This window comes from Lolium perenne, chromosome 2 (assembly GCF_019359855.2).
Source record: "Lolium perenne isolate Kyuss_39 chromosome 2, Kyuss_2.0, whole genome shotgun sequence".
Lineage (NCBI taxonomy): Eukaryota > Viridiplantae > Streptophyta > Magnoliopsida > Poales > Poaceae > Lolium > Lolium perenne.
The window spans coordinates 312,248,823-312,320,911 of record NC_067245.2 but is presented as its reverse complement, the minus strand read 5'-3'; the positions used below and the strand labels follow the sequence as shown (position 1 = coordinate 312,320,911).

At 45.1% G+C, this 72,089-nt stretch overlaps 3 protein-coding genes across 3 annotated transcripts; 1 reads left to right on the top strand and 2 right to left on the bottom strand.

Moving 5' to 3' along the window:
* Nucleotides 1-52,549: 52,549 nt before the first annotated feature.
* On the bottom strand, nucleotides 52,550-53,111 carry LOC127336824 (uncharacterized). Its single transcript, XM_051363688.2, has 2 exons — nucleotides 52,916-53,111; nucleotides 52,550-52,827 (listed from the first exon to the last, which is right to left on the bottom strand). Exons 1-2 carry the CDS (start codon nucleotides 53,012-53,014, stop codon nucleotides 52,717-52,719), a joined length of 210 nt encoding a protein of 69 aa, XP_051219648.1. The 5' UTR covers nucleotides 53,015-53,111; the 3' UTR covers nucleotides 52,550-52,716.
* A 3,531-nt stretch (nucleotides 53,112-56,642) lies between these two features.
* Nucleotides 56,643-58,940, bottom strand: LOC127336825 (triacylglycerol lipase OBL1). Its single transcript, XM_051363689.2, has 4 exons — nucleotides 58,572-58,940; nucleotides 58,244-58,471; nucleotides 57,529-58,145; nucleotides 56,643-57,130 (listed from the first exon to the last, which is right to left on the bottom strand). Exons 1-4 carry the CDS (start codon nucleotides 58,849-58,851, stop codon nucleotides 56,876-56,878), a joined length of 1,380 nt encoding a protein of 459 aa, XP_051219649.1. The 5' UTR covers nucleotides 58,852-58,940; the 3' UTR covers nucleotides 56,643-56,875.
* A 1,905-nt stretch (nucleotides 58,941-60,845) lies between these two features.
* LOC127336826 (farnesyl pyrophosphate synthase) lies at nucleotides 60,846-65,641 on the top strand. Its single transcript, XM_051363690.2, has 12 exons — nucleotides 60,846-61,412; nucleotides 63,379-63,403; nucleotides 63,517-63,632; nucleotides 63,737-63,823; nucleotides 63,896-64,012; nucleotides 64,139-64,227; nucleotides 64,325-64,376; nucleotides 64,589-64,684; nucleotides 64,769-64,813; nucleotides 64,889-64,978; nucleotides 65,086-65,157; nucleotides 65,302-65,641. The coding sequence occupies exons 1-12, from the start codon at nucleotides 61,116-61,118 to the stop codon at nucleotides 65,428-65,430; spliced, it is 1,215 nt and encodes a 404-aa protein (XP_051219650.1). The 5' UTR covers nucleotides 60,846-61,115; the 3' UTR covers nucleotides 65,431-65,641.
* The last annotated feature ends 6,448 nt before the right edge of the window (nucleotides 65,642-72,089 follow it).

The following is a 72,089-nucleotide window of genomic DNA, read 5'->3' as shown; positions in this document are numbered from 1 at the left end:
AAACTTATCCGAAGAATCTCATCGCTCAGCAAGAAAGATCATATTCCATCTTCTTGCCGTGTAGAGCCATATAGTGCTTCCAACCCACTTCCCAAGGTATTTTCTCCAACTAGTTTTTTATCCTCTCGATTTTTTGTCTTCCATATTTTTTCTACTTGTCTGCTGTTACTTCTGCTGACTTCCCCTGCATAACTTTCTTGTCGACTTTTCTTGTCATTGCAGAATCATCCAATTCTAGCTTCTCTTCCTCCTCTTCCTGAAGATGGAGAAGTCGAAGAACAGGCTGTTGTCACTGACGACAACCAGGGTACTTCTCGCCCTGAGAGTGAAGTCGCGGGTTCTCAGAAATCCGCGGCTTCTTCTGAAAGAGAAGATTCTGAGGCCACCGCGTCAACACACTCCCTTCCCTCCGCTGTTTCTCCAAGGAACAAGAGAAAAAGGGACAAAGTTGACGATTCTGGCACCTCCAAGACCGGCGCACCTCCTGCCGAAGAAGTTGTTCCTACGTAAGAAAGGACAACTTTCAACCCTTACGAGGATGCCCTTGTCAGCTCGTAAGTTCTCTGTTGCTCTTTGTTGTTTGCTCTCAATGCTTTGTCTATGTTGTTTCTTACTTTGTCGCCTTTTATTATAGTGGCGACGAGGATGAAAATCCACCTACTGACGCGACTGCTCGAGGGAGCACGTCGCAAACTTTAGTCGTCTCCGAAGCTCAACCTGATGAAGAGGAAACTTCGCCTCCTCAGCAGGACGTTGAGCTCACTGCTCCAACTGAGAGCCCCCGTGCCTCTTCACCGAAGAGAGCTAGGGTTGAGCCAGCCAAGGAACCCTCCCAATTAACTGGCAGCTCCACAACTCCTTCACTGGATGATGTAAGTTCACTTCTGTCGATTCCCCTCTTTTTGTGTTCCGAAGATTTCAATACTGTTGACTCCCCTCTATATTTTCTTTCGCTTGTTACTGTCGAACTTTTCAATTCTTATATTGATTTTTCTTTCTATACTTTTCTTTTGCAGCCTTTGATGAAGGAATTTCTTCGTCTCGGTACCCAATTTGTCGGGTACCGAGATCATTGTAAAGAACTTGAAGGTACTTGACACTTGTTTTGCTACTTCTCTTGTTTCTCCTATGAGATAAATTCTCCTGCTCCTCCTTCATTTTTATGATACTTGTTCATTGTCGAATGTTTTGCCAGCCAATCTTGCGGAAGCTAACAAACGTGCTGATGCTCTTGCTCTGCAATTGGAGCAAAGCGAAAATGCTCGCAAGAAGGCTGAATCAAATGCCGCTGTTATTGAAGATCTTCGAAAGAGGCTTCACAACGCGGAAAATTCTTTGAGTGAAAACATCACTCAGCAAACTGCCCGCGAAGAAGGGGTTATCTCTCGACTAGAAGCACAGAGCCGATGCTTTGTCAGTAAGTGCTCTAACCATTACTTGTTTTTTGCATACCCATGCTTTTCTTGGCGTGCTTTTTTCCTGACGAACTATATTTTTGCCTTATTAGGGAGGACGCAGCAAGATTATGATCTAGAGAATCCTGATGGTGACCGCCTCCTCGACGCGCTCTCCCTTCTTGAGATCCACGGTGATGAAGCACGCCAAGGTCTTACTGACGCGAGGACAGTTCTATCTCGGCTTTTTCCCTTCCACTTCGCGAAGAAAGAAGAGCCCGAGTCTTTTACTGCCCTCGCCCAGTGCTTCCTGTCGAAGGAAGATCTCGGGCCCAGTCTTCGACAAGAAGGCTTGAAGATTGGGGTTGAAGGCACCATAGCCTTGGTTGCCAACAGCCATCAAGATGTCGACTGGGCCCAAGTTGGCGATGTGAAGGATATGGAGACGAAGAAATGGCAGTCTTTAATTAAGGCTGCCAAGCCAAATTCGAAGAAGATCCTTTCTTTCCTTGGATTCAGGCCAACTCCGGCTCCTAGTTCGTCGAAGCCGGAGGTCAAGTAGACAATCTTGTATTTCTTTTTTCGCTGTACTTTTCTTTTGATGCTGTCGCCATAGTAGCTCTGGCGACAACTACCCCATTAGCTCAATAGGAACTTTTCCTTTGTAATAGCCATGTAAATACCTGTCTTTATTAATGAAAAAGCTATGTTGCCGAAGTATTGATGTCGAATTATTTTCTCTCCAGTTGATTTTTGACAACTATACCACTGGTCCTCGTTCCTCGGCTGCCCTGCCTGCGGTGTCTTGCACTAAAAGGTCCTCCCCTGTCGAATATATTGGAGGTTCGTCGAGTGTTGCACAAAGTGAGGATTTGGGCGAACTCCGTCGAGAACTTCAGTCGAAGAAAAAACAAATTCTCATGATTATGGAGCAATCTCGAAGATCATCTGAGAATGAGAAACGAGCTATCCATCAAGCTCAAGAAGCCATGTCGCTGAAGGAAACTGCAGTTGCTGAGGCTGCCGAAGCTACTCGCCGAGAAAATCATATGCTTGAGCTGATGAATGACGCTAGCTTGGATATGGCGGGTATGCTCCGCGAAACTTCGTCATGTTAGTTTAACCTTACTATTTTTTACTTTTTGCTGAAGTTTCCGGTGGAACAGGTTCTTTCTTGGATACTGCTGCCGAAGATCAACGTGTCGAAGCCCGAACCAACGTGCTTGTCAGGCTTGCCCGTGAGCATGGTGCCAATTTTTGGGTCATTCCTGAACGAACTCGCCAAATAGTCAGATTTCAAGATCGCGCGAGTCAGGTCCGCGATTTTCTCGACTTCTGCACGAAAACTTTATCTTTAGTCTACAGCACCATGTTTCCTCGCAACAAAATCCCAGACACCCTTCCTGCCTTGATGGAGAAATTTCGAGATGCTCCTCGCATTCATCAATTCGTGCGGGCTCAACTTGAAGCTGGAGCAAGATTTGCCATGATTATGATACAGATCTGCTACCCGAAGTTGAATCTCACTCAAATTGTCGACAAGTGTCTGGCCAAGCAGGCGAAGCGAAGGAGGAACGTTGACAAAATTGATGACAATGTGCGCCCTGTAGCAGAAAAGATGATGGACGAACTGCTTCGGCTTGATGCAGAATTCTTCGTCAGGGGTAGTTATGCTGAACATAGTACTGGCGCTGCAAATAACGAGGGAATCAACATAGACGCTATATTGAATGCTGATTGAAGGATTTCTGTGTTGTCTCTGTCGAAAAACGCCTGTATGTTATAAATATATATGTTGTCGAATGTCTCGAGCTATTTTTGTTTGAACGAGCCCCCGAGCCTTTTATTGATTCTTCCTGTGTCTCTATATTGTTTTGCGAGGTGTGTTGCACCAAAGCGAAGTTTTGCAAGTTCTATTTTGTCGGTAGTTTATATATTGTAGCTGCTGGGTGCAAGCCCCCGAGCATATCGATAAAGAAGATGTATATCACCAATATCTTTTCTATATTGCAGCACCGCGAGCCCGCCTCATTAAAAACCTTTCCAGCCCCACTCGGTGCCCTGAAAAGGAAAAGAGTGCGTCTGAAAGCTCGCGGGCGTTTTCAGTACATTGTATTTTTACAGAGGAGGACTATATTTCGACTCTAAGCATAGAACCGCCTGAGTTGCGCCACGTTCCAAGGGTTTGGTTCTGCAACCCCCGTCTTCTTGTCCTTTATCCTGTATGCTCCTCCTTCGATTACCTCTGTGATGATGTAAGGGCCAAGCCACGGCGACTCGAGCTTTTCATGACTTTTTTGAGTGAGCCGAAGAACTAAGTCGCCCACCTGAAAGGATCTTGGTCGTAAACGTCGACTGTGGTAGTTTTTCAGGTCCTGCTGATATTTGGTGACCCGTGATAGTACTTCATCTCGAGCTTCATCAAGTGCATCGACATCATCCTCCAATGCTTTTCTTGAGGCCTCTTCGTCATATTCTGTGACCCTTGGAGAATCATGCTCTATTTCTATCGGCAGTACTGCTTCAGCTCCATGGACCAGGAAAAACGGGGTTTCCTGTGTCGCCGTATTTGGTGTTGTTCGAATACTCCATAACACGCTGGGCAACTCTTCCGGCCAGGTATGTCGAGCTTTTTGTAATGGCGCCAGCAAACGCTTCTTTATACCATTGCAGATAATTCCATTGGCTTTTTCGACTTGGCCATTGGTTTGCGGGTGCGCAACTGATGCAAAGTGTAGTTTGATGCCTACCTCTGCACAATATTCCTTGAATTCCTTGGATGTGAAGTTACTACCATTGTCCGTGACGATGCTATGAGGTACTCCGAACCGAAAAACGATAGTTTTCACGAACTTGATTGCCGATGCTCCGTCTGGTGAATTTATCGGCTTTGCTTCTATCCACTTAGTGAATTTGTCGACAGCGACGAGCATGTACTCGTATCCTCCTGGCGAAGCCTTGTGCAATTTTCCCACCATATCGAGACCCCACTGAGCAAAAGGCCAAGATAGCGGTATTGGCATCAACTCTGCTGCCGGAGAATGAGGTTTTGCGGCAAATCTCTGACACGCGTCACAAGTACGAACTATTTCTTTCGCGTCCTCTATTGCCGTCAACCAATAAAATCCTGCTCTGAAAGCCTTGGCTGCTATAGCTCGACTGCTTGCATGATGCCCGCATATTCCTTCATGCACATCCTTCAAAATTATTCTTCCTTCTTCGGGTGTAACGCACCTTTGTAACACTCCCGAAATACTTCGCTTGTACAACTCCCCTTTGACCACAGTGAAGGCCTTGGATCGCCTAATAACTCGCCTTGCTTCAACTGGATCGTCGGGTATTTGTTTCCTTAGGATGTATGATATGTATACTTGCATCCATGGAATTTGTACCATCAGGACTAGGTCCTGTTCCTCCTCTTCCTCTACTGTTGCTTTTATAGCCCCCGAGGGTTTCTCGTCCTTCTCCTTCTTTTTTGGTTTCTTCGACTTTGTAGATCTCTCGGCTATCTCTTCCCAAAATACGCCTGGTGGAATCGCGAGACACTGCGACCCAATGTTAGCCAAAACGTCGGCTTCATCATTGCTTAATCTGCTGATATGTTTCACTTCGCACCCATCAAACAGCTTCTCCAGCTCATTGTAAACTTCCTTGTATGCTATCATACTATCGTTGACTGCATCACATTGGTTCATGACTTGCTGAGCCACCAACTGTGAGTCGCCAAAGATTTTTAATCGAGTTGCACCACAAGCCTTTGCCATCTTCATCCCGTGTATGAGGGCTTCATATTCTGCCTCATTGTTAGATGCATTTGGAAACGTCATACGTAAGACATATTTTAATTTGTCGCCTTCAGGTGATATTAGTATCACGCCTGCTCCAGCTCCCTCTAATCTCTTGGACCCGTCGAAATTCATAGTCCAGGTTCTCGATAAATCCGGGGGTCCCGTATTTTGTAACTCCATCCACTCTGCGATGAAGTCTGGTAGAATTTGCGACTTTATTGCTTTTCTTTTTTCATACGTGATGTCCCGAGGGGAAAGCTCTATTCCCCAAAGGGAGACACGGCCCGTAGCTTCTGGATTGTTTAGTATATTGGATAAAGGCGCTTCATTGACCACTATTATCGGGTGTGCCGAAAAATAGTGCCGCAATTTCCGTGCGGTTGTAAACACTCCATACGCTAGCTTTTGGTACTGCGGGTATCGCTGTTTTGAGGGAGATAAAACTTCACTGATGAAGTATACTGGCCTCTGTACTCCATGGAGTTTTCCTTCTTCCTCTCTTTCAACTACAAGTACTGTGCTAACCACCTGAGGCGTGGCTGCAATGTATAACAAGAGGGGTTCCTTTTCTTTGGGCGCCACCAAGATTGGTGGTGTCGAAATTGTGCGTTTGAGATCCTCGAAAGCTCTGTCAGCTTCTTCGTTCCACTGGAATTTCTCTCCTTGCTTGATTAGAGCATAGAATGGTAACGCTTTTTCACCTAATCTGGCGACGAATCTGCTTAAAGCTGCGACTCGCCCAGTAAGCTGTTGTACTTCTTTTAACTTTGTTGGCTTCCTCATTGTTACGATAGCTTGGATTTTCTCTGGATTGGCTTCAATCCCTCTTGCTGAAACTAGGAACCCGAGAAGTTCTCCCGCAGGAACGCCGAAAGAACACTTCGTCGGGTTTAGCTTGATGCAAAACTTATCAAGATTGTCGAAGGTTTCCTTTAGATCCTCGATCAATGTTGACCCCTTTCTTGATGTTATAACGACATCGTCAATGTATACTTGTACGTTTTTTCCAATCTGTGTTGCCAAGCATTTTTGCATCATCCGCTGATATGTTGCTCCCGCGTTTTTTAGACCAAAGGGCATTGTTTTGTAGCAAAACACGCCATAGGGTGTAATGAACGCTGTCTTGACCTCATCTTCTTCTTTTAATCTGATCTGGTTATAACCAGAATATGCGTCCAGGAAGGAAAGACGTTCACATCCTGCCGTGGAGTCGATGATTTGATCGATCCTTGGGAGGGGAAAGTGATCCTTGGGACAATGTTTATTGAGACACGTAAAGTCGACACACATGCGAAGGACTTTCGTGTTTTTCTTCGGGACCAGAACTGGGTTAGCTACCCACGTGGCCTCTGTATGTAATTCCTTGATAAAAGCAGCTTCTCTGAGTCGATTTATTTCCGACAGCATAGCCTTACGGTTTGGTTCCGAAAAACGCCGCAAGGGTTGTTTGATAGGTCTCGCTATTGGATCCACGTTTAAATGGTGCTCGGCAAGTTCCCTGGGTACTCCTGGCATGTCAGCTGGACACCATGCAAAGATTTTCCAGTGCTCACGGAGGAACTCGACGAGCGCGCTTTCCTATGCGAGGTCCATGTTTGTTGCAATGGACGTCGTTTTCTTTGGATCTGTCGGGTGAATCTGCACCTCCTTCGAGTCTTTCGTGGTATTAAAGGTTGGCTCTCCAAGAGGCCTTCCTACATCTGGTAACACGTCATAATCAGTTGTGAGCTTTGACGCCATGTATTCTGCTTGCATCCCGAAGGTTTCAGATAGTCGATGAAAATCCTTATCGCATTTGTCGGCTAGCGCGAAGCTTCCTTTGACTGTGATTGGTCCACTAGGCCCAGGTAGCCTCCACAACAGGTACGTGTAGTGTGGTACCGCCATAAACCTGGCATATGCTGGTCGTCCCAACAAGGCGTGATATTGCGACGGGAAATCCACGACTTCAAACTCCAGCCTTTCTATCCTGTAGTTTTCTCGGGTCCCAAACTGAACATCGAGATTGATTTTCCCCAACGGATAATTTGGCTTCTCTGGCGTAATACCATGAAAACGTGTATCAGTTGGTTTCAGATTTGCTAGAGAGATGTTCATCTTTCTTAGTGTATCTGCGTACATAAGGTTTAGACTGCTGCCTCCATCTATGAAAACTCGAGATACATCGAACCCTGCAATCACTGCTGGTAAAATGAGTGCCGACTGTCCTGGTCGAGGAACTTGCTGCGGGTGATCCGCTATTGTGAAGCCAATGTCCTGTCCCGACCAATTTAAGTACTCCGTCGTTGGTGGAGGCATTTTCTCTGCCATGAACACTTGTCGCGAAATTACTTTCTGAGCCCTGTTAGACGGCCTAGCTTTCTGAATCATCGAAACCGCGCCATTGGAATTGGGGTCGATATATGGAGGTGGGTGTGGTGCTGCCGCTATTCTGAGCTGGTGTCTATTTTCGTCCGTAATTGCGGGAGGGGATGGTAGGCGGATCTCACTCCTGGGCCCCTGGGGGTTTCTATTTGCTGCCTGAGCATTGGCTTGCCCTGCAAACCTCAACATTGCTTGAAAATTTCGACAGTCCTTCTGTAGATGTCCTGACTGCCTCTTCCCATTATTGTCGACATAGAAGTGCATCTGACATGGCCCGTTCATCATATCCTCAGGGGATATAAAAGGTCTTTGAAACCTTGGTCCACTATTTTGTCTGATATTTCGAGAGTCATCTCTATTGTCGCCTCGCTGCTCGTTACTCCTTTGATATTCATCTCTATTGTTTCCTCCAGTGCTTCCCCGAAAGCCAGCCGATACTTGATCAGGAGCATCATAACTCGAGAATTGCCGAGGGAATCGCCGTCTATTTTGAAAATTTCGACCACGGTCCTCCTCCGGTGACCTGTGTCGCTTATTGTGGACAGCGTCTTCTCCGTCTGCCCATCTGTTTGCTATCTCCATCAATGCCGACACTGTCCTTGGGTTAGTTCTCCCCAAGTCTTCGACGAAATCTCCTCGTCGAATTCCTGCTACAAACGCATCTATTGCTCTCTCGTCCGATATGTTCTCTGCCGAGTTTTTAATGATGTTCCACCTCTGGATGTACTTTCTCATTGATTCGTCATGCTTTTGTCGACACGACCTCAACTCTTCCAGTGATGCGGGTTTTTTGCAGGTGGATCGGAAATTCTTGACGAAAACATCCTCGAAACTATCCCAGCTGTCGATGGAACCCGGAGGAAGTTTCTTTATCCAAGATCTTGCGGCTCCGCTCAGGTGTACTTGAATACTCTGCATGGCTGTCGCTCTTGTTCCACCTATCAGCTTCACCGTCTCAAGGTAATCGATTAGCCAATCCTCGGGATCTTGCAGGCCATCGAATTTTTTGAAATTATCGGGTAGCTTAAACCCTGAAGGAACCCGAGTTTTCCGGACCCTCCTTGTAAAACACGGTAGCCCGCACATATCCTCATCATCTATCTCTGGGGAATGTCGATGTTCCCTTCTATTTTGGCGTGCTCTGTCTACCCGTGCTTGTGCTGCTGTATCTCTTGGCCCACTTGTTCTTTCGGGAACTGGCGCTGCTGCAGTAGGTCGTGGACTATTTTGCCTTGCTGATCCTTCGGGAGGCGAATTTATAAACGCTGTTCCCATGGCACCAACTCCTGCCATGGCCATATTGTATAATGCCTCTCTTGGATCTCCGGGGGGTGGTTTGGATGCGAGGATGAAAGCCTGCGTCGCCATGTACCCAGCTTCTGGTGTCTTGGGGATAATGTTCCCCCTCGTGTCTATCGACATAAAGGACATGTCGAGGTTTTGAACCAAATTCTCCCTATCTGCCTCAGGTATATTTTGCAGCCGCGATCTTGCCCTATTTCGAGTTGCTCTGTGACTATCTCCCGAAGTACCAGATTGTCGACTTAACTCCGCCCTTCGCCTGCTTGACGCGGACGCCGCTTCCTGTCTCCTATCCAACTCATTTTTTTGTTTCTCGAGCTCCCGTCTAATACGTGCAAGCTTATATTGATATGCCTGCAACTCCTCAGGTGTCGCCGTTACAGTCAGTGGTTCTGTACCATTAATGGCTCTCGCCACTCTATCCCATACTGCTTGCGGAAATTGTATCATCTGCCGCACTCCAGGCCCAACATATTTTGTCCCTAAACCTCGAGTGAGATCTGCAGGGTCGACATACGGATTTCCCGCATCATCGAAGTTTTCTGACGTCTCCTCCTGTGGGCGACTTGTTTCTCCAATGGCATAGATCTGATGATATGTTTGACTCTGAACTTTGTCAGGTTTGGTGACACCATCATAAAGAGTGGTGAAGACCTTCCCCACAACATTAGATCTGTCGATGAAGTTGAAGCTGTCTATATTGCTCGTGTCATCGCTTATATCGGAGTCCGCGGATGACTCGAAGGACATGTCGCTGAAGATCTTGGCAAGTTTTTCGCTTGCCACAGTACTGACGAAGCGTGGCGACGAAGTTTCCTCGTCACTTGACTCGATTGACGATGCAGAACTCGAAAAATCGGGATTGACCGCTGATAATCCCGACGAGATCGGAATTTCGAGACGATACGCTCCTTCTTTCTCGACGCGGAAGTGGAACTTTCCGAACGTCATCTCCATGGGCTCCTCCAGATACGCATATGCATCCAAACGGGAGGGCGGGTGAGGAATAAAATCAATTGGATCAGTTTCGATCTGTTTACCTCTGTCCATCGCGTTGCTTGCGGTTGACGAAGTCGACGATCTTGAACGTGCCATCGAGATCAGATCCTTGACACCTCTAATTCCCACAGACGGCGCCAATTGACAAGGGATTAACTTATCAATGCCTACGGATTGTAGACTAGGGTTTTAGCGGAAGTAGAGGGCAAGTAGATCTCGAAAGTTTCAGCCGAAAGGTACTCGACGATGTAAAAACTAGGGTTGCGTGAGACAATGAATCGATCCTTTCTTTGTCCCTCGACTCCCCCTTATATAGGAGGTGGAGTCGAGGGATTCGTAGTACACACATTACAGAGTCCGGGAAGGTTTCTAACTCATCCTGTAAGATTACAAGTATGTTTTTCTAGCTTTCCTTAATACTAACTTGGGCTTCCGAATCTTCATATTTATCGAGTCGTGGGCCTTCAGTAAACCCCGGGTACCATCTTCGGCAGGCCCATTGGGGATGCCTATGTCAGCAGCCCACGCCGGTGGTAGCGGTTGAGCAGCCCACGCCGGTGGTGGAGGTTGAGCAGCCCACTCCGGTGGTGATGGTGGCACAGCCCACGTCGGTGGTGGAGGTTGAGCAGCCCATGCTGGTGGTGGAGGTGGAGGCCCCCACAGGTTGTACGGCGGAGGTGGAGACGGCGGTTGCACCGGTTGCGTGGCCGAGTCCTCGAGCACCCGTCGTATGGCCTCTTCCTCCATGAGGCCCGGCGGCATGATGCCGGTGGCGTACCGGGCAGCGGCAGCTGCACCGGTCGGTCCACCTTCGAGACGAGGACGCCGAGCCTCGCGATCTCGTCGTCCGTCATCGTCTCCGGATGACATAGGCATCCCCAATGGGCCTGCCGAAGAAGGTACTCGGGGTTTACTGAAGGCCCACGACCCGAAGATTGCGAAGCTCGGAAGCCCAATAAAGCGTCGATATGGAAGTTAGAGATATATATGGAATAGACTTGTAATTATACGGGACGGACTCAAAGAGTCTCCCGCTGTTTGTAACTTGTATGTCACGAAATCCTCGGCTCCGCCTCCTATATAAGGGGGAGTCGAGGGAGAAAGAAAGGATCGATCTTATTGCCAACACAACCCTAGTTTTTAGCAATCGAGCACCTTTTCGGCTGAAACCTTCGAGATCTACTTGCCCTCTACTTTCCGCGAAACCCTAGTCTACAATCCGTAGGCATTGACAAGTTGATACCTTGTCAATTGGCGCCGTCTGTGGGAATTAGAGGCGACAAGGAGCTGATCTCGATGGCACGTTCAACATCGTCGACATCATCGGTGGCAAGAAACGCGATGGACGGAGGTAAACAGATCGAAACTGGTCTCGTTGATTTTGTTCCTCACCCTCCCGCCCGTTTGGATGCATATGCCGATTTGGAGGAGTCAATGGAGATGACGTTTGGAAGTTTCCACTTCTGCGTCAGGAGAGAAGGATCACATCGCCTGGCGGCACCGATTTGTTCGGGACCGTTAGCTGTTGGTTCCGATTTCTCGGGATCATCATCGTCAATCAAGTCAAGCGACGAGGAATCTTCGTCGGCAAGCTACATCAAGCCCGCCGCCGGCGGAGATCTCGCCAATCTGTTCGGCGGGATGTCTTTCGGGTCGTTCACGAACTCCGGTCTGGACAGCGACTCGGAAAGCATAGACAGCTTCAACTTCATCGACAGATCTACTTTTATTCGGGAGGTCTTCGCCGATCATTACGACGGTGTGACCAACCCCGAAGATAAACATACAATGCCAACATACCATCAAGTCTGTGCAATCGGCGACTCGAGTCATCCAGCTGATGAAGCATCAGAGGCTTTCGATGATTTGGGAAATCCATACATCGATCCCGCTGATCTCACGCGAGGATTGGGAAGCAAGTACATCGGGCCTACACCTTGTCAAAAGTTACAACTTCCGCAAGCAGCTTGGGATAGGGCGACAAGAGCCATGAACGGTACAGAGCCGATGACTACCACGGCCACGGTGGAAGAGCTGCAAGCATATCAATATAGACTCGCGCGTGCTAACCGGGAATTGGAAAAACAAAGGGTGATACTCGAGCAAAGAAGAGCTGCAGCCTCCGCGTCGAGCAGGCGAAGAGCTGAGCAGAGTCGACAATCAGGAACTTCGGGAGATAACCATAGAGCAGCTCACGATAGAGCAAGGTCTCGATTGGATCATATACCCGAAGGCGAGCGGGAGCATCTGATCCAAAAACCTCGATATGTCCTTCATGTCGATAGATACAAGAGGAAATATCATCCCCAAAACACCGGAAGCCGGATATATGGCGACTCAGGCTTATATATTGGCATCCAGGCCACCTCCTGGAGATCCAAGAGAGGCGTTATACAACATGGCTATGGCAGGAGTTGGAGCCATGGGAACAGCGTTCGCAAGTACAAGCGCACCACCTGAAGGTGCCCCAAGGCGAAATAGTCCTCGACCCGCTGTAGTAACGCAAGATCCTCCAAGGACAGGCGACGCAAGAGATACAACGATGCAAGCACGAGTCGATAGAGCACGACAAGAAAAGAGAAAACGTCGGCATTCACCAGAAGTAGACGAGGAAGATATGTGTGGGCTCCCCTATTTTACCCGACGAGTTCGAAAAACTCGGGTTCCGTCTGGGTTTAAATTACCCGACAACTACAAAAAATTCGATGGTTTGCAAGATCCTGAGGACTGGTTACTCGACTACCTGGAGACAGTAAAGTTGATAGGTGGAACCAAAGCAACTGCCATGCAGAGCATCCAGGTCTACCTAAGCGGAGCCGCAAGATCATGGATAAAAAAGTTACCAGTAGGATCCATCGACAGCTGGGAAACTTTCGAGGATATGTTTGTGAAAAAATTTCTATCCACATGCAAGAAACCCACATCAATAGAGCAGCTGAGGGCCTGCAGGCAGAAGTTTGATAAGCCAATGAGGACGTATATCCAGAGGTGGAATATTATCAAAAATTCGGCAGAGAACATATCTGACGAAAGAGCAATAGATGCGTTCGTGGCGGGGATCCGAAGAAAGGACCTAATCGAGGATTTGGGAAGGTCTAACCCGAAAACAATAGCAGCGCTCATGGAAATAGCGAACCGCTGGGCAGATGAAGAGGATGTTGTACAAAATAAACGGCACAGGTCACCCGACGACGACCGCAACAGAAACAATCAAAATAGACGACGTTTTTCTCGACAGTTCTCAGACTACGATGGTCCCGGCCAAGTAGCGGCTGGTTTCCGAGGAAATAGTGGAGAAAATCATCGAGATGACTATGAAAGGAGTAATGAGCAGCGCAGTGACTACAGGGACGCTCCCCGTTCTAACAGGCAAAATAGTGGACCAAGGTTCCAAAGGCCATATGTATCACCCGAGGACCTTTTGAATGGACCGTGCCAGATGCACTTCTTTCTCGATAACACTGGGAAAAGACAGTCGGGTCATCTTCAGAAGGACTGCCGAACTTTCCTAGCATTGCATAGATACGCAGGACATGCCAATGCACAGGCAGCAAGCAGGAACCCCCAGGGGCCAAGGAGTGAGATTCACCTTCCACCTCCACCCGCAATCACCGATGAAAATCGACATCAGTTGCAATTGGCGGCAACCCCAGCTAACAATGGCCCCTATATTGACACAACGGGAACAGTGTCGATGATTCAAAAGGGTAGACCTTCGAATAGGGCCCAAAAGGTGATTTCGCGACAAGTTTACATGGCGGAGCAGATGCCTCCATCAACGATCGAGTACTTGAATTGGTCAGCACAGGACATCGGGTTCACCCGAGCGGATCACCCACCTCAAGTTCCTCGACCAGGGCAATCGGCTTTGATTCTGCCAGTGGTGATCGCAGGATTCGAGATATCACGCGTGTTCATAGACGGAGGGTGATGGGATTCGTAGCATAGAAAACAAAAATTTTCCTACCGCAAGAACGAATAACAAGCCAAGATCCAATCTAGTAGATGGTAGCAACGAGAAGATCATGAGACTAACCCTCGAAGATTTCCAAAGCCTACGAGATTAGATCTCGTTGTTGATGTAGTCGATCACTTGCCGCTTGCAAAAGCGCGTAGAAGATCTTGACGGTGCCACAGTCGGGCAGCACCTCCGTACTCGGTCACACATTCGGTGTTGATGACGACGTCCTTCTCCCCGTTCCAGCGGGCAGCGGAAGTAGTAGATCCTCCTCGGAATCCCGACAGCACGACGGCGTGGTGGCGGTGGTGGTGGAGATCTCCGGCAGGGCTTCGCCTAAGCCGTGCGGGAGAGAGGTGGAGGAGGGGGTGGTGCTAGGGTTTGGGAGAGAGGGAGGGGTGCGGCCAAGGACAGGCTTGAAGTGGCTGGCCAGCCCCCCTCTCCTCCTCTTTATATAGGTGGAATCCCTAGGGTTTGCCCAAAAGATCTGAATAAGACCCCAATTCAAAAACAGCCATATGGACGAAACCTAGAGGGACAGGGACTCTCCCTTTCCCCCTTTGCTTGGCCGGCCAAGGTGGTGGAGTCCACCATGGACTCCACCCTCCCACTTGGTTGGCTGGTTAGGGTTTGTGGAATCCTTCCGGGACTCCACCTTCCATGGTGATTTCTTTCGGAAAGTTCTAGAATATTCTAGCGCCTTCCATAAATGCACCAGATCATTTCCAAACTTGGAAAGTGACTTCCTATATATGAATCTTATTCTCCGGACCATTCCGGACCTCCTCGTGATGTCCTGGATCCCATCCGAGACTCTGAACAACATTCGAACTCCATTCCATATTCCATATCTACTTAAAACGACATCAAACCTTAAGTGTGTCACCCTACGGTTCGTGAACTATGCAGACATGGTTGAGACTCCTCTCCGACCAATAACCAATAGCAGGATCTGGAGATCCATAATGGCTCCCACACATTCAACGATAACTTAGTGATCGATTGAACCAATTACATAAAATACCGATTCCCTTTGTCACGCGATACTTTACTTGCCCGAGGTTCGATCATCGGTATCTCCATACCTTGTTCAACCTCGTTACCGACAAGTACTCTTTACTCGTACCGTGGTATGTCATCTCTTGTGATCTTAATCACATGCTTGCAAGCTAATCAGACGACATTCCACCGAGAGGGCCCAGAGTATATCTATCCGTCATCGGGATGGACAAATCCCACTTTTGATCCATATGCTTCAACTCACACTTTCCGAATACTTAATCCCATCTTTATAACCACCCATTTACGCAGTGGCGTTTGATGTAATCAAAGCATCCTTCCGGTGTAAGTGATTTACATGATCTCATGGTCGAAGGACTTAGGTAACTATGTATCGAAAGCTTATAGCAAGTTGAACTTAATGACTTGATCTTATGCTATGCTTACTATGGGTGTGTCCATCACATCATTCACCTAATGATATGATCTTGTTATTAATAACATCCGATGTTCATGATCATCTATTAATCAACAAGCTAGTTAAATGAGAGGCTTACTAGGGACTCTGGTTGTTTACACAACACACATGTATCAATGTTTCCGGTTAATACAATTATAGCATGGAGTGTAAACATTTATCATGAACACTAAGATATAACAATAACTATTTTATTATTGCCTCTCGGGCATATCTCCAACAATCTCCCACTTGGACTAGAGTCAATAATCTAGTTTACATATGTAAAGATATAACACCTTGGCCTTCTGGTGCTTATCATGTCTTGCTCACGGGAGAGGTTTCAGTCAGCGGTTCTGACACGCTCAGAAACGTATGTATTTTGCGATTCATTTGCGTCTCAACGCATCACTCATTTTCCAAATGAGTCGGCATTAATCATATATGTTCAGTCTTCTGGTGGAACCTTAATTCCGCGGTCTGAAATATGTCACTAATATTATCACACACAATATAGCTTCAAAGTTCTGACACTATCGGAACTACACCAAGTTCTCAAAGAACTCCTCGACTTTAACATCCTCAGTCATTGTCAAAACAATGACATACTCTGCCTTCGTTTGTAGAATCCATCACAATATTTAGAACTCATCTAAATCTAGCATTGTGCTACCTTCTAATGAACACTTAGCCTAATTGAGATTTGAAATTCATTTTTATATGTGACCAAACTAATATCGGTGCAACACCTTACAACGATTTGTTTGTCATTTCCCCATACAAAACTAATATCCTTGGTTCTTCTAAAGCACTCAGGGATATTCTTACTGTTGTTCAATGATCATCACATGAATCATTCTGGTATATGCTCCTAACTCTTTAGAGCATAGAACATCTGATTGTGTACATATTATTCGTGATCTAAAATCACTCATGTGTTTTTACTCATTGAGTGTCAGATACACCCAAGTCTTGTTAAACCTTCACATGAAAAGAACACCTTCTTAATATTTTTATATTGAACTACTTCAATCTTCATTCTATGTACTTTAATTTAAACTTATTATGTGTTTCAATCTATCTTCATAGATCTTGACACTAAATATGTTTCAGTCCATATCCTTTCATTGAAGTTAATTCTCAATGAAACCTTTTAATCAAGTATATAATTACATCATTTATAATCAATGATATGTCATCCACATATAATATTATAACTATGTCTCAGCGCTCCCACTTAATTTCTTGCAAATGCAAGCTTCTCCATCGTTTCTGATGAAATCATAACTCTTTGATTATTTCATCCGGTGAAGATTCCAACTCCGTGATACTCACTTCATCCAGTGAAGTTTGTATACCTTTTTAGTATTCTACGGACTAGCAAAACTCTCAGTTGTATCTTGTATACACCTTTAATACACACTTCTGTTAAGTAATGTATTTTGCCATCCTACTAGCATATCTCATAAAAGAAATATGTAGCGATTACTAAAACAATCCGCATAGACTATAAGCATCGCTGCTGAAGATCTAATCTTATCGCAGTCAACTCTTTGAACTTTGTCATAAACAACTTTTCGACAAGTCGAGCTTCTTCAAGGATATTCCATCCAAGTCCATCAAATTTATAGATACATTTACTTTCAAAAAGTATTCACCTATCTTGGATTTTATGGCTCTTAGCCATTTAACAGAGTCAGGGCCCATCATAGCTTCTTTGTATGTAGATGGTTTATCATTGTTCAAAATCAATCCTTTGTCCACAAATCATTTATTTGATCACAAAGTAAACCATACCTACAAGGTTCAATAGGTACTTCGATCTCCATGACTATAAATCTTTGTAGACATGGGAGCTATGATCTTCATGGCCGCTTCCGCAACCATTTCCGATGCTGCGCTACTCTGATCATCATGCTCAGGTTCATAAACCTTATCAAGTTCCATTGTCCTCCTACTCAAAATACTTCGCTAGAAACAATTTCTTGGAAATAAGTAAGAAACATCGACAAACACTTTTGTCTTTGTCTCCATAGTGGAAGGAATTCCCAATCAATTCTCTGGGATAACCAACAAAGACATTCATCTGATTTTGGTTGTAAACTTATTTACTTATGCTATGCATACCAAAATTTAAGAAAGTTCTATTAGGGTTTATACCCATGCCATAACTCGTATGGTGTCATTTCAACGGATTTATGATGATGCTCTATTTAGTGTAAAAGCGGTAGTCTCTAAAGCATAATCCACCAAATATAATGGCATCAAATATATCATCATTAATCCAACAAAGTTTGGATACATCTCTCGAACACTCCGTCATAACTATGGTGTTCCGAGAAACGTGAGTTGTAGAACAATTTCATAACTCTCTTAGATGTTCGCTAAATATCGTAATTCAAATATTTCCACCATGATCCAATCATAGATATTTGACTTTTCTATTACGATGATTTCTACTTCATACTGAAATTTATTTGAATCCATTCAAAAAGTTTCAAAATTCTTCCTTATCGAATAAATATATCCACATATATATACTCAATTCATTGTTGGAAGTTTTCATGAAGTAGAAGAATCTCCCGCACACAACTATGCCCAGTGAACCACATATATCATCATGTATGTATCCACTAGGTTAGTTGCCCGTTCAACTCTTGGCCTATGAACGGTATTTCAGTCATTCTCTTTAGAAGAGATTTGCAAGCGCCAAACGATTCAAAAATCAAATGACTCCAAAAATCCATTTGCATGGAGTTCCTTCATGCGTTCCTTTCTAACATGACCTAAATGGCGGTTCCACTAATAAGTGGAATTCAAATCATTTGCCTTACGGCATATTAGCGTCAGTGTTATGTATGTGTGTTTCACCATTAAGATTTATAATAACTTATCCATCGTACATGGAGTAAGGTCATAATTTGAACAACTCATTGTTTTTATTTGACCAGAGCTAAATAACAATTATGAAGTTCTTTATTATAAATCTCAAGAGCTAGGTAGAATGCCAACGACGAACACAATAACACTTTATTTTGTTCCAGACGTGCATTTCTACCACATTCCTTATCAGTCACTTAGGCCATTGTATTCTTGTATTGCGTTGTGTTGTATGACATCTCATACCAACCAATCTGGTACAAATACCCAAGAACTTCATTGTGTGATCAATCAAGGAATACATTCATAACATGTATATCATCTATATACACCTGAGCTAGACTTTCTAGTCTTTTCTTTCTTTCTGCCAAAATCTTTTGTAGTTTCTCTTTTAGTTTTCCTCATTCTCAGAAAACACTTCACCTTCAATAACTTCTAGTTCCATTGGTCAAATACCAATAACCTTGAGGTTCTTACTTTGAAGTTGATCATCATATGACAAGTGTTTCAGATTTCACTATTAGTAACTTTGTAATGTGATGAACAATTTCACTCATAATTTTATCCATCAAATCATGACGACTTTGTGAGACCATGTCTGTACATGCTAGGCTCGTAAAGTTTAACCTCAGTATTCGCATGTGCAAACCTGGCTTGCACCCGTTGTATGCACACATAGAATCTATAACACCCGATCATCACGTGATGCTTCGAAACGATGAGTCTTAGCAACGGTGCATTCTAAGGACGACCACTTCATGGATATGTGAATATCGTTAGTGCCCAACTAGTTGGAGGATTGGGACGCCTGATGTCTTCAACCTTCGTACATTCCCATAAAACTTATGAGTTTATGTAGTCTCACTAGATTATATTCTATCATCTTGCTATAAGGTCTTAGATATCACATATATCTCATACCTTGCTTATTTCTGAAAACAAAATTTCCAGCTCCTTACTTTTCAAACGGATTTTAACTTCAAATTTCATGGAGACAAGATGACTTTAGGTACTAATTGAAACCATTGCTCTTTGAATCAACAATGTGAGGTTTACTAAAAGTTTGCAATAAGACTTAATCATTTCTTGATTCTTTAACAATACGGTACCAGTCCGTAAAGTTTCTTGTCATACTTAACAGTATTTCTATCTCAATTACAAGACTAGCGCATGGTAGATAACGGATGCCAATTCTACAAATTTAATTTAAAATACTATTCAGACTATGTTCATGATAATTAGTTCATGTTTTAATCTAATTACTAATGAACTCCCACTTAATACAACATCCCTCATAGTTGTTTAGTGGCACACGATCCATATCCACTACACCAAAACCGATCATCACGTGAGATGATGTAGCTTCAATGGTGAACATCAACATGTTGATCATATCATCCATATGACTCGTGTTCAACCTTTCGGTTTCCTGTGTTCCGAGGCCATGTCTATACATGCTAGGCTCGTCAAGCAAACCCAAGTATTTCCGCGTGTGCAACATGGCTTACACCCGTTGTATGTGAACGTAGAATCTATCACATCCGATCATCACGAGATGCTTCAAAACGACGAACTATAGCAACGGTGCATACGAGGGGAGAACACTTTATTATCTTGATATTAATGTGAGGGATCATCTTATAATGCTACCGTCGCGATCTAAGCAAGATAAGATGCATAAAGGATTAACATCACATGCAATTCATATGTGATATGATATGGCCCTTTAGTCTTTGCGCCTTTGATCTTCATCTCCAAAGCACGGACATGATCTCCATCATCAACGGGCATGATCTCCATCATCGTCGGCGTAGCGTCAAGGTCCATGGCGCCGTCTTCATGGTTGTCCACCACGTGTAGCAACTATTACAACTACTTTGAAATCATACTACTACATGAAACATAAAGACAACCATAAGGCTCCTGCCGGTTGCCACAATACAATAATGATCATCTCATACATATACATCATCATATCATGGCCATATCACATCACCAAACCCTGCAAAAACAAGTTAGACGCCTCTAATTTGGTTTGCATGTTTTACGTGGTTTAGGGTTTTCGAGTGAGATCCAATCTACCTACGAACATGAACCACAACGGTGATACTAGCGTTGTCAATAGAAAGAGTAAATTGAATCTTCACTATGGTGAGAGAGACAGACACCCGCAAAGCCACTTATGCAATACAAGTTGCATGTCGAGCGTGGAGCAAATCTCATGAACGCGGTCATGTAAAGTTAGCCCGGGCCGCTTCATCCCACCATCCCGCAAGATGCAAAGTACACTAACTAAAGACAACAAAAGCATCAACGCCCACAAAACCATTGTGTTCTACTCGTGCAACCAATCTATGCATAGACACGGCTCTGATACCACTGATGGGATTCGTAGCATAGAAAACAAAAAATTTCCTACCGCAAGAACGAATAACAAGCCAAGATCCAATCTAGTAGATGGTAGCAACGAGAAGATCATGAGACTAACCCTCGAAGATTTCCAAAGCCTACGAGATTAGATCTCGTTGTTGATGTAGTCGATCACTTGCCGCTTGCAAAAGCGCGTAGAAGATCTTGACGGTGCCACAGTCGGGCAGCACCTCCGTACTCGGTCACACATTCGGTGTTGATGACGACGTCCTTCTCCCCGTTCTAGCGGGCAGCGGAAGTAGTAGATCCTCCTCGGAATCCCGACAGCACGACGGCGTGGTGGCGGTGGTGGTGGAGATCTCCGGCAGGGCTTCGCCTAAGCCGTGCGGGAGAGAGGTGGAGGAGGGGGTGGTGCTAGGGTTTGGGAGAGAGGGAGGGGTGCGGCCAAGGACAGGCTTGAAGTGGCCGGCCAGCCCCCCTCTCCTCCTCTTTATATAGGTGGAATCCCTAGGGTCTGCCCAAAAGATCTGAATAAGACCCCAATTCAAAAACTGCCATATGGATGAAACCTAGAGGGACAGGGACTCTCCCTTTCCCCCTTTGCTTGGCCGGCCAAGGTGGTGGAGTACACCATGGACTCCACCCTCCCACTTGGTTGGCTGGTTAGGGTTTGTAGAATCCTTCCGGGACTCCACCTTCCATGGTGATTTCTTCCGGAAAGTTCTAGAACATTCTAGCGCCTTCCATAAATGCACCGGATCATTTCCAAACTTGGAAAGTGACTTCCTATATATGAATCTTATTCTTCGGACCATTCCGGACCTCCTCGTGATGTCCTGGATCCCATCCGAGACTCCGAACAACATTCGAACTCCATTCCATATTCCATATCTACTTAAAACGACATCAAACCTTAAGTGTGTCACCCTACGGTTCGTGAACTATGCAGACATGGTTGAGACTCCTCTCCGACCAATAACCAATAGCGGGATCTGGAGATCCATAATGGCTCCCACACATTCAATGATAACTTAGTGATCGATTGAACCAATTACATAAAATACCGATTCCCTTTGTCACGCGATACTTTACTTGCCCGAGGTTCGATCATCGGTATCTCCATACCTTGTTCAACCTCGTTACCGACAAGTACTCTTTACTCGTACCGTGGTATATCATCTCTTGTGATCTTAATCACATGCTTGCAAGCTAATCAGACGACATTCCACCGAGAGGGCCCAGAGTATATCTATCCGTCATCGGGATGGACAAATCCCACTTTTGATCCATATGCTTCAACTCACACTTTTAGAATACTTAATCCCATCTTTATAACCACCCATTTACGCAGTGGCGTTTGATGTAATCAAAGCATCCTTCCGGTGTAAGTGATTTACATGATCTCATGGTCGAAGGACTTAGGTAACTATGTATCGAAAGCTTATAGCAAGTTGAACTTAATGACTTGATCTTATGCTATGCTTACTATGGGTGTGTCCATCACATCATTCACCTAATGATATGATCTTGTTATTAATAACATCCGATGTTCATGATCATCTATTAATCAACAAGCTAGTTAAATGAGAGGCTTACTAGGGACTCTGGTTGTTTACACAACACACATGTATCAATGTTTCCTGTTAATACAATTATAGCATGGAGTGTAAACATTTATCATGAACACTAAGATATAACAATAACTATTTTATTATTGCCTCTCGGGCATATCTCCAACAGTCTCCCACTTGGACTAGAGTCAATAATCTAGTTTACATATGTAAAGATATAACACCTTGGCCTTCTGGTGCTTATCATGTCTTGCTCACGGGAGAGGTTTCAGTCAGCGGTTCTGACACGCTCAGAAACGTATGTATTTTGCAATTCATTTGCATCTCAACGCATCACTCATTTTCCAAATGAGTCGGCATTAATCATATATGTTCAGTCTTCTGGTGGAACCTTAATTCCGCGGTCTGAAATATGTCACTAATATTGTCACACACAATATAGCTTCAAAGTTCTGACACTATCGGAACTACACCAAGTTCTCAAAGAACTCCTCGACTTTAACATCCTCAGTCATTGTCAAAACAATGACATACTCTGCCTTCGTTTGTAGAATCCATCACAATATTTAGAACTCATCTAAATCTAGCATTGTGCTACCTTCTAATGAACACTTAGCCTAATTGAGATTTGAAATTCATTTTTATATGTGACCAAACTAATATCGGTGCAACACCTTACAACGATTTGTTTGTCATTTCCCCATACAAAACTAATATCCTTGGTTCTTCTAAAGCACTCAGGGATATTCTTACTATTGTTCAATGATCATCACATGAATCATTCTGGTATATGCTCCTAACTCTTTAGAGCATAGAACATCTGATTGTGTACATATTATTCGTGATCTAAAATCACTCATGTGTTTTTACTCATTGAGTGTCAGATACACCCAAGTCTTGTTAAACCTTCACATGAAAAGAACACCTTCTTAATATTTTTATATTGAACTACTTCAATCTTCATTCTATGTACTTTAATTTAAACTTATTATGTGTTTCAATCTATCTTCATAGATCTTGACACTAAATATGTTTCAGTCCATATCCTTTCATTGAAGTTAATTCTCAATGAAACCTTTTAATCAAGTATATAATTACATCATTTATAATCAATGATATGTCATACACATATAATATTATAACTATGTTTCAGCGCTCCCACTTAATTTCTTGCAAATGCAAGCTTCTCCATCGTTTCTGATGAAATCATAACTCTTTGATTATTTCATCCGGTGAAGATTCCAACTCCGTGATACTCACTTCATCCAGTGAAGTTTGTATACCTTTTTAGTATTCTACGGACTAGCAAAACTCTCAGTTGTATCTTGTATACACCTTTAATACACACTTCTGTTAAGTAATGTATTTTGCCATCCTACTAGCATATCTCATAAAAGAAATATGTAGCGATTACTAAAACAATCCGCATAGACTATAAGCATCGCTGCTGAAGATCTAATCTTATCGCAGTCAACTCTTTGAACTTTGTCATAAACAACTTTTCGACAAGTCGAGCTTCTTCAAGGATATTCCATCCAAGTCCATCAAATTTATAGATACATTTACTTTCAAAAAGTATTCACCTATCTTGGATTTTATGGCTCTTAGCCATTTAACAGAGTCAGGGCCCATCATAGCTTCTTTGTATGTAGATGGTTTATCATTGTTCAAAATCAATCCTTTGTCCACAAATCATTTATTTGATCACAAACTAAACCATACCTACAAGGTTCAATAGGTACTTCGATCTCCATGACTATAAATCTTTGTAGACATGGGAGCTATGATCTTCGTGGCCGCTTCCGGAACCATTTCCGATGCTGCGCTACTCTGATCATCATGCTCAGGTTCATAAACCTTATCAAGTTCCATTGTCCTCCTACTCAAAATACTTCGCTAGAAACAATTTCTTGGAAATAAGTAAGAAACATCGACAAACACTTTTGTCTTTGTCTCCATAGTGGAAGGAATTCCCAATCAATTCTCTGGGATAACCAACAAAGACATTCATCCAATTTTGGTTGTAAACTTATTTACTTATGCTATGCATACCAAAATTTAAGAAAGGACTATTAGGGTTTATACCCATGCCATAACTCGTATGGTGTCATTTCAACGGATTTATGATGACGCTCTATTTAGTGTAAAAGCGGTAGTCTCTAAAGCATAATCCACAAAATATAATGGCATCAAATATATCATCATTAATCCAACAAAGTTTGGATACGTCTCTCGAACACTCCATCATAACTATGGTGTTCCGAGAAACGTGAGTTGTAGAACAATTTCATAACTCTCTTAGATGTTTGCTAAATATCGTAATTCAAATATTTCCACCATGATCCAATCATAGATATTTGACTTTTCTATTACGATGATTTCTACTTCATACTGAAATTTATTTGAATCCATTCAAAAAGTTTCAAACTTCTTCCTTATCGAATAAATATATCCACATGTATATACTCAATTCATTGTTGGAAGTTTTCATGAAGTAGAAGAATCTCCCGCACACAACTATGCCCAGTGAACCACATATATCATCATGTATGTATCCACTAGGTTAGTTGCCCGTTCAACTATTGGCCTATGAACGGTATTTCAGTCATTCTCTTTAGAAGAGATTTGCAAGCGCCAAACGATTTGAAAATCAAATGACTCCAAAAATCCATTTGCATGGAGTTCCTTCATGCGTTCCTTTCTAACATGACCTAAATGGCGGTTCCACTAATAAGTGGAATTCAAATCATTTGCCTTACGGCATATTAGCGTCAGTGTTATGTATGTGTGTTTCACCATTAAGATTTATAATAAATTATCCATCGTACATGGAGTAAGGTCATAATTTGAACAACTCATTGTTTTTATTTGACCAGAGCTAAATAACAATTATGAAGTTCTTTATTATAAATCTCAAGAGCTAGGTAGAATGCCAACGACGAACACAATAACACTTTATTTTGTTCCAGACGTGCATTTCTACCACATTCCTTATCAGTCACTTAGGCCATTGTATTCTTGTATGCGTTGTGTTGTATGACATCTCATACCAACCAATCTGGTACAAATACCCAAGAACTTCATTGTGTGATCAATCAAGGAATACATTCATAACATGTATATCATCTATATACACCTGAGCTAGACTTTCTAGTCTTTTCTTTCTTTCTGCCAAAATCTTTTGTAGTTTCTCTTTTAGTTTTCCTCATTCTCAGAAAACACTTCACCTTCAATAACTTCTAGGTCCATTGGTCAAATACCAATAACCTTGAGGTTCTTACTTTGAAGTTGATCATCATATGACAAGTGTTTCAGATTTCACTATTAGTAACTTTGTAATGTGATGAACAATTTCACTCATAATTTTATCCATCAAATCATGACGACTTTGCGAGACCATGTCTGTACATGCTAGGCTCGTAAAGTTTAACCTCAGTATTCGCATGTGCAAACCTGGCTTGCACCCGTTGTATGCACACATAGAATCTATAACACCCGATCATCACGTGATGCTTCGAAACGATGAGTCTTAGCAACGGTGCATTCTAAGGACGACCACTTCATGGATATGTGAATATCGTTAGTGCCCAACTAGTTGGAGGATTGGGACGCCTGGCGTCTTCAACCTTCGTACATTCCCATAAAACTTATGAGTTTATGTAGTCTCACTAGATTATATTCTATCATCTTGCTATAAGGTCTTAGATATCACATATATCTCATACCTTGCTTATTTCTGAAAAGAAAATTTCCAGCTCCTTACTTTTCAAACGGATTTGAACTTCAAATTTCATGGAGACAAGATGACTTTAGGTACTAATTGAAACCATTGCTCTTTGAATCAACAATGTGAGGTTTACTAAAAGTTTGCAATAAGACTTAATCATTTCTTGATTCTTTAACAATACGGTACCAGTCCGTAAAGTTTCTTGTCATACTTAACAGTATTTCTATCTCAATTACAAGACTAGCGCATGGTAGATAACGGATGCCAATTCTACAAATTTAATTCAAAATACTATTCAGACTATGTTCATGATAATTAGTTCATGTTTTAATCTAATTACTAATGAACTCCCACTTAATACAACATCCCTCATAGTTGTTTAGTGGCACACGATCCATATCCACTACACCAAAACCGATCATCACGTGAGATGATGTAGCTTCAATGGTGAACATCAACATGTTGATCATATCATCCATATGACTCGAGTTCAACCTTTCGGTTTCCTGTGTTCCGAGGCCATGTCTGTACATGCTAGACTCGTCAAGCAAACCCAAGTATTTCCGCGTGTGCAACATGGCTTACACCCGTTGTATGTGAACGTAGAATCTATCACATCCGATCATCACGAGATGCTTCAAAACGACGAACTGTAGCAACGGTGCATACGAGGGGAGAACACTTTATTATCTTGATATTAATGTGAGGGATCATCTTATAATGCTACCGTCGCGATCTAAGCAAGATAAGATGCATAAAGGATTAACATCACATGCAATTCATATGTGATATGATATGGCCCTTTAGTCTTTGCGCCTTTGATCTTCATCTCCAAAGCACGGACATGATCTCCATCATCAACGGGCATGATCTCCATCATCGTCGGCGTAGCGTCAAGGTCCATGGCGCCGTCTTCATGGTTGTCCACCACGTGTAGCAACTATTACAACTACTTTGAAATAATACTACTACATGAAATATAAAGACAACCATAAGGCTCCTGCCGGTTGCCACAATACAATAATGATCATCTCATACATATACATCATCATATCATGGCCATATCACATCACCAAACCCTGCAAAAACAAGTTAGACGCCTCTAATTTGGTTTGCATATTTTACGTGGTTTAGGGTTTTCGAGTGAGATCCAATCTACCTACGAACATGAACCACAACGATGATACTAGTGTTATCAATAGAAAGAGTAAATTGAATCTTCACTATGGTGAGAGAGACAGACACCCGCAAAGCCACTTATGCAATACAAGTTGCATGTCGAGCGTGGAGCAAATCTCATGAACGCGGTCATGTAAAGTTAGTCCAGGCCGCTTCATCCCACCATCCCGCAAGATGCAAAGTACACTAACTAAAGACAACAAAAGCATCAACGCCCACAAAACCATTGTGTTCTACTCGTGCAACCAATCTATGCATAGACACGGCTCTGATACCACTGATGGGATTCGTAGCATAGAAAACAAAAAATTTCCTACCGCAAGAACGAATAACAAGCCAAGATCCAATCTAGTAGATGGTAGCAACGAGAAGATCATGAGACTAACCCTCGAAGATTTCCAAAGCCTACGAGATTAGATCTCGTTGTTGATGTAGTCGATCACTTGCCGCTTGCAAAAGCGCGTAGAAGATCTTGACGGTGCCACAGTCGGGCAGCACCTCCGTACTCGGTCACACATTCGGTGTTGATGACGACGTCCTTCTCCCCGTTCCAGCGGGCAGCGGAAGTAGTAGATCCTCCTCGGAATCCCGACAGCACGACGGCGTGGTGGCGGTGGTGGTGGAGATCTCCGGCAGGGCTTCGCCTAAGTCGTGCGGGAGAGAGGTGGAGGAGGGGGTGGTGCTAGGGTTTGGGAGAGAGGGAGGGGTGTGGCCAAGGACAGGCTTGAAGTGGCCGGCCAGCCCCCCTCTCCTCCTCTTTATATAGGTGGAATCCCTAGGGTTTGCCCAAAAGATCTGAATAAGACCCCAATTCAAAAACTGCCATATGGACGAAACCTAGAGGGACAGGGACTCTCCCTTTCCCCCTTTGCTTGGCCGGCCAAGGTGGTGGAGTCCACCATGGACTCCACCCTCCCACTTGGTTTGCTGGTTAGGGTTTGTGGAATCCTTCCGGTACTCCACCTTCCATGGTGATTTCTTCCGGAAAGTTCTAGAACATTCTAGCGCCTTCCATAAATGCACCGGATCATTTCCAAACTTGGAAAGTGACTTCCTATATATGAATCTTATTCTCCGGACCATTCCAGACCTCCTCGTGATGTCCTGGATCCCATCCGAGACTCCGAACAACATTTGAACTCCATTCCATATTCCATATCTACTTAAAACGACATCAAACCTTAAGTGTGTCACCCTACGGTTCGTGAACTATGCAGACATGGTTGAGACTCCTCTCCGACCAATAACCAATAGCGGGATCTGGAGATCCATAATGGCTCCCACACATTCAACGATAACTTAGTGATCGATTGAACCAATTACATAAAATACCGATTCCCTTTGTCACGCGATACTTTACTTGCCCGAGGTTCGATCATCGGTATCTCCATACCTTGTTCAACCTCGTTACCAACAAGTACTCTTTACTCGTACCGTGGTATGTCATCTCTTGTGATCTTAATCACATGCTTGCAAGCTAATTAGACAACATTCCACCGAGAGGGCCCAGAGTATATCTATCCGTCATCGGGATGGACAAATCCCACTTTTGATCCATATGCTTCAACTCACACTTTTCGAATACTTAATCCCATCTTTATAACCACCCATTTACGCAGTGGCGTTTGATGTAATCAAAGCATCCTTCCAGTGTAAGTGATTTACATGATCTCATGGTCGAAGGACTTAGGTAACTATGTATCGAAAGCTTATAGCAAGTTGAACTTAATGACTTGATCTTATGCTATGCTTACTATGGGTGTGTCCATCACATCATTCACCTAATGATATGATCTTGTTATTAATAACATCCGATGTTCATGATCAGGAAACCATGATCATCTATTAATCAACAAGCTAGTTAAATGAGAGGCTTACTAGGGACTCTGGTTGTTTACACAACACACATGTATCAATGTTTCCGGTTAATACAATTATAGCATGGAGTGTAAACATTTATCATGAACACTAAGATATAACAATAACTATTTTATTATTGCCTCTCGGGCATATCTCCAACAGTCTCCCACTTGCACTAGAGTCAATAATCTAGTTTACATATGTAAAGATATAACACCTTGGCCTTCTGGTGCTTATCATGTCTTTCTCACGGGAGAGGTTTCAGTCAACGGTTCTGACACGCTCAGAAACGTATGTATTTTGCAGTTCATTTGCGTCTCAACGCATCACTCATTTTCCAAATGAGTCGGCATTAATCATATATGTTCAGTCTTCTGGTGGAACCTTAATTCCGCGGTCTGAAATATGTCACTAATATTGTCACACACAATATAGCTTCAAAGTTTTGACACTATCGGAACTACACCAAGTTCTCAAAGAACTCCTCGACTTTAACATCCTCAGTCATTGTCAAAACAATGACATACTCTGCCTTCGTTTGTAGAATCCATCACAATATTTAGAACTCATCTAAATCTAGCATTGTGCTACCTTCTAATGAACACTTAGCTCAAGGAAATACAGCAGCTGACAGGACGTGTCGCAGCTTTGAGCAGGTTTGTCGCCAGGCTGGGAGAAAAAGCGATGCCATTTTACGCGCTCATCAAGCAAGGAGAAAAGTTCGAGTGGAACGAAGAAGCAGACAGAGCTTTCGAGCATCTCAAGAGCACAATCTCGACACCCCCAATACTAGTGGCTCCAAAGGAGAAAGAACCTCTCCTGTTGTACATCGCGGCTACACCTCAGGTGGTCAGCACAGTCCTTGTGGTAGAAAGGGAAGAAGAAGGAAAAATTCATGGAGTTCAAAGGCCGGTATACTTCATCAGTGAAGTTTTATCGCCTTCAAAACAGCGCTACCCGCATTATCAGAAGTTAGCATATGGAGTGTTTACGACAACACGAAAGTTGCGACACTATTTCTCGGCACATCCGATAATAGTGGTCAACGAGGCGCCTCTATCAAACATCTTAAACAATCCAGAAGCTACAGGCCATGTCTCCCTTTGGGGAATAGAGCTTTCCCCTCGGGACATCACGTATGAAAAACAAAAAGCAATAAAGTCGCAAATCCTACCAGATTTCGTCGCAGAGTGGATGGAGTTGCAAAACACGGGACCCCCTGATTTGTCGAGTACCTGGCGTATGAATTTCGACGGGTCCAAGAGAGTAGAAGGAGCTGGAGCAGGCGTAATACTGGTGTAACCCCAAGGCGATAAAATGAAATATATATTGCGGATGACATTCCCAAATGCATCAAATAATGAGGCAGAATATGAAGCACTCATACATGGGATGAAGATGGCAAAAGCGTGCGGCGTGACTCGGTTAAAAATCTTCGGCGATTCCCAATTGGTAGCTCAATAGGTGATGAACAAGTGTGATGTAGTCAACGATAGCATGATGGCATACAAGGAGGTATACAATGAACTCGAGAAACTCTTCGATGGATGTGAAGTAAACCATATCAGCAGACTCAGCAATGACGAAGCCGACGTTCTGGCAAATATCGGGTCACAGTGCTTACCAATACCACCTGGCGTGTTTTGGGAAGAAATAAGCGAGAGATCAACTAAGGCGAAGAAAACATCGAAGCAGCCGAAGAAAAAAGAGAAATGTGAGAAAGACTCGGGGGCTCCAGAAACAAACGCATTGGAAGATGAGGAGGAACCGCAGGAAGTTATGATGATACAAGTTCCTTGGATGCAGGTTTATGTGGCATATATCACAAGGAAAGAGATACCCGAAGATCCGGTGGAGGCAAGACGAGTCATCCGACGATCTAAAGCCTTTACAGTGGTCAAGGGAGAGCTGTACAAGCGAAGTATATCAGGAGTATTGCAAATGTGCGTCACACCCGAGGAGGGAAGAGTTATACTGAAGGATGTACACGAAGGAGTATGCGGCCACCATGCAAGTAGTCGAGCAATAGCCGCCAAAGTCTTCAGGGCAGGATTTTACTGGTTAACAGCAGTAGAAGATGCAAAAGACATAGTGCGTACCTGCGATGCGTGTCAAAGATTTGCGGCTAAACCTCATTCTCCGGCAGCAGAGCTGATGCCAATACCATTGGTTTGGCCCTTCGCACAATGGGGTCTCGACATGGTGGGGAAACTACACAAGGCTTGGCCAGGAGGATACGTATATATGCTCGTGGCTGTCGACAAGTTCACCAAGTGGATTGAAGCAGTACCAGTAACTTCGGCAGATGCAGCATCGGTGGTGAGCTTCATCAAGGGCCTAGTTTTTCGATTTGGTGTCCCTAATAGCATAGTTACGGACAATGGCAGAAATTTTACTTCCAACAAATTCAAGGCATACTGTGCAGAGGTAGGCATCAAACTACACTTCGCATCAGTGGCGCATCCGCAAACCAATGGCCAAGTCAAAAAAGCGAACGGCATCATTTGCAACGGTATCAAGAAACGGCTGTTAACACCATTGGAGAAAGCTCGACATACCTGGCCAGATGAATTGCCTAGCGTGCTATGGAGCATACAGACAACACCCAACACAGCGACACAAGAAACCCTGTTTTTCCTAGTCCATGGAGCTGAGGCGGTACTCCCGATAGAAATAGAACATAATTCTCCAAAAGTGGCAGAATATGATGAAGAAACCTCGAGAAAGGCGCTGGAGGATGATGTCGATGCACTCGACGAAGCCAGAGATGAGGTGCTGTCGAGAGTCACCACGTACCAACAGAATCTGAAAAATTACCATAGCCGACGCTTGCGACCGAGGTCTTTTCAAGTTGGCGACCTGGTTCTTCGGCTCACACAGGACATCCATGAAAAATTCGAGTCTCCTTGGGTAGGACCATACATTGTCACCGAAGTAATCGCAGGAGGAGCGTACAGATTGAAGGATAACAAGACAGGGGTCGCAGAACCAAGCCCCTGGAATGTGGCGCAGCTCCGGCGTTTTTACGCATAGAAACCAAAATAGAGTTACATATGTAAGCACACAATGTACTGAAAAGCTCGCGAGTTTTCAGACGCACTCTTTTCCTTTCAGGGCACCGAGTGGGGCTGAAAGGTTTTTAATGAGGCGGGCTCGCGATGCTGCAATATAGTAAAAATATTGGTGATATTTATCTTTTTCGTCAGGCTCGGGGGCTTCAACCCGCAAAATTAACAATATATACTTGGCTCTTATAAAATATAGCTCGAAAACTATTTGCCTTGGTTCAAATACCTCGCGAATAATAAACATACATACACCCACCGAAACACTCGGGGGCTAGAGAAAAAGAAAACAAACTTGCTTTGACTATACATGGTTCTCGCAATATACAGATAAAACTCGACAGCAGAAAAAAAAAGACAGGGCTCATATCAAGTCATCTATATTTATTCTTTCATCCTCCGCAGAAGCACCCATGGTATCAGCATAATGGTATTCCTTGAAGAAAGCAGCGTCCATCCGAAGAAGATCATCAATCATTTTCTCAGCTACGGGTGTCACCGCGTCATTGATCTTGTTGACGTTCCTTCTTCTTTTTCTCAGTTTGGCGTGGCAGAGGTCAACAACGTTGGACATATCCAACTTCGGGTAGCAGATTTGCAACATGATCAAAGAAAATCTAGCACCAGCCATTAATTGGGCCTTCACAAATCCATGGATTCGACGAACACTCTTGAATTTGTCCATCAAGTCAGGGAGAGTTTTAGGCTGAAGATTCCGAGGAAACATGGCATTGTAAACCATGGCCAGTGTCTTCGTGCAGAATTCAAGATACTCCCAAACCTGAGCCGCGCGGTCTTGAAATCGTACAATTCGTCGGGTGCGGTCTGGGCTAGACCAAAAGCTAGCATTGTTCTGGAGAGCAAGTTGAACAAGAACCTCAGATCTTGCGTCAACACGCTGATCTTCGGCAGCAGCGTCCAAAAAGGAGCCTAACAACGTTAAAGGGAACAATGAGGTATGAAAAAGGCACATACGGATAGTAAAAGGAGTAACGAAGCGCAACATACCCGCCATATCTAGACTTGCGTCAGTCATCAGGTCAAGCATATAAGTTTCTCGGGCGGTAGCCTGTAAAGCCTCGGCTACCGCAGCTTCCTTCAGTTCTAGAGCTTCCTGAGCTTGGCGAAGAGCGATTTTTTCACGTTCGAAGGATTTGCGGGATTGGTCCATGACAGTGATGGTTTGTTTCTTCATGGCTTGAAGTTGTTATCGAAGTTCAGCTAGCTCTTGTTGAATTGAGTCAGCGCACGAAGAATCGTCCAATAAAACGTCGCCAGGAATTCGTTGAGGGCGAGACGCGGCAGGAGAAGCAGATGATGGTCCACCAGCCTCAGAATAGTTATCGAATACAAACTGGAAGAAGGAAATATCGACATCAATCATTCAGCAAGAATTCCCTTTTTTCATTGATAGCTGAGATATTTACATAAATTGGGTCCATTACAAAAGCTGGCTTCTAAGATAGTCGCAAATTATAAGGATAGCGACAACTACAAAAGAAAAAAAGAAAATACAAAGGGGTAGGTTGGTCTACTTGACCTCCGGTTTGGCAGTGCTAGCAGATGTAGAGGGTTTATGCCCCAGGAAGGCAAGGATCTTCTTCGAGTGAGGCTTTGCAGCCTTCACTAGAGTCTTCCATTTGTCCTTGTTCATTCCCTTGGGGTCGCCAACCTTTGCCCAGTCGACATCTTGGCGGCTGTCGGCAACCAGAGCAATGGTTCCTTCGACTCCGACCTTCAAGTTCTCCTGTCGATAAGCCAACGCAAGGTCTTCTTGAGGAAGGAAGCGTCTGACAAGCTCGGAGAAAACTTGCGGCTGCGTCTGCTTGGGGAAGAAATGGGGGAAGAGGCGCGTGAACGCAGCCCGCGCATCGGAAGTATTGGTGCGCGCCAGATCCCCGTGCAGCTCGAGGATTGAGAGGGTGTCGAGAAGACGATCCTCCTCAGCTTCGTGCAAGGTGAAATCTTCACCCATTTTTCCTGCTGGAACAAAATTCGAGTTCATCAAAATATGCAGAGAACCAATCCCACAAGAAGCTTGGAAGATAAGAGTAAAAACTTACTAACAAACCGTCGGTTCTGAGTTTCCAAACGAGCTATGATGGCGTTTTCGCGCGCTATCTGTTGAGAGACCTTGTCACTCAGAGCATTTTCAGCTTTGTGAAGCCTCTGGCGAAGATCTTCGACAGTAGCAGCTTCTTGTTCAGCTTTCTCGCGAGCCTTTTCACTTCGCTCAAGCTTAGTAGCGAGCTCCTCAACGTGTTTCTCGGCTCGGTCGAGGTTTTCTAAAAAAGAAGGTCCAAAGGTGAAAATTTGTCGTCAAAAAACAAAAGGAGGTTTGCCGAAGACAGTGGGCTATACAGAACAAAGAAGGTGTTACCTCTCATGTCTTCGGCCACATCACGGTACCCAATAAATTGGGTCCCAAGCTTGATGAGGTGCTTCATCACAGGCTACAAAGAGCATCAGAAAACAAATTCAGAAGGGAGAAAACTCGACAAACGATCAAAGATAGTCTGGCAAAGCAACATAGTAAATCAAGAAAAAGAGACTTACATCGTCGATAGCAGAAGTCGAGGAATCCCCCGCGATAATCGCATGGCTATCGCCAGCCCCAATCCTTGCTCTTTTCGGCGCGGGGGCTCGGGGGCTGGCTGTAGGAGGCGCGGTTTTCATGTCTTGTTGAGGGGGAGGCGAAGATTCCTCGGCAGCTCGGCGTTCTTCAGAAAGAACCAAGGTGTGGGAGGTACTCGTTAGAGCCGTCCCATGAACCTCGGGTTCCTCTTTTTCCTCTTCTTCGCCACTGTCAATACAGAAAAATAAGCGACAATGAAACAACAAAGTTGGAAAAGATAACAGTAAAGAAGCTTACGAGCTAACGGAGCCTACGTCATCATAAGGGTTAAAGGCACCCTCTTCTTCGGGTGACATTTCTTCAGCAGCAGGGTCCGTCGGCTTGGAGGTACCGGAATCTTCGACATCATCTCTCTTCCTCTTGTTCCTTGGAGACATAGCGGAAGGAGGAGAGTGACCCGATTCAGAAGGCTCTGATTCGGATTTTTCAGAAGAAGCCGCGGATTTGTGAGATCCTGCGACTTCGCTCTCAGGACGAGAGGGATCTTGCGAGTCATCAGTGACAACAGCTCGCTCATCCACCTCTCCACCTTCAGGAAGGGGAGGAAGAGAAGATAGTATTTGGTGGTTCTGTGCGATGAACAAGTAACATCATGGTCAACATACAAATCAAAGGAGAAAGCAATCGACAAATAAAAATACAACTCGAAGGAATAAGTTACTTACTTCGGGAAGGGCGTGGTTGCCGCTATACGGCACCACGCGGCAAGATGTTGGAACATCATTTTTCTTGCTTAACGAGGAGAAACGTCGAATGAGCTTCTCCAAATCCTTCACAGAAAGGTCATTGGATAGGCGGTCAACATCCTTCTCGCCAGCATATATACATCCAGAGTGAGTTTTTGCGAGCCTGCAGCGGCTGCACCCTGATTTTAAGGAAATATGCAGTAATTTGCACACCCGACAGTTCTTGACCGCGGGTGTTCTGCAGCTCGTGGATGCGCTTCATCAGAGCATCTGTAGCTGTTTTCTCTTCATCAGTAGCCTCGGCGTCCCACGATCGGCGCCTGAGGATTTTTGCGGCACCATCAAAAGGAGCAATATTGTACTCTTGGGAATTGTTGTACTCCTCCTGAACGTACAGCCACCTCCTGCGCCACCCTTGAATGGAGTCGGGGAATTTGACGTCGAAGTAGTCAACGTCGGGACGGACGCAGATGACAACGCTGCCCACATTGTAGGCGACATTGCGGGAGCTGTTGCGCCGAAGATAGAAAATGCGCTTCCACAGGCCCCAATGAGGATGGGTCCCGAGGAAGCACTCGCATAGGGTGATGAAAATCGAGATATGGAGGATGGAGTTGGGGGTCAGCTGATGCAGCTGGATCCCGTAAGCAAAAAGAAGTCCACGAAGGAACTCGTGGATGGGGGTGGAAAGGCCGCGAATGAGGTGGTCGATGAAAGTTACCCGATATCCAATCCGAGGCGTTGCGAAACTTTCGTCCCCAGGAAAGATCAGCGCGTCCTCCTTCTTCATCAGCCCGAGCTTCTTGAGGGTCTTCAGATCTTGGTTTGAGATCTTGGATCTCTCCCATCCAGAGATCTCCATCTCCTCTACCGGCGTGTTAGTCCCTGGAGCGGTGTGCTTGGTGAGCTTTGTGCGCGGTGGCATTAGGGCAAACGTTGGGGGAGAATGGAGATGAGTGGAAGCGTGAGGAGCTTGGGGATGGCAATGGCGATTTTGGAGAGAGAGAGAGGGGTGAACGGCGCAGCGAAGGGGGAGAATGAGGACGAAGGGGCAGCTTTATAGCAAGCCACCGATCCGTCGCACCGTCGGATGAATGGAAAATGGGTCTTATGCCTTACACGTGTCCACAGGGGCACAAAAGTCATTTCACCGAGAAGTTACTGGACATGAGTTACGGCGCGCGTGCCGGAAGTTACGGCGAACGTGCGTCCTCCACTTGCGCAACGTGTCGATCGTGCAGAAGTTTGGACCCACAGAACAGGGAAGTGACGGGAGTCGCACGTTTCCAACGCGTGGGTCATGTCTATCGTCAGCAATGACATCATGACAAAAGAAATTTCAAGTGATCTATTCCAAAATAGCGACAGGGAAGTGTCGATTGTTCAAACAAGGAAACTTCGGGAGTCTGTGGTCAAATGCAAGTATTTGTCCACATGCTCGGGGGCTACTCTTATCAGAAGTATTGTTCGTACTTCTGATAAGAGGATAATACGGAAGATAAAAATAGAGTCGTTTAAAGGTAACAAAAGATGTGCCTACAGCCAAGTATAAATACTCGACTGTAGCCTCGGGGGCTACTCCCATCGGGAGCGCTGGTCGCGCACCCGATAAAATAAAGGTGGAGCAGAAGTTGTGATTTTAAAATATAGAGTGAAGTAACAATATAAGTTGAGCCTACAACCAAGTACAAGCACTTGGCTGTAGCCTCGGGGGCTACTCCCATCGGGAGCGCTGGTCGCGCACCCGATGAAATATGAGGAGGGATTTTGTACATCTTCGAGTTAAAACATAACTCTTCATATACTCCCATCGGGAGGTCAAGATAATACGACATCAGATGACTCGAATAAATATGCCATTCCAGCAGCCGGAAAAGGCACTCGACAATATATTCTCAGAGCGCGTCCGTCGCGAAAAAATCTCTGAATGCCGTAATATTTTACGAAGGTAAGTCCCCGGGATCTGTCCTGTGTTGCGTGGTACCGCACATGAATGCGCTCCGCTACTTTTTTCCGTATCAACAGATGTGAAGAAAAATCCTAACGGACGCGTTAGGTACCCGATAAAACATGACTGGAATTCGGATCATGGTAAGACCTTAAGCGGCACATGTCGAATTACGCTAGTATACCGGGGTCGAGTCCAGGGACTTGACCTTGAAGTAGGTTCTTGCGGGATTGCCACGAGAGCAGTTAACTGGTACCTGATCCGTCAGATGAACTAGCCCCATTTACCATTATCCCTGTACAATATATAATTATTTTATGAAGATTGTCTAGTAACTCGAAAAAATATTGTGTTAATCATAATGATGGAGATTTTACTCGATTCTACGATTCAAGCAAAATCTCGGGGGCTACTGATATAGGCATCCCCAATGGGCCTGTCGAAGAAGGTACCCGGGGTTTACTGAAGGCCCACGACCCGAAGATTGCGAAGCTCGGAAGCCCAATAAAGCGTCGATATGGAAGTTAGAGATATATATGGAATAGTCTTGTAATTATACGGGACGGACTCAAAGAGTCTCCCGCTGTTTGTAACTTGTATGTCACGAAATCCTCGGCTCCGCCTCCTATATAAGGGGGAGTCGAGGGAGAAAGAAAGGATCGATCTTATTGCCAACACAACCCTAGTTTTTAGCAATCGAGCACCTTTTCGGCTGAAACCTTCGAGATCTACTTGCCCTCTACTTTCCGCGAAACCCTAGTCTACAATCCGTAGGCATTGACAAGTCGATACCTTGTCACCGGATACTCGAACTTCCGGCCCTCCGCCATGGCCAACTGCTATTCCTGAAAAATGCAGGCGACGTAGTCGTCATTGTCTTCCTTGGCCTCCTCGTTGTGGTAGGCCAGCGCGTCGCTGTAGTCGTCATCGTCGTCCTGTGCAGGCGCCGACGGCTGCCGTGTTCGATGAAGAGGCGGCGGTGGATGGTTAAACGGGAAGTCCCTGTCGCCGAGGAAGCCCGCCTTCCTCCTCGGATCCTTCTCGGTCTCGCGCCAGGTGCGCCAGGTGTCGGAGTCGATGGCATAGGCGGGATCGGCGCGGAGGTCCGGCGGCAGGTATCGCCGCCTGCGCCGGATCTCGGCGCTCCTCTCTGGCTCGCGCGCAGGCACGGGCGGGACAAGCACCCGGAGGTAGCTGAGCCGCCAGCCGCCAGGCAGGTGCACGTCCCCCAACTGTCGCACGGCGTCCACTTCGTGTGCATGAGCCGCGCCACGTTGACGGGCAGCGGCACCCTGTGCGTCCGCTCCGCCTTCTTGGTGCCGCTGCCGGACGCCTCGAAGTCGTTTTCTTCTTCTTCCCCATGGTGTTGCGGTGGCGTGCGGCGGTGGTGGGAGTGGAGGTGTCCGTGGTGTGGGCGATGCCAGGGACGATGCCGGTCGACTTTTAAGGCCGGCCACGCGCGGGACACGATACCATTGAAGGCGGCGCAGAAGCCCAGTTGCCGCCCGCCAGTGCGCGCGCAGAAGAGGCAGCCGCGACATTGATGGCGAAGGCTGCGGCGCAGACACGGAAGCGCTGACCGCGGAAGGGATGCCCTCGATACAGCCCTATGGCTCGCTGCCAGGCGGGCCCGGTGGAAAAGCGAGCGTTCACTTAGGGCGTCCACGCAGCGTCCGCCGCGGCGCATCCGAGCGCAAATATGCGCCGCGTTTGCCTCGTTGCAGACGGCCCAGTCACTATGCGTCGCCCCGCTGGAGTAGAACCCCGACGCATTTTCGGTCCGCGCGGACGCAAACAGTCGCTTAGCGTTCGTTTCCGTGGCCCCGTTGAAGATGCCATAACTTTGGAGTACACATTTTCTTAATTTTGGCGTTGGACTTATTTTTTTACCGTTCGACTTGGAGGTTGGAGTGCACTGTATATTTTGGCCCTTCGGACTGTAAATCTAGCAATCGAGGCTCGAAATGTACGGTGCACTTCAACATACCACTACAGGAATGGACGCATACGCCGACGGCCGGCTGCCCTCGGCGTAGCCACGCCTGGCCCTCGGCGTAGGCTACGCCGACGGCAGCCCTCGGCGTATGGCGTCGGCGTCTACCTCCCTCGGCATAGACAATATTGCCGTCGGCGTAGCCCGGCCCTCGGCGTAGCACGCTACGCCGATAGCAAAACCGTCGGCATACAAATTTTAAAAATTCAAATTTCCTTTTTTAAAAAAAAATTCAAAAAAAATTTCGAAAAAATACTTTTTTTTATATGCCGAAAGTTTTAATTTTTTTCAAATTTTAATTTTTTTTACACCATTTTTTTCTTCTTTTTTTTACTTGTTTATCTTTCACCCATACACTTTTAACTCTAAGTACACTTAATCTTAGATCAAATTACAATCATGGTTAAACTTCTCAGTCGGTCACCAATCCTCACACTACTCCAACCTCAGCACGCTTAACTTCTTGGTTCCATTCGGATGAGCTTCCCTTAAAGAATTGACACCTTGCTGATAATAATAGCCTATCAACCCTATTAACCCTTGGACCGTGATGTCACAACTCTTTATTTTTGAATTCCAAACAATTACTTAAGTAAACAATAATGAATATCTAAGTAACAATGAATAATAATATTAAATTCAAATAACAATAAAATGATTTTATTTTTTGGTTTTTTTCTATTTAATATGGAATAATTAATATCTTTAAATCGAAAAATCGAAATTTCACAAATAATATGTCTAAATCGATCAGAAAAATAAGAGGAATCTAAATATAACATCCATATCATCATTTGAACCTAAAAATTAGAGGAATCCAAATATGACATCCAGTTTGCCATCTGGCCAAAACGGCCCCCTCGAGAGATGCGAAATGGCCGTACCGGGTGCGCTGGTGCACCGTTCGCCAACACGCTAAACGGAAAAAATTAGCACATAAAGTGATATGCTATAGACCTAAAAACATTTTTCGCGGAATTTATTAAGCGACGAAAAGTGTACCCCTATTTTAAATCCGGTCAGTTTCCAACGGATTCGACGGGACACCGCAGGAAGCCGCAAGGATTCCTATATAGCTAGCGCGCACATATAGCATGTGATATGTGGTGCGGAGGCGGTGTCCTACCACTACGCGGAGGTCTCGCGCAATACTAAAATACGCCCCATGTAGCTGCTTCACAAAAAAAAATCGATTTGGCACCCCAAAAATGAAAAAACCATCGCCCATGGGTCGGATTGGAAATCCGCTCCCGGGGCCATGCCTTCCTTCCCAGGGACCATGCACGTGCCAAATATGGCCTCGTTCCGACAAACTATGCGGTATCACGGGCCGTTTTCTACTCATTTGCCCTAAATTCCATAGAACTCCAGATGTGATAGCCCTGTTTGTGAAGGGTTTTTCAAAATAATTGCCGTATTCTAATTCCGACTTTTGGAGTGGTTACCAGGACACATAAAATGATGTCATGCGGCTCCAAGGGATTTTCTGATTTCGTTTAAATTGCCATTTGGCCAAAACGGGCCCCCCCACGGAGATGCGGTATGGCCGTACCGGGCGCGCTGGTGCACCTGTTCACCATCACGCTAAACGGAAAACATTTAGCACATAAAGTGATGTATCATAGACATAAAAACATTTTTCCTGAAATTTATTGAGCGACGAAAAGTGTACCCCTAGTTCAAATCCGATCAGTTTCCAGCGGATTCAGCGGGACACCGCAGAAAGCCGCATGGATTCCCAGATAGCTAGCGCGCACATATGGCATGTGATATGTGGTGTGAATGCGGTGTCCTACCACTACGCGGAGGTCTCGCGCAATACTAAAATGCGTCCCATGTAGCTGCTTCACAAAAAAAAACCGTTTTGGCATCCCGAAAATGAAAAAACCATCTCCCATGGGTCGGATTGGAAATCCGCTCCCGGGGCCTTGCTTCCCATCCCAGGTACCACACACGTGCCAAATATGGCATCGGTCCGACAAACTATGCAGTGTCACAGGCCGTTTCCTACTCATTTGCCCTAAAAGCCATAGAACTCCGGACGTGATAGCTCTGTTTGTGAAGGGTTTTCCAAAATAATTGCTGTATCCTAATTCTAATTTTTGGAGTGGTTACTAGGACACATAAAATGACGCCATGCGGCTCCAAGGGATTTTCTAACTTAGTTTAAATTGCCATCCGGCCAAAACGGCCCCACGGAGATGCGGTATGGCCGTACCGGGCGCGCTGGTGCACCCGTTCACCATAGCGCTAAACGGAAAAAATTTAGCACATAAAGTGATGTGTCGTAGACCTAAAAACATTTTTCGCGGAATTTATTGAGCGACGGAAAGTGTACCCCTAGTTCAAATCCGGTCAGTTTCCAGCGGATTCGGCGGGACACCGCAGGAAGCCGCAGGGATTCCCAGATAACTAGCGCGCACATATGGCATGTGATATGTGGTGTGGAGGCGGTGTCCTACTACTACGCGGAGGTCTCGCGCAATACAAAAATACGCCCCATGTAGCTGCTTCACAAAAAAAAAACCGTTTTGGCACCCCGAAAATGAAAAAAACCATCGCCCATGGGTCGGATTGGAAATCCGCTTCCGGGGCCTTGCTTCCCATCCCAGGGACCACGCACGTGCCAAATATGGCCTCGTTCCGACAAACTATGCGGTGTCACGGACCGTTTCCTACTCATTTGCCCTAAAAGCCATAGAACTCCGGACTTGATAGCCCTGTTTATGAAGGGTTTTCCAAAATAACTGCCGTATCCCAATTCTGTCTTTTGGAGTGGTTACTAGGACACATAAAATGACACCATGCGGCTCCGCGGGATTTTCTGACTTCGTTTAAATTGCCATCTGGCCAAAACGGGAACCCGAGGACATATAAGAAAGTGTTTGAATTATTACTATGTTAACATGGTGCTGTACATGATTCAAATATGCATGATTTTGACATAAACGGATAGAGGATGTTTTTCTGAATATTTTGATACCTTATACGCATTTTTCTGACATCATATGAATTAGTTATGATTTTTACAAAATTAGACAAATTTGAAAAATAGCCTACGCCGAGGGTGGCCGTCGGCGTAGCCCTGTCTACGCCTAGGGCCAAATATATGCCGAGGGCTGCCCTCGGCGTAGACTTCGCTACGCTGACGGCAACGATACGCCGAGGGTCAGACGGGCTGGCTGGCCGTGCCGGGCCATACGCCGACGGCCCCGACATTTGGCCGTCGGCGTACGCCACGGCCGTCGGCGTACGTCGCCATTCCTGTAGTGTACAGTAGGTTTCACCGCGCGCGAAGGAAAAATTCCGGCACTCACGTTCCCCGCCGCCAGTTAGCTCGCCTTCCCCGCTGCGCATCCCCCGCACCGGGTCCGGCTGTTCCACGCTGCCACTCTGACCGCGCAGCTCGTCCCTCCTAGGACCGCCTCGCCATCCACGGATCCACCTCGTCCCAGCGTGGGAGAGGACGTCCACCTCCCCAAGCGCGCACCGCCCGCCTCCTTGCCGCCCGATACGGCCGAGCTCATCGATGATAGCTCCCACAACATGTTTGGTGAATTGCCGATGAGGTAGTTTTCTTGATGATTTTATTTGCAGTTTTGTTTCTTGTATGTATAAAAGTTCGATGATCATATTGTGTAGTTCGTAGTAAACACACGACGAATCCATATGGATCATGCATGAATTTGTTGGATGAATCGATATGGATCATGTATGTTTTTTTTAAAATTTGTTGAAACGTATTCGCATAGAAAACTTCAAACAGAGGCCGAGTTACATGTAACCCTTTATTTTCAAACACTTAGAATTCGTATATCCAAATTTTAAAAAATCCGAATCAAACTTCTGGATATAGCCAATGATATATGCTACAATGATGTAAAATCTAAATACAACCTACGTTATATTCTAGGTTACACAAAAATAACAAATTTTGACAAATTTATTGTGAATAGTCGTATTTCAAGACTACTAATTTTATTAGATTTTGTCAATTTCGTATAGGCTATAATACAAATCAGTTTCCATTGAGATTTTGCAGCATTGTATCATACATCATTGGCTACCTCTTGGATTTTTTTTAAAAAAACTCTGAAATACGAGTTTTGAGTCTTTGAAAATAAAGAGCTACATGTAGCTCGGCCTCCAAAACACTACACTCGTATTCGCACCAAATCTAAAAGCGTAAAACATTTTGGTTTGATCTAAGATGTCAAATGGACCTGTTCTGACAAAATTAAAAAGAAATGTAGAAAAATGGTTAAGGGGCGCAAGTTTGGGAAGTCTAACTTTTCTTAACTATGGTAAGAAAAAATACAGTGAACAGTGCACTGTAAGCCATTTTAAGAGTATCCAATTCAGTGAGTCTGGTAGAGTTGTTCTTATGACGTGGTTGCTAGCTTTTCTGTGTGTCTCTCTCAACATCGGATTGAGAGACCGATATCATTGCTTCCTCCAACCACTCCATGAAGTTATACATCCATGCTACCGAACTGTCACGCAGCCTATATATATACACTTCCTTACTATCCTCATATCTGCAAGTAGCTATAGGTTGTTGACAACTTACATAGTCCATCTTGTTGATAGAGGAAAAAAGACAATAAAAGGTTGTTGAGATGCAAGAAAAGGGGAATCTGCTGGTTATGGATGGTTTCGTAGTTAAGGAAACTGCGTTTGGGTTTTGAGAATAGAAGGCATCGGGAGGAAGTATCTTAGCCAATATATCACATCGCTAATGATATCTTACACAAGTGGCACAAGAGAGAATCATACCAGTGTTGCATATGTGTGTTCGTGTAGCTATAGGCTTACATGCAGTGGCGGACGCAGGAAAAAACTGGAGGCTAGGCACACTTCAAAAAAAATCTTTTGCACCTAGCCCTTGTGCAATAAAAAAAATGCTAAATTAATATGGAGTGGCATGCTAGCAAGGTGTTTGTGCTTGCCACGGGATACCATTGAAGTCGAAATAAAACTCAATGGCATCCCATTACGCCTAGATTTATCCTTACTGAAGAAAACCTTGTAGTATAATTAATAAGAAAGTTGATTTTCTTCAGTTCCATAGCATTTTCTTCTGACAGAAAATTCATCTTTCTATGGACTGCATCATCCTTTTCTCGAAGAAGTCATTCTGTAGTAAATTAAGCATAGCTCTATATATGGTTTTAAAGGTTTGATTATACAAGTTAATGTAGAGGAGACATGTCTTTTACATACTCTCCATCAGTCTACACGTATGCGCATGAGCATTTCGTAAATTTGGCAGGGATGGGCTTGGCTAGTTGGAGTTCTACTGGTTCCAGCTAGCTGTGGGCTGTTCCGGCTCGATCCCACGCTAGGCGTTGGTGTGGGACAACTCTGGTTGCACGGCCGCGGGGCCAGGCGGCGGGCGGCGCGAAGGGGATAGGGTGGAGGCTAGCGACGGAAGGCAGGGGCCGGTGAGTGCGGCCGGCGCCGGCGGCCGCTAGAGCTAGGTTGTTGGAACTGTTGGTTTGCTCGCTTCGGTATGTATTGGGCCATTTTTTTTTTCGAGAACCCGCAGGAGATCTGCGCATCATTATATTAAGATTGCGGGACGGACCAAGATGTCCAAAGCACCAAGAATACAACCATGTCGGGAAACTCGGTGAACCACCCACCACACCCATTTGGGTGTTGCACTTGGCCTATGGCCGGGCTAGCTAGATGATCTCTCCCCTAAGTCTACCTCTACATGCAAGCCAAGAGCGCCATTCGTCTAGGATGGAGTTGAGGACCGTAACCATCGGCGCGCTAGTCCCCTCGAAAACTCTGGCATTGCGTTGTAACCATATGTGACGCAATCCCAGCATGATCAAGGAGTTGGCCTTCTTCCTCCCGGTCGCCGCGAAGGAACTGTTTGCCTGCAACCACCACTCGTTGATCCCTAGGCCATGATCCGGTGTGATGTTAGGCATGCCTAGAGCTTGGACGAGCCCACCCCAAACCACTTGAGCAAAACTGCAGTGGAGGGAGAGGTGATCTAGGGTTTCATCCACAACGTCGCAAAGAGGACACATCGTGTGGGAGGGAAGCCCACGACGCAGCCGCCGATCTGCCGTCCAGCAGCGCCGCCGGAGCGCGAGCCATGCATGCATCTTGAAACGTAGTGGCGCGAAGGAGTGCCAGATGAGCGGCACCTTGGGGAGTCCGACGGTTCCATGAAACTGCATGCGGTACGCCGACTTGGAGGAGAACCGGCCGTCCTCATGCCACTTCCAAGCAAACGAGTCATGGCCGCCGCCACGGAGGGCACCCACCTCCTGGATCATCGCCCACAGCCGCATGTACTGAACCACGGCATCCACTGATAGCTGGCCAGCGATGTCGGTGGCCCAGCTATTGCCCATGTGTCCATCATGGATGGTTCGTGATCGGCACAAGCCCGGCCAAACCAGACGGAGGATTTCTGGGCCATATTTTGGTTTCTAGAGCCTGCAGTAGTAGGTAAAAAGACTTCAAGATTTCTGGGTGGGCCACGACCCCCCAAGCCCACCCTCTGGGTACGCCCATGCTTACTTAGACAATAGGCTCGAGAAGAGCCCGACTTTAAATTAATAAAGCCACACCGGCAGCATCCAAACAAAGTACCAACAACACCGGATACAACCATAAGAGCCCACACACATGCTTACTTGCTACATACAAGTGACTACTCTAAGCACACCACTACCGACGTTCTCTTCCCAGCTTTCACGCACGGCCAGGACAAGATCTTCATAACACCATCAAAAATTAACTTAATAGACGAGATGCCGTTTTGGCATTTGTAAATTCGCTTCTGCATTCACGTCCACGTGCTTTAAAATTTATTTGTTATGCTGTGATACAAAGCTGATGTCTCCATCCAACCTTGATCGAGCTAATGGTTAGACAAATAATATAGCCCAAATGTGCAGAAATTTAATCAAATACTGACAAGATGAGTACACAATTAACAGCCCAGTTTTAGCAATAACGTTAGTATATCGAATGTGTGTAGTCACGGGCCATTTAAATGCAGTTGTCAACTTTTTGTCGGAATCATTTTTACAAATTGCGTAGATATGAAGGAGAAAATTGATTTTGGGCACACGAGGAAGAAAGGAATTGCACTTTTCATTCCATTTCTATGACCTTGGCCAACATTTCTCAAACCGTATAGAGTTGGTTTCTAGGTAACTCCAAGGAACCTATACTTAATAATTCACTATGGATTAGTCAAATGAAATGTTGGATTGCACGCTCTTCACTTCTGCATTTTAGGCCTAGAAAATTAAACTAGTGAATCAAAATTTATCAACCTATTGCCTTTTCCCAAAACAAACATGTTTTTTCAAGTTTGCCAAACCTGTTAAGCATGATTTTTAGTACACCTAGGTCCCAAAAATCCACTGCTCACTCCTTTACTTTCTACAGACTATGATAATCTATCTCCTACATCTAATGCAGGCCCTAGAAACCTTTTCTAATAGTACAAAGTAGTTCCCTTCCTTCCCGATTTATTTCTAGTGACCAAGGAGGAACTACTCTATGAAAATCCTCTAGTTATTGTTCCCAATTAATCGTATGCATGCACGGATTCCTAGTTTAGTAGGAGGTTGGGATTACTAGGGAGGACTCACACATGAACGAATCCGACCTGTTTGCGGGATCTTTGTACTTCGATTAGAGGCCAGTAAGCCGAGAAAGAGGGGATAACTCATTTATTTGTGATTTTATAATGTTGTTTCCATTGTTATCGTCGGTAGTCACCGTTGTTTAATACTGACATCTCCATGTCTTAATTGTTTCAAATATTGTTTTTATGTTTTTCTCGGTCCAATGCCATCCAAACAACTCATGCTTGTACTTTTGTAAATAGCGATTTGAGAATAATTATCTTAGCATCATATGAGTCATAACCCTGCCCCTCACTTTGCCCATAAGTCTATATACATGTACGATCAACTTTGCGAGCATTGTGAGTTGAGATTGACTTGTGAGCCGGCCAATTTTCAAAGGAAAAACAAAACTGATCCCCGGTGCATATGCACCCAGTATATATAAAATATGTTTCAAAAAGTTAAAAAAATTAGGAATTCTTTTTTCACATGTAGAGGGCCATGTTCTATGTGCGTACATAAAGTTTCACATAAAACCAACATTTTTTGTGCCCTGTGTAAAAAAAGACAAATTTTGGCACGAAACATGTCGGTTTTTGCTGGAACAACTTTGTGAGCATGTAACATGCCAAGATATACATGAGACATTTTTTTTTTGTATTTTTCTAACATTTTAAAATATGCTTAAAATACATTTCAAATAAAGGATGCATATGAACCCGGGTGTAGAAACACCCTGTCGCAACATCATAACTTAATGTCCTCTATCTGCTTATATATGATGGTCCACATTACTTCCTGACCCACCTTTCCCTGCTACCACATGGAGTATACCATACCGACAACAACGTACATTCATCTATATATCATCTCAAACATTGTTAGTTTGTGAATATTTTAGTCCACACTCACGCTCACATACATATGCATACACTTACCCTTATGAACGCACACACGTATATCCTACCTCTATGAGCACTTCCGGAAGACTGAGCCGGCGAATTGGATCATGAATTTGATGAAGTCGCTAAGTTCTAATCGGCATAGCATGCATCGGGAAATACACATTTGCATTTTTAGGGACCATCATGCACAATCAAATATAAAGCAGAAGAAAAAGAATTGATCACTATTCCGCATTAGTCAACTAAAAAATAATTAACCAAAACAGATAGGAAACATGATTAGGTTCTTTGATCATGAAATTTGCCTGATAACAACATACAATGAAGCAAGAATAAAGGGTAAATGTAGAACATTATGTAACTTACAAATTACCCACTAGACATCGCTTTGGAGATATCTAGCTAAAAATATCTCTTATTCCAACGCAGAAAAAACAACAAGATAAGATAATCAAGCTGCAGCAAGGAGGAAGAAAGGTGGCTCCATCGATCTCCGCGACGAACACAAGGAGGTCACAGGAACAACCAACCCCTTCTCCCTCTTTCCTGAAGTCCTGAGCAAACAAGAAACTAGAGCCAAGAAGTGATGGACGGGGGGAACTCTCCATGCGAGACGATCGACGACCTCTCCTCCTACATCTGAGGAAGAATAGCTCCTTACGCATCACCATGTTGCGAATGCTGCTTCTTCCAAGCTACTTATAGACTGCACATGCATGTCCCTTCAGACTCTCAGGGCTCTGTAATTTGACCTGCCTTGAAACTTGTCACATGGGTCCTTAACGTTGAACCTTGTCGATCCTGCAGTGATAGGGAGATCGGATGCACTGAACCTGGACGCCTTCTTTACCCTTCGGGAATACTACTAGCCCACTCGGTCAGACAGATTTTCTGATAGAAAACGCTAGATTAGGTATATGTGCTCAAGCATAATTTCTCTACAGGATTGCTAGATGTGTTCTAGCATTATTTGTCGATATTATTGCTGCCCCCTAATATGAATATAAACTGATGACACTAAGCGCCACCGACCACCACAGGTGAAATACTTAGTTTATGGATATGATGATCGCACGCTCAGTTCACAAGCCACTGGTATGAAAGAACGCCTCCACACTCTGCGCTTCTGTTTTCGACATGTGTTAACCAGATGTGGCATATACCAACTGATGACACACTTAAAAAATAAAAGAAGCCAGCATGAAAAAATTGGTAGCACTAGCACTACTACAGAGTACATTATTAGGTCATCAGGGTTAATTACTCAAAGCAGCTGTGCATACTGTCCATAATCGCTGATTATAGCGTGATCTCTACATCCCTTTGCCTGCGCTGACAGAAATATGCGTGGACAGAAACACAGCGACGATGACACTGGTCCTCTAGCTGCTGGGATAAGGAATTTGCAGGTTGGGCACGCATGCCTTTACTCCATGAGCTTTTTCTACGATTCCGATCGAGCTGCAAATCTAGCTGAGTGTATACTGCTGCTCAAAAAGGCACAGATCGCACGAGATTCCCTTCGCTCTACTAGCTAACTATCTTCCATCTAACCTAGGCTGCATCACGGCTTGGTGCATTGCCAGGTTCATCCCAAGACCATATGCATGCATTGCGCACCACAGTCCACAGGAGCTCGTCCTAGATCGATCTATTTATTTAGCCTTTCGTCTAGACTTATAAATAGCAGCTCGGGCAGGGCAGATTAAACAACTGAAGTAGGTCCAGTAGAGAGATGAACAAAGATGGTCTTAGCTTGGCTGATTGTCACCTGGAGTTCTCCTCAAATCACTTCAGTAGCTTGCTAGCTTGTGTCTCATTCATTGACACTGTTCTACAAGTCTGCATTGGGCTAGCGAGCTGCACATGCATAGTGAAGTGTTTGGGGGAACTCTGGGTTGCAACCAGCAGTTTTGGTACGTGTTTGTGAGTAAGCTGACGTGTATTTTGAAAAGTGTGGTAGTGGCTCGAAATGTGATAGCCATGAAAAATAATTGGTTTGGGGTCCCTAGGAGTTCCTTTCAGGCACTTCATGAAGCACTTTTATGAGAGTTTTTGTGAAGTGTTTGGGGGAACTCTTGGTGTCACTAAGCATATTTGTAGATGTCACGAACCATAAGTGTACATGTCATAACCACGTTCGGTGCTATAGTGGGTTCCCTTCAAGCACTTTACGAAGCACCGCCTTTTTAGGCTCACGTGAAGTGTTTGGGGGAACTCTTTGTGTCACCAAGGATTATGTAGATACTTGAAATGATCCATCATATAAGTATATTGCCAAATCATGTTTGGTGTTACCCGGGGTTTCCTACAAGCACTTCACAAGGTACTATTCTAAGGATATTTGTGAAGTGTTTGGGGGAACTCTTGGTCCCACCAAGCCTTTAGCCAATGTTAATAAATTTTTTTGAAGAGATGAAAATGGTCAACCATGTTTGGTATTACCATGAGTTTCCTACAAGCACTTCACACAACACAATTTAAATGGTTATTGTGAAGTGTTTGGGGGAACTCTTGGTTCCACCAAACTGTTCATGGAAGATGTCAATACCAGAAGTTAGAAAAGAAGCTCGATGAGAAAATCATTGTTGACATCTCCACCCTGCCAGGTTCATTTTTTCTAAGTTAATTAATGGTCAACACTAAATTATTGGTGGTTTGCAATTTTTCATTCCGTAATGGCTCTTAGCAAGCTTGGTCCTTTCCAGAAGTGATGATCAATTCAAACCATGTTTGGTTTTATGAAGCTTCACATTAAGCATTGTAAGACCTCTATTTTGAGTCCTAGTATGAAGTGTTTGGAGGAATTTTGGTTTCCCAAAATATTAAGTAAAATCGCCACCTCCCATGGCAAAGTTTAGTTGTTGCAACAACGGTGAGTAGATTAATTGAAGGTAGTGATGATGCCTTCTAGCCTTGACATCTAGATATATTTTCTCCTCCAACCAACTTGGTGGTTGATTGTTCTCACTCAGTGTTAATTGTAACTACCTCGTGGCAACACAACATCTATGGAAGTTCGGGGAATTGGATTTTTAGCCGTGGTCATAGCAAGAACATGCTCTCGGTGTTTGAGTGATCAATGATCGGTGAGATCCTTCATGAAGCCAAATGCAGTGACTTTATGCTAGAACTGTTGTCAAATTTAGAATGTTGTGATAGTTCTCGAGCTTTGAGATTTGGTGAGGCCAATTCCCCCTTGATTCTACTCATGTTGCAAGAGGTCGAGTAATAAGTCAATCAAGGTCTTAGGTTTTGATTGCTATTTTGTAGTTGATAGTGACAACTTAGTGGTAGCTTTGGTATGTTTGTGATGTCACTACTCTCGGTGTAATATTGACATGAAAATTATGTCTCAATATTTTAACGGTGGCCTCCACATCAATCGATGCACACAACCATATTATTGCGATGATGTCACCGAGATGCTACAGTTCATGCATCACAAAGAGTGGATACAAAGATCATCTATCGAAATAGAAGAACATGTAACTCCTATGCATTATTTAGTTTATTAATATTGTGCCATAAACACCGGCTGAATATATCTCATGCGACCGTCTTCGAACGGTTGCACCGATAGATCATGAGCCCCAACTGCTTCGCTGGAAGATAGAACCACATATGTATCTAGTGCAAAGCATTGTGAAAGTGATGACTCACATGAATTCTCGTTAGAGTCTAACTTGTGTTTGTGGTGAGGTGTCGAGAAGCAAGTACCATAAGACGTAACTTGTTGAAAGACTTCAAGCGTGAAATGATCTCATCTCATGGGTTTTTTATCGTCGTTTTCAATAGGAATGACCAATGTTCTGATATATTGGAACAAGAAAATTATGTTCAAACATATGCGAACAAAGTTGCGTTATTTCAACATACTAGAAGAACTAAGGTTCTACGAATACTATACCTCGACTACCTACGTTAAATATTTATCCATATACTCTGAATTCGGTAGAAGACGAATGTCAACTCTTAGAATCATCACTTTATCCTTCTCAACTAAAAAAGAGTTGGTTTAGTCGGCATGGTTCCCGCATGTTAAATTACTTGTCTGCCAAATTATAGGTGTGGGCATGCACTTAGTCAACATCCAAGAAATTTCATTCAAATATATACCTACAAATCTTAATGATAATGAGATTTTAAGAAACATTTGATTTAAAAATCTAACCTTTAGAATAATCAAAATTCTTGGAAATATTGGGGGAAATAAATTTTAAAAATCAGAAACAGGAAATTTGGTATATTTATTTAAAATTCAAAACATGTATTTTAAATATTGAAACACATTCGACCTAGTTGTTCTCCTCGCTCTGTATGTATGGTTACAACGTACGCTCATTCTGAAATGTTAGAAAATTATGATTAATTTTATATTTAATAAATATTTTTATAGTTTACCAAAATTAATATCCCCTTCTTTAATTAATTTTGTTTTCAATAAATTCTTATTTAAGTTCATTTTTTTAATAAGAATCCCCTGATTTTATATAATATTTGGATATATTTGTAAATTTCTCATGATGTAATATTTTGCAATTCTCCTCACTATGTTTATGTACATGGTTTTCTCGATTGATGTTTTCTCTGAATTCCAACTGGACGACTTTTGTATATGTGAACATGATATCAACACACACGAAATGTAAGTAGCAGCCAGGTCAACAAAAATAACCCTTCAGCCCATGATTTAGGGTGCAGTGTGCAGTTTATCTCAATACAAACTTATCTTCGGAGTGTGTGCTATGGAGTTGGCCTGAGCTTTCGTTTGTTCGCTTTACCGAGACCATTTTCTAGCACAAGACGTATCGCATGACGCAAGTTCAATATCAGCATGCATAGCGCAGAGATGCGGTTCAGAAGCTCAACTACTACCGTATCCAAATTGCAGAGAGAAAACAGATTATCAATACATGAACATTTCCTCTAGGCATGGCTCGAATGAAGATTAGATAAGCTAGCAGCTCAAAAGGTGAAGTGGAGGAAAATATAGAGGCCATGCTGAGACTGCTGGTACTCCGATCGGTCAATCGTTCCGCTTCTTAGCCTGGCGGCCAGACCTCCGCCGCGCCCGGCGCTGTCGTCCGCCGGTCTCCTCGTACTCTGAGTACTTCTCGTCAAGCTCCTCCAGTGATTTCTGTACCATTGACGCGTATTAATCCGCAGCAGAGAAAAGGTCTGCTGATGGGAGGAGGAACAGCGGGTAAAGTGGCAAACAGACGCACCTCTCTGATCTCCATGAAGCTGACGGCGTAGAAGGTGGCTGCCGCGGCGGCAACGATGCCGAGGATAGGGTAGACGATTTGTCCGGCTACACCATCCATGTTCGAGTGGTTCCGAGAGGATGAAGTGAAGGACTTGTTGGTGTCTGTTCTCCTCAGCCAACCATGGCCTGCCCCTATCCAGAGCAGATACAGAACACAGAGCACAGCTTCCATTCCTTCTTACACTTGCACCCTGCCAAAATAAGATATTTCTGTACCTGTTTTGATTTTTTATAAAGTGTGCTTTATATTACTTAAAAGATTTAACCATTATATCCAGCTTCCGCATAGCTACGATGCACCAGCCACTCAAATCTAGTCTTACAAAAGATAAAATAAAAAGAGACAAAATAAGTAATCCTCGGGAAATCTGCATTGACGCCTAAGAGGATAGATGATCAATCCAAAGATTACGTTGACATCCATGTTGGATAAAAATATCCCGCTCCTCCAACCGTGTAGGCATCTTCATAAACAAGTGGTGATTCTCCACGCGTTGTAGAGACAACCATGAATGGAGCAAAGCTGTGTATCGATAGATTACGTGCTTGAGAGAATTTTTTATCATTAAATATCTTGTTATTTAAATCAACGATATAACGACAAGCGCTCCCGTCCTAATAAGTATTTGCTACCCGCATGGGTAGCTACGCACGTCTGTGTTAAATGGTGATTCAAACCGTATGAACCTATTTTAGCTTGTTTTCTTAGTAGAACACATATTTCTGGTGTACAAAAGTGGTTTCAAAATTTTGATATGAGTATTTTTTGGTCAAAGTCAACTCACCAAAGTATTTTGCATTGACTTTTTGAATACTGAGTTGACTTTGAAAAAAAAAGTTTAAATCAAAATTCGGAAACCACTTTTGTACACTAGGATTCCACATTCTACTAGGAAACCGAGCTAAAACAAGTTAATATGACTTGAATATTGGTATAATGCAGGGGTGCGTAGCTACTCATGCGAGTAGCAGGCTTCATCCCATACAAGGAGAGGGATAGCATAATAGCAACTCTAGCACGCAGATAAGTGCACACAACCAAATAACTTCGGCGACTATCTAGTTTTTTTTATAGAATGTCACACTTTATTGATTAAATAACATAGTTCAGCCCGAATGCAATTCGGGATAACACCAATAGAAAAATTACAAATAGAGCGCTCAGACGAGCGAGCTAACCGATGTGCTATGACTTTCAAATTACAACTAATATGTTTGAAAGAACGCGAATTGAAACCTTCCGACAAGGACTTGATATCGTTCACCACAATGCCTACCATTGACCGGTCCCGAACTGGTGAAGAAATGCGCTGGATGATAGACAAACAGTCTGAGACCAAGATTGTGTTCAAGTATCCATGGTCTTCCAGCACTACCAACGTCCTCCTAATGGCCAGTCATTCAGCAAGCTCTGGCGAATGAAACCCGTCGATACCTTTGTTGTAAGAAAGGATGAAGCCGCCATTGTGATCACGAAGAACTGCCCCCACCCCATCCAGCGCTCAGTCGGGAAGACGGTGGCATCAACCAACATATAGACCATACCTGCAGGTAGTGGACTCCAATGAGGTGTCGGAGAGGTGAATCCGGGTCTCAATCAGATTCTTAATAAATGACAGGAAAAATTTATCCAGGTACCGATACTAGCCCTCTACATGCTATATACCTAGGTCGGAGAGGTGAATCCGGGTCAATGTCCCCATTTCCTCCACCTCCTCCGTGGCCCAAATCTGTCGCCCTTCCTCGCCTTCGGCCAGCGATTCCGGCTCACCCCTACTAGATCTACACAATGTGGCCGGTCAACATCGCGGTCTCAGCCTGTGGGGGATCATCATCGTCGCTGAGAGGCGGCACGACCTCTAGATCCATGGCACCACACGAACGAGCAGACACCTCTCCACCACCAAGTACCACGAGCGAGAAGAGCGTCTTCGCTGTGTGGATGTGTAGCCGGCGAGCTCCTGGGCGGTGGCGCAGGTGGAGCACACGGTGAAGTTTCCTTTGTCCTCTTTGGACGAGGAGGAGGTAGAGAGTTTGTCCGAGCCCGAGGCCGCGCCGGAGCTAGAGGAGGCCATGCTCCGTCGGGTCCTCGTCTGCTCGGTGCAACCCTCTGCGTACCCGCGCGTAGATAAGTGTCGTCAATGCCACGGCTCCATCCATAGATAAGTGTTGCCATATTTTGGTCCCCTGATTAGTTGCCGCTCACCGAGGCGTACCATCTTAGGGATAGGGTTAGATCCAGGTCATGTTTATCTAGACCTGGTTTGTACTTAGTTAGTGTTAACGTTGAATTTGATGTATGTAAATTATGTCGATGATGAACTAGCTAGTGTTGTCAAAAAACTCTCGCGAACTCCTCCTCGAAATAGGCTTTCGCCTCACTATATTAGCTCCAAGCACCCCCCCCCCCCCGGCGGTGCCAAGAAGCCCTTCTCCTAGGGTTTTCCCTGGCTCACAGAGTAGGTATTCCCACGACGCCCTCCAGAAATGATGCGACTCGAAGGCGGCACCGCGTCAAGGTCAGATGAGCTGACAAGGATTTCTCCCGACCCCTTCCACAAAAAACCCTCTCGTAGTGGAGTGCCACCACCCATCTCCGCCGTCGACCAACATGTGCCACCACGATCTCTTAGTCGCCATCATCTGCCGCTTTGTGATGCTTGCAAGCAGCCTACAAATTGAAAGCAGTTGGCCTCGTCGGGACAAGAAACAACAGCCCCGCAGCCACGCGGGAGGGACCCACCTCCACCGTCGAGAGGCAGTCATCGACTAGACACAGCAGCAGGGGCACACTAGGCCCCGTCGGGCCCGGCGTGGCCTAGATGGGCCTGGGCCTGTAAATCCCCGGCCACCATGCTGCAATGGGCAGGCATAGCATCGTCGTCGCCGGCTAGGACTTTCGGGAACTCACGGTGGTGAACTCCTCTTTTTTAAATACCCGGTACGAAAAAGCAGTATCTTCTCTGCCACACAGTTCCATGCACCGGGTAACACATATCGAGCACCCCCGATCCGAGATATCTGGGTTCGGATTATCGAGGATCTGCTAGAGTTGCTCTAATGCCGTACTCCATCCGTGCCATATTAGTTGTTGCAGGTTCAAATGTATCATAACATGTGTCTAGAGTTTTTTTTTTCTAGGCCGAGATTTCTGAAATCTCGCCGAAAACCGTTTATTCCGGTTACCAGTGAGAAAACTTTGTACCAGACGAAATACACCGACATTTATATAATATGCTCAAATTTGAAGATTTAATAAATATTAGACAAATATGTAAATGTAAATCTTGGGCGGTATTATGACCGGTATTTTGGGTATTCTGAAAAACCGTAATACCAGTGACCACCGGTACACTTTTACAACCGAGAAAAAAACCCTTAATCTAAATACATCCGAATCAGAGCGACGCCAGTATTGCCTTACAGTTTAGATAAAGTATTTATCTCCACATCTTCGAATATCCAGGTGAGAACTGAAGTTTTTTTTTTTTTGAAATGTAAACCACACTTTATTAAGCAAAGCAAGTCCGCCTCATTAAAAACCTTCCAGTCCCCTTCGGTATCCTGAAAGGAAAAGAGTGCGTCTGAAAACTTGCCCGCAAACAGCACAGAGTATGGTTACAAAATACAGTCCTGTGCAACAGAACTGAAGTTGCTTTCTAGAAAAACACAAGATCTAGTTAATTTAAGACATATTTTTATTGAACTCCTTATTTATTTTTACACAGATCAGAAGTAGCACAACAAGTGTTCACATTAGTAGCAGGGAGATTACAGAGCAAATCGTAAGATGCAGTTGATAGTATAACGCAAGCACGTGCCTAGTTCGGCAGCCTCAGCATAGTACAGAACTGAACACCTCTGCAAATTGGGGGGTGCATCGTTTAGTTATGCTAGGGCTCCGAAGCTTCAGTCGTTCTCACTCGTCCTTGGGAATGTGAGCGGCGAGCGCGACGGCGTTGACGTAGTCGTGCACCCGGTGGAACGGCAGGCCGGGCAGCACCACCGCCAGGACACGCATCAGCAGGAGCACCCAGCCCTCCCGGAAGTAGGCGCTCCTCCAGTACCCCAGGTACACGCTCCGCCCCAGCTCCCGCGCCGCGTTCACGCGGCTCGCCAAGATCCCCGCCGGCGACGACGTGGCGCTCGCCTCGCCCGGTATCTCCATGAACACCTGCAGAGGTTCAGGCAAAATGTACAAAGCGTATTTTATTTCAGTGGAAAATGCGGCTCCTTTTTTAAGGTCGAAGAAGACGGTTTTGGAGGCCACGAACAGTTCAGTGGCTCTCCTTGTTTCGTTTATCTCGTCGCTATATAGGCTCGTCGAAAGCCAAAATTCTGTGACCTCACATGTTCAATGATTGGTAAGGTATCTAGAGTTCTAGACTTGGCAGATTTTGGCATAAGAAACCAACGAAACATCCCGATCACCGGATGCATGTTCTGGACTGTTCTGGACTGTTCCGGATTACCCGGCGCGCTAATGGTTCCACCAAAAATGTGCAGAAAATTCGAGAATGTCCAAAAACAGGGGAGTGAGTTTGGAGAAGACGAGCGTGGATGATCGATCACCTTGAGGTTGTAGGAGACGTCGAAGTGGAGGCAGAGCCCAAAGTGCATGAAATGCGCGGGGGAGCTCTCGCCGGCGGGGAGCCTCGGCTGCGGGTCGCCGGCGTAGGCGAACCGGAAGTGCCGCTTCTTGGGCCTGTCCAGGTTCCGCTCCGCGAACATGGCGAGCATGGCGTCGCCCACCCGCGGCTGCCCGAACGTGTACACCCCGGCCAGCCGGTCCAGCACCGCCTTCTCCCTGTGGTACGCCGTCACCGTCGCGAACAGCACCGCCAGCGCGCCGCCGGACCCGTGCCCCGTCACCAGCAGCCTCGCCTTCCCGTTCGCCTCCATGATCTCCTTCACCGCGTCCCGGATCGCGTAGTAGGCGTACACCTTGTTGGGCTTCCCCTTGACGTGCTCCACCCACTTGGGCCACCCCATATTGCGCTGCGCGCCCAGCGCGTGCGTGTAGGCGGCGTGCGCGCGCCCCAGCCGCGGCACCTTGTACCACGACGGGTCCACGTCCGCGCGCCACCGCGCCGTGTCGAACGCCGGCGTCCCGCGGAACGCCACCACCACCACCTCCGCGTCCGGCGCCCACAACACGAACGCCTGCGCCGTGTACGCGTTCTCGAACTCTGCAACAACAACAAACACCCATCAGTTCGAGTTACGCCGTGTTCTGCCGTGTCTGATGGCCAGGCATGTTCTGTACTGAACGAAACACGTTCGTTACCGTTCCAGCAGTCGAAGAACTTGACGAACTCCATCTGCCAGCGGTTGGTGACCACGTCGCGGATGAAGGCCTCGTTCTCGTACGCCACCTTGGACGCCATCACGCACAGCGACGCATGGTACCGGCTGTCCGTCGGCGCGATGCTCTTGTCCAGGTCGACTCGCCCGTCGATCAGCCCCGTCAGCGAACGGTACGTGGCCGACGATCTGTCCGGAGATTCCATCCTCCCTGAAACCAACCAATCAATCAACCACAGCAGAGAATTCGTTTCAGTCCTGACTGCAGTCAGGACGGGCACCAAATATTGCGTGCACGCGCATGTGCTGACCTTGGAGGATGTTGTCCATGAAGTTGAGCGCGAACTCGACGGCGGCGCCGATGGCGGCCACGGGGCCGGCGAGCGAGAGGAGGACGATCTGCAGTAGGAGGTTGAAGAAGATGGCGAGCCGCCGGACGAAGCTGCGGATCTCGGTGCTGGTGAAGCAGTCGACGGCCCTGTTCCGGCCGACCTTGGGCGAGAAGAGGAGGTGCAGGAGATCGAACGGGCCGGCCCTGTCCGGGCGCAGCACCATGTAGTCATTGCTGAAGCAGTAGTCGATCTTGCTCATGCTGGCTACTGCACCGATCAGCAACCGTCGACGCCAATACCAGCTAGGACTGACTTAGCAACGGCGCCAACTCTGCAGGTGCAAGAGAGGGCAGGGGGTACTTGTGACTTTTTAGGCACCAGAGAACAAAAAAAATTGTGATAAAAAAATTAAAATAATTGTTTTTTTAAATATTTTACTGGCTTTGCTGGATCTCTTGATTTCTCTTTTTTTTTGTTTGCTGAGGATATCTGACTATTTCTGGTTACTTCGGATTGTATTTTTTCTGGCTGTGGCAAAGTAATTGTGAATTATTTATTGTGGATGTGGCTGCCTAGATTCTATGCGTTACAAACTTTAACTAGATATAATACATGGATGACATTTTAACAACAGGACCAGTGAAGCATGGGTATGCCATGCAATTTTAATGTGGTTGTTTTACATTTTCAGATTTTTTTCAGTTTAACATCTGCATAAATAGTATTTTGCAATAAATGATGGTTTTGTGCACCAACCTTTTCCCAAATATTGCATGGACAAGTTCGAGGAATTTGAATTTATGTATTTTTCATGTGGTTTTTCAGACTCATAGGTCCCTATCATGCATGGATTGTGTATTCTAGATCCTTCTTTCTACCGTCTAAAATAGTGAAAGCCCGAAAATAGTACTATTTCGCTCTTTTCTTCATTTTTCTTCATCATTTTTTATACTCCACCTGTCTAGAAATACGCTTCGTATAAATTTTGTCACAAGGCTACTAAGTTTTACAATATATATACAAGAGAATATCAAAAACAATAATGCTGAATAAACACATTATGAAAATACTCTTTTGATGGATGTATTGATATTCATTTGGCATTACAGATATGCAAATTTTTATTCGTATATTTGGTCAAACTGACAAGCCATTGAATTTTGACTAAATTTATAACGGGTTTGCTAGTTCTTGGTTGACTGAGAATTAAGTTAGAGCCAGTTTCTCAGTCTTTGAATTTGCATCCATGATTTGTTTATAGAGGTGAGTTGCAACTGAAATTTCCCCCCTTGCAAGTGGGCTGCAACAAAAATTGTTCTAGTTTCATGTGAATTTCAACTTAAAAGAATAGCTCACGCAATATAAAACCATGGGATATCGTCACTTGACTGAGGATTAAGTTAATTCTCAGCTTTTTGGAAAAGGAGGTTGAGACTCCTCACATCTGCACCAAAATGATGCATACACATTTTCTTATTTATTTTCAATAAAAGTTCTTGCAACAACATATACCAAACAACTCGAAGGCACCACGCCACATCTAGCAACCCAACAATTGGGGAGATCATGCCATCAGAACCTTGTACCCTAGGCTCACAACAACCTTGAGTGCGAATTAGAAGCACCAATTGGTAAGTCATGTAGTTGAGAGGGAGAACCAAGTGCTAACTTGGTTGGCTTATGCTCTGGGTGTTGAGCCGAGCCCAACCAAGTTCGAATCCCCTCCGAAGCGGTAATTTGCCAAGTGCGGACTAAACTAGTTATCATCCGTAGCGAGAAATCGTTGGAGATCGAGTCTCATCCTATCTATTAGCGTATAGTCAAGGGAGGATCATTTCCTGGTAGGTCAACGTTTTTTTAAGTCGCTAGTTCATTGAGGTAGTTTTTTTCTTCTTCTTCTGAGAGCTTCATTGAGGTAGTTCATGTAACAAGGTTCTTGTAAGCTACAAGATTATTCGTACTCTAGTTCTCCCGATCGATCACCCGTTTCTTGAAATGCAGCCGGGACACGCAGAGCCAGGAAAAGATGTAGGAGTACATTCTTTTATCTTTACAAAAAAGAGAGGTACATTAAGAGACGACAGGTCGGTAACATGTGGCCTACGTACGTGTTGGAAAGCAACCACCAACCAGACATAGGTCGAACGCGACGGCTGAAACGTGATCGCTCCAACACTCACCGGAACGTCGCTCACGTCGCTGCCGTTCCATATCCGGGCAATATGTGTCGCCGCTCGCCCGCGCGGCGTGCGCCACTCGGTAGCCGACGCTTCTCGCGCGCGCCGAGAAAATTTCCTCGTCCTTGTTCCCTAGCTAGCAATTAATCGCAACCTGTAGCCAGCACCACTCGCTCAGTCACTTGCCCACACGCACATCATCGCTAGACGATAGCTAGCCTCACCGGCGATCTATCCACCCATTCACCTCACCTCACTCGCCGAGTAAACCGGAAGAAGCTACCGGCCGCCATATCGATCGCACGCACGCCAGAGCTGAGCGCCGTAAGGAGTTGCTCGATCGGTCATGGGGGCGTTGGCGGCGTCGATCGCGTCGCACGTGCCGCCGGGGGTGCTGGCGTCGCTGGCGGCGCTGCCGAATCCGGGCGAGCTGGTGCGGCGGGCGGTGCGGCTGGAGGACGAGCTGAGGGAGTTGCTCCGGCTGAATGGCCGTGACGGAGCGACGGCGGAGCAGGGAGGCAACAGGGCGCAGCAGACGCGGGAGCGGTTCCTGCGCGCGTACGAGCGGCTCAAGAGCGAGCTCCTCGACGACCGAACCTTCAACTTCGACTTCACCGACGAGACCAGGCAGTGGGTCGCCAAGGTACGTACGCACGCTGCGTGTGACCTCGCTGCCTCTTCCCTTACACGCATGATCACCTCTGATCAACTGATGATCGATGGGCACGCAAGGTCAATTTACTGGATCAGTGACAAATATGGTATTGTACGTACTGTACTTTCACCTTTCAGTGAAAACTTCATACGTCCATTTCGGTGTTTTTGGCGATTGCCGTTGGTTAGGAACCAACGTGGACGTGAGTGACTCTGGATGCATAAGTGCTCATGTAGATGATGATGCTTACGCCCTTGTGGTGGCCAAGTGTCCAAGTGACAACTCTCTCCAAGACTTCCAATCACAGAATGTCGATGTCGTCGGGGAATATTTACAGGGATAAGCATAAGCTCACTAGACCAGAAAAATTTACAACTCTTTTAAATGAGGAAAAGTAAAAAAATTAGGTCTACTCTAGCTACCGCTAATATTGTTGCAAGTAAAAGAGGGTACTTCCGTCGGAATAAATCTACTTCTCCGTACTAACAATTTGCTCGGCTCCTCTCTCCGGCATCGATGGAAGACCAACTGAAGTGGTGTTTGGGTTTGGTCCTGGTCGTGCTAAACTGCTAATGTCCGTCTGGGCTTGGTCCAGGTTGTATGCGTTGAGCTTGACCTTAGAGCAACTCTAAAAGTGACTCAAAAACAGGCCGAAACTGAAAAATTTCGGTAGGTTCAGGTCCAAAGAGGCCTAGAATGGAGTCTGAACTCGCGACCTGGCCCGTAAAATGAGTCCGGGTGCCCGAGAAACTCGGCGGCCGCCCCGTACTAAATCGGGCCACAGAGGAGTTCGGTTTTCAAACCCTACTCCCCTCCGCCGCCACCAGCCTCCTCTCCGGTGAGCAATCCAGCTCGCAGCAGCCTTCCTTCGCCCCAGCTCCGCGATGCCATGGCCTCCCGTGGTGGCTCTGTAGGGCGCGGCGCGGGATTGGGCGGCGGGGACTCGCCGCCGAGCCCCCCATGTTCCGCAGGGAGGCGGAACGCCGGAAGTTCAACCGGTCGGACGAACTGAGGGCTCACGCCCCCAGGAAAGTTCGCCAAGTACGGCAACGACGGCGAGGGCTCGTCGTCCGGCGGTTCGAGCCGCCCACCCATCCGTGTATGACAGCTCCAACGAGGAGGAGCTCGTCCTCGCGCGGGAGACCACGTTCTCTGCGGGAGATTACATGCACGGCTCCGACGAGGAGGACGCCGTGGTCGCGCAGGTGGCGGCAATCTCGGCGGCGGAGGCCCGCGCTCGCTTCCGCTGGGAGGAGGCCGACGCCGTCCGCCAAGTGCGTGAGTACGAGGCGGCACGCCGGGAGGAGCGCATCCTCCGCGTCAAACTCGAGATAATTAAACTTGACTCCACAACTGAAGCTCTTAACCGGCCTCCGTGTCGACGCGCCGCCACCATCGGCACCGCCGCGCGCAGAGGCCAATCGGGCCTCCTTTTGCTCCAAATTAGTCCCCAAGGTTAGGTCTACTATGTAATTTAGGTTTGCAGTAACGATTATGTAACTTTTGCTCAATCGGAGCATCAAATACCATATATATATATATGATCATCGAGAATGAATTTCCTCGCGACATTTGAATTGCGTTTTTTTCTTCTGTTTTGCGCCAGCTGCAAAATCTCCCCCCCCTCCACGTTTTCGGAAGACTGAATGTAGGTTTTTCGGTTACTGTTAGAGATGATCTTAGGGGTCGCGAGTATAGGGTCAAAACTAAACAGCCGCATGTTTCTTATAAACCATGAAATGCAGCTTTTATAATTAGGACCTAGATAGCAAATAATTTGCAAAATGAAATTATGGAGCGAAAATAAAAATTCTCTGTGATAAGATAAGGAAAGCAAAAAAAAAAAAAAAACTGGGCATCAGGCAAACCTTTTCCGTCATTAGGAGCATCTCATACTAATTGTTCATTTTGACGTACATTCACTCTCTGACTTTGTTGTTGTTTGAACCTCCAGATGATGGACTACAATGTACCCGGAGGTGAGCAGCCGATGCATGCACAAACCCTATGAACAGATACTCTCCAAACCCCTTCGATATAGTCATATAGCTAGGTCTAACATGCGCCCGTGTCTTCTGCTGTTTCTCTGAAGGTAAACTGAACCGTGGGCTGTCGGTGATCGACAGCTACATGTTGCTGCGTGAAGGGACGGAGGTAGACGACGAGGACTTCTACCTCGCCTGCGTGCTCGGATGGTGCATCGAATGGGTAACTAATTCACCATCTCCTTCTCCATCTCAGCATCTGCATTGAAACGTTCCAGTGCTTCTCTACGAGAAGTTTCAGTACGTTCTGTCTGTTTCCATGTGCAGCTGCAGGCATCCGCGCTGGTGCTGGACGACATCACGGACAACGCCTACACGAGGCGCGACAACCTCTGCTGGTACAAGCTGCCAACGGTGGGTAGTGTAGAAACATCTATCGTCTGACATGTAAAAATCTTGTAACGAGTGTTATGGGGTGTCTGTCAGGTTGGTCTGTCAGCGATAAACGATGGTGTGCTGCTCAAGTGCCACGTTCAGGCCATCATCAAGAGGTACTTCAAGGAGAAGTTCTACTTCGTGGACCTCATGGAGCTGTGGAACGAGGTGACCATTATTTCACTAGAAGACATCCACGGTTAAAATATAAATGTGCATTTCCATGGTATTGAATTTCTATCCTAGAGAATTGATATCAATCGTTTGCTGGATGGTGTTCTATTGTTCGGACAGATCGGCTTGCAGACTGCCATGGGGCAGATGCTGGACCTCATCACTACCCACACCGGCGCAAAGGATCTCGCCAGATACAAAATCCAGGGGTATGTGATTAGTACAGTATTAGTTTTAGTCCTTAGTTTTAACAAGTTTGATAAGCTTTAGGGAACAATTACGTAACCCCACCTTTGTTTCTAACAGTTATCGCCGCATTGTCAAGTACAAGACATCGTACTACTCCTTCTACCTGCCGGTGAGTCTGGTCCTGGAACTGGACATCCTCTGTCTGTTGTCTAGTTTATGCTTAACTTTACTGACTACTTAATTTGAATGGTCTTTTAGAAAATTTGTTCGCTCAACTTCTTTGCAGTATTACAAAGTTTTGTTGCACACTACGCTTTGTTTAACACAAAACCTTAACTTTGGTAATTGATACCAGTGCTGAACTTGGTTGGTTTCATATAGGTTGCCTGCGCTTTACTCCTGAATGGTGCGAAATTGAGCGATTACGTCGAGCTAAAAAATGTTCTCATCGAAATGGGAGTATACTTTCAGATACAGGTGATATGGCCTCCCTCACTTAATATTTTCAGGATATCAACTTCATTTACATATGTATGACTTAAGTACACTTAATATTTTCAGGACGACTACCTGGATTGTTTCGGAGACCCTCAAGTTATTGGCAAGGTAGAAGAATTTCCCCACCTTTCTTCCTTGCAGTTCTTGTTGGATTCAGATGCTTATTGTCTCACCGTGCTTCAGGTTGGAACTGACATAGAAGACTACAAGTGCTCATGGCTAATAGTCCAAGCTATGGAACTGGCTAATGAGAATGAGATGAAGATACTATATGTAAGAAACCCACCCATTTGATTTGTCAGATATACTAACTTCAGTCAAATTATGCATTGACTTGCAAGGATTAAGTATTATTGGCATGAACCATATTGATTTCTCAGGAAAACTACGGCAAATCTTCCACAGAATGTGTTGCGGCAGTGAAGAATGTTTATAAGGAGCTCGACCTTCAGGTATAAATCTTCCCAATCAGATCTTCGGGTCTGCTCAGATACTCCTTTGATGTCGTCTGTCTTTTTTATTCTTCCTATTACTAACAAGAGAGAACTGCAAACTGATAAACTCTCTGCATAATTTTGTTTATCTCATGTACTTAGGACATATTTTTGGAGTACGAGTCAAGAGTTTACAAGCATCTGGTTTCAACCATCGACGCCGAACCAGACCGCGCTATTCGTGAGATATTGAAGATCTTCCTGAAGAAGATTTACAGGAGGAAGAAGTAGAACATCCTCTCTTCTGGTGTAACCGTGCTTAAAATGGGGAGCAGCCTTAAGTACATTCAAGGATGGAGATGCCATGGGCTCCCAAGTTTAACATGTATGATATGCATTGAACAAGACACTGCCATGAGCTTGAGCTTTTGTGTACGAGGTGAAGACGAAAAAACATGAATTTCTCTGATATGTTGATAATTCTAAAATTATGCAACCAAAAGGTTCGGCTACACATAATATTACTACTAGCACATTTAGTCATAGTGAGGTTAATAAGTTAGCGAAGTTTTACAACGAGCTAGAATTTTTTGATTCATTGTCGCAAAATATAAGGAATGCGAACATCCAAAGATTTAACTTTACCTAATAACCAGGCACACAAAATGCAAGTTATAATAAAGCACACTGGTGACCTCTCATTCAAGTATACTTACAAAAAAATTGTGTCCCATAAATCACATTTTTAGTTTCTAGTTAAATTGTTGGTCTAACACAAATATCATGATTGCTAATCTATCTTTGTTGGGTCAACCGTTCATGTATGGAAGCCAATTCAACTTAGAGGTCGTTTGGTATCCATCACTTGGGCCTGAAATCCTGGAATTCATTTTGAAATTTCATAGGTGGGCTGTTTGGTTGCCACAAAATTGGGCCGTTATTTCATTTAGGAAATCCAGCAAAATGACTCCATGGGTAAACACGATTCCAAGCTGAGACCTATCATTTGCGTTTCTCTATGGAAGCCATTTACAAATTCAATTTCGAATTCTGCTGTCATTTGCAATTCCTGTGGCGACCAAACAAGTGTCCATTTATGGAATTATAATGTAAATGAAATAAATACATGTATTCATTTCAAAATTCTACAAACGAAATGAAAGCCTGGCTACCAACGACTTCTTAGCCTTTTCTCTAACTGAAATCTAGCACTGTCCTTCTTCGCCTGCAAGTGTATCACTGACACATACTGATGGGACCTAGGGCCACGTGGGTTGTCCGATCTCACGAATTGACCGAGGGAAAGGCGGGGGAGAGGAAGAACACGTGAACATGGTGAAGAACACGGCGAACGGACGCAACACAACCCGATACAATTCCGTTTTGCTCTCGATAGCCCGAACCACTATCTCGATAGAATCACTCAAGGGAAAGACACGAGGTAGAATCCCTGAGAGAAAGACCGGTATGTAATCAATAGAATCACTAGTGCGAGAGACCGAAGTAGAATCACACAAGCGAGAGATCAATCACATAAAGAGGTCCTTGATACAACTCATAGATTTGTGTCTAAGAGAGGAGGGGGTTTCCCTAATCCCAAAGGGATGGTGAGGCAGAAGCCAAGTTCTCACTCAAATTATGTCTAGTCTAGTGAAGGGGGAGGTGGGAGCCTATATATAGGGAGCCACTAAGGAGTGGTAGTTTAGGCATACAAAGAGCATAGTGGGATGGTTAAGCTTATGAGCTTCGTAGTGGGGGTGTTAGTGCCGACGTAGACAGGGCGGCAGTGCCATCTTCCTCCGACGTAGAGCGGGGCGGCAATGCCGGCTATTCCGGGGCGGTAGTGTCGGCCTTCCTGGACACGTCTCCTTCTTTCGTCTCCTCTTCCATGCTTCCGTGACGTCGGACTTCAGCGTAGTTCTTGATGATGACCATGATGCGGATAAGACCGAAGGTCGGGCTGCATCATCTCCCTCCACTTGAAAAAGAGTCATCCTCGACGATGAGTCTTCATGAATGTGTAGAGGAGGTAGATGACACCAACGCTTGAATGTCCCTTCACTTGTCAAGAGCCCTATCAATAGCACAAGAAAAGAAAAGAAACACTCAAAGTGTAGCTAATGTTCCACGGGTTTAGCAAGAGAGCGCAAGTAGAAGGAGGTCACCTTAGCAAGATGCCGGTGTGCTCTCATTGAGAGATCTTGTATAGTCGAAGTGTGTGGGCGTAACCACCCATTGGAGCACTTGCGGAGGTAGCTCTCGAGAGCTCGTTTTATCAACTCATGCTCAATCGAGGTTGATATTCTCTTTCTTGTACCTACACATATGTTAGATAACAAGAATAACGTGTGTGCATGGTATATGAACACATCATCCATCATGATGTGCCATTTCATTTGCACATCACCATTAGCATTAAGCAAAGCATCATAGTAGAGGTGGTGCATATGCGGGGTAAACACATGAACATGCTCAACATGGATATATGAAAAGTCTCCAAAGTTTGAGAGAGCTATGGGGGCAATCTCATTCACAAGCATACTAACATCATTGCAAACCAAGCATAGGAAAGAGCAATTGTTCATCATTTTGGTTGCATTAATGGGAGAATAGTGCAAGCATGTAGCACAAAACATGTTCAAGTTTTTATCATAGCATTGTATGATCAATTTGTCACAAGCAACTACTTCCACATGATCAAAAATGTTGGTATTACAAGTATCACAAGGGAGAGTGAAAGAAGCATATGACATAGCAATAGGATCATCAATATCATGCATGCACTCACAATTCATCATGTCGACTAGTGGGATCATGGCATCATCAACACCCATATACGTACCTTTGTATTCCCGCTCATATGAGGTAGGTGTTGTGGAAGTGGTAGGTTCTATGTGGCCTCCATGTTCATCTTCAAGCACCTAGTGCAACATGAGAAGACACAATAGAGGGAGAGGTTAAGGTGTTAGAAAATGAAATGGCCTCCATGGACCTATCAACTACCTCTCTCAACTCACTCAGTGTATCTCTCATGTCCTCCAAATGGAAGCACTCAATCTCACATATGGGGTGAGAGTCACTCAACTCACTATCACTCTCACTCAAGTGGGCTAAGTGGCTCTCATGCTCACATGGGATTGGTACCATATCATAACTCAAGAATATAGGAGTAGGCTCAGTTTTGTCATCTTCATGCGCCTCCTTGGTTGAAGGGAAACTCCCATGCTCAACCTTCTCAACTCAATCGCCTCCCAACTCGATCGTCATGGCGGCTTTGACATTCATCTTGTCGAAGTAGAGCTTCTTGGCGCTTGGCGTTGTGCATTGCCACGTCATGTGACCCTTGGCCTTGCACACATCACATAGGAGATTGGGACATTCCCGTGGATGGTGGCCTTGTTGCTTGCACTTGTAGCATCGGAGTCCATAGGCACATAAAGAGGTAGGGGGCATTGTTGTGGTGGCACAAGAAGTGGAAGTCACCTTATGAGGAAGGTCCGCTTGATGTGCACTTGCCATCCTTGGAGTTGTAGACACCCTATGATGGTGTTTTTTTGCCTTCATGTCGAGGCTCTCGTCTTCTTGCATCATCACCATGGCTTGAGAGGTGTCGTCGAAGATCCTTGGGACATGTTGGTCTATGGCGATCATGAGGTGACTTGTGTCGGCGATGATCATGTGGTGACGTATGTTGATGAAGTCCATGAGGCGGTGATGGTCGACGACGATCATGAGATGGTGTGTGTCGATGACGATCCTCGGCATGCCTAGATTATGGCTCATGTGCTTTGGCACGTTGCTTGTGGTGCCTTGTTGAGCTTGGAGAAGAGTGTCGATGACGATCATGTTGGGGGCGCTCTTGATGATCCATATGATGAGCTCGATGTAGATGATCATGTGCATAAGCACTCTCATGGTGGCGCCGTCTTGATGGACCTCGATCTTCATATATAGCTCCATTGGCCAAGATGGGGTACTTGGAAACGCCAATGTTGTTCATGGTGGAGTCGAGGTGAGGTTCCTCCATGGTGTCGATGTCGTACCCGTGCATCACATACATTCTCAAAACTAAGTGATGAAATCCAAAGATTTCCCGCTTTAAATAAAGAGAAATTAATAGTAACACCTACTTATATCAGTAGTAACATCTTATCAATAGGAAACATGGTTAAATCATTAGTAACATCTTATCAATAGTAACACATGGTTAGTAACATATTATCAATAGTAACACATGGTTAAATCAGTAGTAACATATTATCAATCGTAACACATGGTTAAATCAGTAGTAACATACTATCAATTGCAACACCCTGCATAAATCAGTAGTAACATTTTATCAATAGTAACACCTGCTTACATCAGTAGTAACATCTTATCAATAATAATACTTGGTTAAATCAGTAGTAACATAGTTTCAATAGTAACACATGGTTAATCAGTAGTAACATATTATCAATCGTAACACATGGTTAAATCAGTAGTAACACCTGGTTAAATCAGTAGTAGCATACTATCAATCGTAACACCCTGCATAAACTAGTAGTAACATCTTATCAATAGTAACACCTGCTTACATCAGTAGTAACATCTTATCAATAGTAACACATGGTTAAATCATTAGTAACATCTTATCAATAGTAACATATTATCAATAGTAACACCTGGTTAAAACATTAGTAACATCGTATCAATTGTAACACCTTGTTATATCACTACTAACATCTTATCAATAGTAACACCTGCTTAAATAAGTAGAAACATATTATAAATCGTAACACATGGTTAAATCAGTAGTAACATCTTATCAATATTAACACATGCATAAATCAATAGTAACTCCTTTTGAATGGCGACCTTCAAACTATCTGGCCAGCAAATTACCTAACCACCTTTCAAGCAAGGGCACAATACCTCGAATTGGCGCCATCTCCTTGACCATGTGTCGTGGTGGGAGGAACGCGTCCAGGAGCGCCATGTACTTCTCCTATATGACGTCGACCTCCTGTGCTTCCACCGCGCCGAGTCGACGGAGCTGAGATCACAGAGGTTCATCCGCCTCATGCTCCCCAAGCATGGGAGTTGTGGGAATGGGTTCATAGAGAAAGCTCGTCACTGGCCAGCCGTGGATCTCGATTACACTCTCATCCTGCCCCGCAATCACTTCTTGACCGGTGTAATGTTGGCCACGGCGGAGCTGCCAGAACCTTGATGTTGATGTGTGCGTCGCTCCCTTCCCCCCTGCTTGGGCTTCACCCGTTTTTGCAGATATTACAAACTGCTCGGGCTTTACCGGCTTTTGCAGATATTACAAACATGGAACATATCAGAGCTTTGGTTGCATTTGCACGATTAAATAGATCGGGGGAGACAGAGAAAGAGTCGAAGGCTCCTTACATGCTTGATCGAAGCGGGTGATTTCGCCTCCCCTGGCGGCTGCTTCCGCGGCGGCTTCTTCTTCCCACGAGGCTCCTTCCTCCACGAGTGTTCATTGCGCTTTCTCAGCCTAGAGTTTTATTCCGGTGACTATGGCTAGTGGATGGCGAATTACACTTCCCCAGGGCGCCGCCAGCGGCTCATTGGTAGCCTTGACTTAACCTGTCGAAACTTGTGTTGTCATGTCTGGGATATACGAAGATGATCTAGACAAGGCCGATGAAATTATTTATACTAGCCAAGGAGGAATGATTTATTAGGGAACCACCACCAAATTGGTTCTCAAAAATTGGCACGTGGAAATTTGACGTTGAAGGTAAGTTGTACTGGTTCAAATATATTACATGTCTTTTGAATAATTCTTGATGTTTTTTCATGGTCATTGATTGGAAATTTAACATATGAAGTAAAAGTTTTAAAAGATTGATTTCAACAACAAGTTCTTTTTGGTATAACACGTTCCTTTTGGTACCCACATACCTTTTATGAAAGTTAAGTTCCCATATCCCTTCTGCCCCCGCGTGTTCGTGCGTCTGTTTCGCGTCAGATGTTTTAGGGATTTTTTTGTGTCTGCCCTTTTGGAGTACGGTATAACTTGCGCCAATGCGTGGTTTGTGCATGCAGATGAGAGGGATGAAATGGTGGAGATCCTCACGCAGGTGCAGAGCCTGCACGAGCTTGGTACGACGGTTGAACAACTCCCGCGCAAGTTTCTATTTTATTTTTTAAGTATTTATACTAAACTTTCATAGTCTTATATATTTACTAATTGGAGACTTCCTAAAAAGCTCCACGGTACTCCTCACGTAAAACAAATGTTAGTCCGTCCGATATAACCCACGGTTATTAAGAATGGTTGGATAGATGGACCCACCGATCAAAGAGGCTCCACGCGATTTTGTACTTTCCTCCTGCCGCACGGCGCCGGTTCGACACAATACCTAGATCGCATCTCTATTTCGCTGCTACCACCGCGGCAGCAGGGGCAGCACGGATGAACAACTGCTGGATGGTAGCATATGGATCCCGCACTCCGGATCCTGTTATGTAGTTCAGGATAGCATCCTTAGCATCAACGATGCAGGTAGAGAACGGCATGGCAAGGTCACACAGGTCAGGCTTATTTCATGTATCAACACTGTTACTGTTTCCTTCACTGCAAAGATCGATGCGTTCTAAAAAAGTTATCCGGCCTGGTGCTTCACGTTTTGATTAGTACAGTTCTGACCAGATGTAGTACAGTTCTGACCAGATGTGCATGCATTAGAACCAGACGTGGAGTACTCAAAGTTGAATTATCGGACTGGGTCTACTAACGCCTCACAATTGTCTAGATAAAAATCTAATGGAGTTAACGGTTTATTTTAGTCTACTAATTTCTTGCATTTTTTGAATTGAATTTCTTGCTTTCTTAATAATAACTGTCTGGGTAATCATGCCATTCTGATTTTCTTCTTTTGTTTGCAACGTCCCCTTGGATTTGAGATGGGTTTGCTCCCAAATTATTTAGTTCC

Bases quoted from the DNA above. Each gene is read 5' to 3' on its own strand.
- LOC127336824 (XM_051363688.2), bottom strand. From the start codon at position 53,014: ATGGATGGTGTAGCCGGACAAATCGTCTACCCTATCCTCGGCATCGTT. The intron at 52,828-52,915 runs GTGCGTCTGTTT...TCAATGGTACAG, and splicing joins GCTTCATGGAGATCAGAGAG to AAATCACTGGAGGAGCTTGA.
- LOC127336825 (XM_051363689.2), bottom strand. From the start codon at position 58,851: ATGAGCAAGATCGACTACTGCTTCAGCAATGACTACATGGTGCTGCGC. The intron at 58,472-58,571 runs GTCAGCACATGC...GGTTGGTTTCAG, and splicing joins CATGGACAACATCCTCCAAG to GGAGGATGGAATCTCCGGAC. The intron at 58,146-58,243 runs GTAACGAACGTG...TTGTTGTTGCAG, and splicing joins GTTCTTCGACTGCTGGAACG to AGTTCGAGAACGCGTACACG.
- LOC127336826 (XM_051363690.2), top strand. From the start codon at position 61,116: ATGGGGGCGTTGGCGGCGTCGATCGCGTCGCACGTGCCGCCGGGGGTG. The intron at 63,824-63,895 runs GTGGGTAGTGTA...GGTGTCTGTCAG, and splicing joins GCTGGTACAAGCTGCCAACG to GTTGGTCTGTCAGCGATAAA. The intron at 64,685-64,768 runs GTGATATGGCCT...TAATATTTTCAG, and splicing joins GAGTATACTTTCAGATACAG to GACGACTACCTGGATTGTTT.